Genomic DNA, 72089 nt, shown 5'->3' with positions numbered 1-72089 from the left:
CCTATCTCCCTCCACTTGCCCTGGCTGTAACAGTCCAATCCTATTAATGATATTGGATAGCTATTCACTCCTAATTTCTTTCATGTGTCTTAATATTTTTTATATTACCTTTCTTCCTTGTCAACATGCAAGTATCAATTTTTACTCACTTTCTTGGACTAAAAAAAATAGTCTCTATATTCAAGATCCTCTGGAAGACATAATTTCAAATGGATGTCTTGATATGATTTTAAAGAAACCTTATTATCCATAACATTGTAAAATGAAAGAGGTGGGGGGTGGGAAGCAGTCCTTTATTCCACAAACAAAATGGAGTCTCCAAGAAGTAATACCAGAAATGTGACCTGGAGAACCATTATCAGCTTGTACCAGCTGCTAAATTGTAAATGAGGATATGAAGGAAGGAAGCCATCTTTCATTCTGATTATTCAGGCTGGTACCCAGAGGTTCTGCTCTCTCATTGACATCTTCATTAGGTAAGACTGTCACTACCAGTGGAGTCAGCATCCTCTAGGTAAAGCAGCAGCTGACCTTGGCAGCCTTTCAACCTTGGTCCTTATTAAGGATTTTATATCCAACCTGAGCTACTCAAGCAGAAGCTCCCTGGTGTTTATAGATAGAATGGTATGCCTGAGAGAGAGATGAGAAAGCTCTTTTGTTCATTCCTCCCTCCATCCTCTCTAGGAATTAAAAAAAATGATATCCTTACTTGAGAATTTTTTTTGCTACATCTCCTAATGGAAGTTTTAATAAAAGAACATCTTCATCACTATGAAAATTACATTGACACAACAAGATATTTTCACATATTTAGAGAAAATATTCTCCTAATGCATACCAATATTTTCTTCTGTCATCAGGTCTTTAGAGGCAACAGAATTAAAAGCTCCCATGTTCACAGATGAGGCAAAGTCTTCTTATTTAGCTAGCAAATATTATCCAAGGTGTTTATACTGCCTGGTGTCTGTAGTAAATAAAATGGAAAATGAATAGATTGGCTAAGGTTTACAAACTTCTCCTAAAGCAACAGAGATGTTTTTGACAGGAGACTTAAAAGTAATGTGCAGAAAGATACAAAATTAAATTATTTTCTATACTCTATCCAGAGGCACAGCTCGGGTGCAGTAAAATAAGTCATGCCAAAGGCATTCTCTGCACAGGTGGAGAAGTATATAAAATTACACATGAGATTTCCAGTGAAAACATAGGTTTCATGCAAAGCAAAATGGTTTACAATTTTCCAGGACTACCTCAGAGTCAAGGCTCTGTAATGCAGATTCACTTAGCAAAAGGATATAAGACAACCTAGTCTTTTGAATCTGCAAAATGTTAAGCTGTATTCACACATGTGCAAAGGGGGAAGGAGAACATATGGTAGATTTATGTATATTTATGTATACATACCCCTGTATGTGGGGGGAACTACATGTATATGTCTGTGAGGATGTATTGTATGTGTATATATATATATATATATATATACACATACATATACATATATATACATATATACATGTATACAAATACTTTTTTTTTCACAATCAGAGGTCTATTACTTTCCAAAAAGGAGGCAATAAGTCATTTAAATGTTCCTAGACCTCAGTCTCCTCATCTATAAACTGAGGAGATCGAAATAGATTTATTAGGTCTTTTACAAAATTACAATTATAGTAGTGGGGGTGCTGGTGGAGGAAAGAGTTCAACTCCTTCCTATAGTTTTGATGCTACAAGTTCAAACAACAAAGTACAATGGTAAAGCTTGGACTTGAAGTTAAAGGTTATATTCCCAAATGCTTGCTCTGTCTCATTTCTTATGCCACATTGAGCAAATTATTTAATCCACTATATTCCTAATTTCCTAGTTTTATAAATAAATCAAATAGAGAAACATTCTCTAAGGACAAATCTATTTCTGTTCTTGATCTATAATCCTATAGTCACTTTTTGTCATCCCTTCCATAAGAAAAAGGACATAAGAGTTATTGACTGAGACTCATAATTCTCTCCTCCTACCTATTTCCTCCCTGTGCCCTGTAAACCAGGACACAGAAATTGCAGGATGGGAGAAATGAGACCCTTGTCCCAACCTCTGTGCTACACTGAATGTGGTATGTATGTATAATTATAATAATTGTTATCCTTTGCACTTGTATGACACACTGCACTTTTCAAAGTGGTCTTACATACATGACCTCACTTGACCCACACAAAATGGATGCAAGGTAGATTAGACGCTATTTTGTCACTTCCATTTTATGGGTAAAGAAGGGATATTACATTAACTGTAATGGTTTTTCAGTGCCATCTTCAGTGTGGAGTAAGAAACCAAATTTTCCATATTGGAATCAAGCCTGTAGGCCTAGAGCAATTTCTATTTCAGAGACCCCAGATCAAATGCTTTCACCTCCTTCCACCCCAGTATTCATGGAAAAGCACAAAAGAGATCATCCATCACAGAAATGTTTACAGCCCTGAAAAAAATCAGATTTCAAATAGACGTGTCATCTGAAAATGTTATAGTTGGAGGTGGGGGACAGGGTGGGATGGGAAGTTTCCTTGCCTTTACTCCATGTTTTGACATTTTAGAATTATTTATTGGGCTTTCCTAACCTCACTGTTCACGGCTGTAGCCATTATTATTACAAGGTGTTCTGATGGCAAAATAGACTGTAAATCTCTCTGGAATCCTTCAAAGGAATTTTAGCTTGGCAAAGAGCAGTCAGAAAGATTTTTGTGGAAATTAAATGCCATAGCTTCCCTGACAGCTCAAAAGGATGTGCGAGCCAGATTTTACCTCATCTTACCAACCCAATTGTTAACTCCAGTTGTAAACATTTGTTTCTCTGGCAAATATCCCCAAAGCATCTGAAGTAAACTGGAGGAAACATCTGTAACAGAAAACATTACATAGTCAAACTCACTGACTGAGGTGACACATATACTCGCAGGCATCTATAGAATTTTTTATTTCTATTTTTTGAAGACTCAGATTCTCTCTCTTGCCTGGGCTGCAAGGGTAGCAGTCACTCATGGACCTTTATTCACTGGATGGAAATTTTGACCTGCTTTATCAGGAACTATCTTACCTTTCCATTTGTACTTCCAGCTTTTATCTCTATGTTTTGTACAAAGTACTTAATAAAGATTTTTCATTAATTCATTCATATGATATACATATATACATGTATACAAATACTTTTTTTTTCACAATCAGAGGTCTATTACTTTCCAAAAAGGAGGCAATAAGTCATTTAAAATAAATCACAATCTTTATCTACTGAATGATATATATGGGTTATTTTTGTGAATTCCTATCAGCAAAGAATTCATGACTTAGTGACCAAGCCTTGGGCGATATTATTTTTTGAGACTGATTCTCCCTATATTATTTACACCAGAAGGCCCAATTCCATTGTCAATGAACATAGAATGCTGCATTTATGGCCAGTTCTCTCCTCCTTAGAAAGCTTGGTGATCTTCTCCCCACCTTCCAGAGATTCACCATAATGGGAACAGGCTCAATAGGGACATATAAGACCTTTAAACCTAAAAGAGCTCAGAAGTCCTGAATCGAAGCGAGCCATCAGTCTCTCCATGGCACACATCACCTTGTCTAGCCATCTATTGCAATTTTGCTAATGAAACCATTAGAATATAGTTAGGATCTACACCCATAAAAACAGAGATTTATTTGTGCATACATCCATATTCTAAACAAATGTATTGCTTAGTATACAGTAATAATTTTACTTTAATTTGTGTAATTTTCACAATTGAAAAGTGGCATGGTAAACTGGATTAAAAGCTGACCATGAAGTCAGGGAGGCCAGGGTTCCAATTCCTCACTTGGACACTAAACTGTGTGACACTAAGCAATGCCCCAGACAGCCCTTAACTAAAAAGTGCCTATCCCACAGCTTCACTGTCACCTAAAAAGAATGTGAGCTCCACCTCATCTTAATAGCCCAACTGTTGTAAACATTTGTTTTTACTGGCAAATATCCTCAAAGTATCTGAAGAACACATTTGTAAATTGGGAAGTCCCTCAGGAGAACCTCCCTATACCTATGAAATCATGAGTCTAATAAAAAAATTAATCTTCATAACAATTCTGCAAGCTAGGTGCTGTTATTATCTCCATTTTAAGGATGAGGAAATTAATGCTTAGAGGGATTAAATTATTTGTTCTGGGTCATGAAGCCAGGAAGTGTCAAAAGGGGATTTGAACAAGTGGCTCCTCATTATACATGCCCTTCCTCATCACATGCAGCATTTCTCATCATATTTAAACTTTCTCCTTCAATATTTATTTTATTTTCTAATGTTTATTGGTTGGATTTAGATCCCCAAAGTCACCTCTACAGTGGGACTTTTGTCAGTTAACAATGTTTATTAACCAGATTTCTCGACACTGTTGGAGGAATACTAAAGAAATAGAAGAGAGTCTGGTCAGTTCTCATTGCCTAGAGCTTATAACCTATTTAGTAACACACAGCATAGGCACATAAAAGCACTTAAAAATACTTACAAAGCAGAATGCAAAAGCCCTGTAAATTATACTATGCAAATGAGATATAGAAGTAGGGAGTAAAGGAGAAAAGGAGACACTAGAGAAAGATAATCAGAAAAAGCATAATGGGGAAGGTGAGCTGTGACCTTCAAGGAAAAAAAAAAAAAACAGAAAAGGTATTGAAAATGCCATGGTTTGCTACAGAAACTACTAATGATCAAAAATGTCTTCTTTCTTAGCTGAGGATTAAACCTGTGCTAGTCTTCTCCCTGGAGATCAATAGCTTCTAAGCAATGACCCTCCCCTCCATACACTTAATTGAAAAACTATAGAACTCTTAGACTACTTTTAGAGATGACTCTGGACTCTGACAGCTCTATAGAGAAAGGGCTTGAAACTCTTCCAAGGATACCAGGGCTGCCACCCAGCTCCATAGTATAAGCCTTTAGGTAAAAACTCAATAACTTCTTAGCTATACTTCATGAAAGGGGAAAAGTGAGGACATTTTCTGACAGTTACTTAACCTCTCCAAGGCAGAGTTCCCTCATCAGTAAAACAGTAGCATCCTCTCTGCTGCACAGAGATGTTGTGAGGAGAAAATAAAATAGCCAAACCTTTAAGATATCGAGGTTCCAAAAGAGGGCATCATCACAAAAATATCCAGAACTATATTTCCGTATATTCTTGGATTCTCTTGAAAAAGAAATATGGAGTTATTAACAAGGCTATGGATCATTAGTAAAGCTATGAATTATGGTAACAGGATTCTCATGATAAAATAGAATGAAGATATTGTCCTTCTTGGAGCTCACTCTATAAATGGCACTGAAAGACAGAAAATAAAGCTCTTAGCATTTAATGAATGAATGATTTTTTAAATAATTGAACAAATGAATGAATCAAAGTGATAAGGAGATAGCCTTCTATAGCACCCAGAGAGTTGTGTTTGGAGTCAGTAAGAAATGATTTTTAAGACAACTTCTGACATTTATTAGATATATGACCATAGTCAAGTCATTTAACATTTCAGTTTCCTTATTGGTAAAATGGGGATAGTACTACTATTTATCTTGAAGAAGCATTGACCATAAGGATGAAATAAAATAATGTAACCTTTAATAAACCTTAAACCTATAAACTATTATTAATAAATTCTTAAAATCTGACTTCAATCTTGAAAAAACAAAAATTGGAGATATCCTCTGTATCTACAACATTGAAAGGATAATGAATAAATTAAATTTGGCTATTATTCAGTTGGTTTCAGTTATGTCCACTCTCTATGACCCTACGAGTAGTATCCTTGGCAAAAATTCTGAGTGATTTACCATTTCCTTCTCCAGTTCACTTTATAGGTGAGGAAACTGAGTCACAGGTTAAATAACTTGCCCAAGATCATACAGCTAGTTAAGTATCTGAAGCCAGATTTGAATTCAGGAAGTTGAGTCTTTCTGACTTTAGCCCCAGCACTTTATCCACAATGTCACTTAGTCACCCAAATTAAATATGGACTTTTTCAAATTTCAGACTACTAGAACTGAGGGAACACTTCTCAGAGCATGAAAGGGGTAGATAATTTTGGGACAAAGTAAGGACAATTGCAGAGAGCAGAGAGGGAGTTTGAAAATACAAATAGGTTCAAGAAAGGTTTAAATAATAAAATACATAATAATGGGAAATTGGCAACTGGAAATATGTCCACAGGAGAAGGATCAGCTTGGGGTAAAACCATGTCATATATGGATTAGTTGCAGAAATTAGTGATATTTAGCCAGAAGAACAAAATATTAGTGGGAATAGTATTGTCTTAAATAAATTAAAGACTTTCATAAAGCCCAAGATAAGAAAATGTGCTTAGCAATAATGGAAAGAACTAGGACCAATAGGTAAATTATAGAAACACATATTTTGCTTTATAAAAAGAAGAATTTTGCACTATTTAGAATTGTCTCTAAATAGAATAAGATTTCTTATGGATTGATAAATTCTTCAACACTGAAGGCATTCATAAATCAATTATCATAACTCTGATCAGCATCATCATCATTATCATTATCCTAGCTAACATTTAAATATCAACTAATGGTTTCTAAAGAGTTATGAAATTATTATCTCATTTTATATTAACAAAAGTCCTGGAATGTAGGTGTTTTATTATGTCTTTTTATTAAAAATGAGGGAACTGAGGCAAAGATAGGTGACTTGTCCAGAGTCACACAGCTAGTAATTGTTTGAGATTGAAACTGAACTCAAGTCTTCTTGATTTTAGAGCTGGTGATTGATCCACAATCCTACCAAGCAGCTTAGATGGTCACAAAATAGAAATATATAGAAATTATTCATCCATCAAACAAAGGAGGGCAGAGGTTTTTTTTTTATTTTTATTTCTGTATCCCCAGAATCTAGCATAGTATCTGGCACATAGTAAGTGCTCAAAAAGTACATGTTGATTCATTGAACTGGAAGAAATTTAAAGTCTCTTCTAGTTTCATTATTATATGAGTCTAAATATTAAGGCAGTGCAATGACAACCTCTTAAGGAGAATGACCTCGAATTCAAAGAACAAAGTCATATTTTCTCCAAAATGGTTTGTGAGTTCTGCTATCAAATTCACAATACTTGTGGGCTGGTCAAAAATTGACCTGATGTAATCCTTTTTAAATTCTTACAATCCAAAATTTTTACTATCTAAATATAACTGCTCAAGTTCATTGTGTGCAAGTTACTTCAGTAGTGGAGAAAAATTAGTTTTTCTCTGCTTCCAGGTACTTTTCCTTCAAAAGGACTTGTAACTATATGTGTCCCCTCCAAAAGCCAGAAGAACTAGGAGTTCTCCTTTGCAGAAACTCCTAATTTCACTCTTCAAAACACTAAACAATCATTCTCCACTAACAAAGAGATCTTTATTCAAGTGAGTTTGAGGATTAGTAATCTATAAGCAAACATGTAGGGATAGGGACTAGACCTCTGATTTCATTTGTATTTGTAGCTCAATTCTTGTTGTATACTTATTTTAGTTGTGCCCAGCTCTTCATGATCTCATTTCAGATTTGCTTGGCAAAGAAACTAGTGATGAGTCTTTTTGACTCCAGATCTGACACTATCTATTAGCTGATCGAGAACTTTTTGTTGTTGAATTGTTTTTCAGTCATGTCCAACTCTTCATAATCTCATTTGGGGTTTTCTTGGTAACAGGTAAAATACTGAAATAGTTTGTTATTTTCTTCTCCAGATCATTTTACAGATGAAGAAACTGAGGCAAATACAGTTAAATGGCTTATCCAGGTTTACATCACTACTATCTGAGCAAGATGAATCTTTCTGACTCCAGACCTACTACTCTACCTACTACATCACCTAACTGGCCTGGAAGTGTTAAAGCCAGAATATAAATTCCAGTCTCCCTAAATAGTCACTACACTAAGCTGCACATGTGTGTAGCATGTGTGAATAAACACACACATATATGTAATATGTCCATGTCAAGCAACATATATGCATATATGTGTATATGCAAGTGTATTATAAAAAGTATATAGATATGCATATAAGCAAAAAATAAAGAACATTTTCCAAAACAAATAATGCTTATATATGCATAGATGTAAAGATGCTTTTATTATATACATTATCATCATGTCCATTATTTCTTATTACAAAATTTATACATGCACTCATATATATATATATATCAAAATTACAAAATTGATCATATTACTCAACAAGCTGTCTTTCCCTTTAAAAAAAACTGATGGAAATCAAAAAAGTTTTTGATATTTCACACCTATCAATTTGCCAAAAATGATAAGCTATATGAATGATCAGTGTTGATAGACTTGTAGAAAGAGAGGCACACTAATTCCTGATTTTTTTAATATCAGTAGCATTTTATTTTTTTTTCTGATTACATTTAAAGATAGTTTTCAGCATTCATTTTTATAAGATTTTGAGTTCCTGGAGGTACCACTACACACCTCTCAGACTGATTAAGATGACAGGGAAAGATAATGACGAATGTCAGAGGGGATGTGGGAAAACTGGAACACTAATACATTGTTGGTGGAGTTGTGAAAGAATCCAACCATTCTGGAGAGCAATTTGGAGCTATGCTCAAAAAGTTATCAAACTGTGCATACATTTGAACCAACAGTGTTACTGCTTGGCTTATATCCCCAAAAGATATTGAAAAAGGGAAAGGAACCTGTATGTGCCTAAATGTTTGTGGCAGCCCTTTTTGTAGTGGCCAGAAACTGAAAATTGAATGGATGCCCATCAATTGGAGAATGGCTGAATAAGTTGCACTATATGAATGTTTTGGAATATTATTGTTCTGTAAGAAAAGACCAGCAGCATGATTTCAGAAAGGCCTGGAGAGACTTACATGAACTGATGCTGAGTGAAATGAGCAGAATCTGGAGATCATTGTATATAGCAACAGCAAGATTATGTCATGATCAATTCTTATGGATGTGGCTCTTTCCAGCAATGAAATGTTTGAGGTGAGTTCCAATGATCTTGTAATGTAGAGAGCCATCTACACCCAGAGAGAGAAGTGTGGGAAATGAGTATGGATAACAATATAGCATTATTATTTGATTATTTGGTTGTTTTTTTATCTTTTTCTCCTTTATTCTCTTTTTGATCTGATTTTTCTTGTGCAGCAAGATAGTTGTATAAATAAATATGTATATATCAGCTTTAATGTATATTTTAACATGTTAAAATATACTGTTATTACTTGCTATATAGGGGATGGGTAAAAAGGGGAGGGGAAAATTGGAACACAAGCTTTTGCAAGGGTTAAAGTTAAAAAATTATCCATACATATATTTTGAAAATAGAAAGTTTTAATAATAAATAGATCTTAAGTTCTAAATTTTTCTCCCTCCCTCTTTCCCATCCCCTCATCTCTAAGACAACAAGCAATCTGATAAAAGTTGCATATGTGCAATCATGTTAAGCATATTTCCATATTATTCATGCTGTGAAAAAAGAAACAGAATAAAAGGAACAAAACATGAAAAAAAAAGGTGAATAAAAATAATAGTATGCTTCGATCTGTATTCAGGTCCCATCGAATTTTTATCTGAATGTTAGTTGCATCTTCTTGGACACTCTAAAATAAGATGTTGCTATAGGAGCAGGGCTTGGGGTAGGTCTCAGTGTGGTAGGAATCTTCCTGCTTCAGGAGGAAATAATGAGCTAACCTCCCAGAGAGTTTATCCCAGATGTTCTTAGGAAGGAAAAAACAGTGACTTAATTAATGTTATTATTGAGTCATTTCAGTCATATCTGACTCTTTATGACCCTGTTTGGGTTTTCTTGGCAAAGATATTGAAGTGATTTACCATTTTCTTCTCTAGGTCATTTTACAGATGAACAACTGAGGCAGATAAGTGTCTTGCCAAGGATCACATAGCTAGTAAGCTTTAAGTATCTGAGGCTGAATTTGAATTCAAGTCTTTTGGACTCCAAGTCCAGTGTTTTATACACTTCCCCACCTCAGTGCCCCAGTGAATTAATTAAACTTAATCAAATTAAAATTGAACAAAAATCCAGAAGAACTATACAGACATAACTCTTAAAAAATTTCTGAGTTATAGATTACCTTAAGCAGTGTAGACTTTGAATGCTATGCTCATCAGAAAAGTGGGGCCTCACAAAAAAAGGAAAAAAAAAAAAGCTCCAAATTTTCTGCTGTCTGCCCAAGGAGATTATCACCCTATATCATAATCCACATCTCTTCCCACAACATCTGAGTATGCCTTATTTTTCTTTATATCCAAGTACCATATTGGCTTCTCACTTTATTAGGCAAGGTCATAGTGGGGAAAAAAAAAAGAGCAATCAATGCCAAAGTAGTATGCCAAAGACAGGGATTAAATTATATACCCTTTCCTCTCTGTACTTTGTTTGGGTTACCTCTGTTTGATTTCTCAAGGCTGCCCTATAAAAATAACTTGTCAGCACTTACGTTTGTGCAAGTCTAAAATTAAAACTCTTGGATATTTTTTAACCAATAATGATGAGAAAGGAAATATACATATGTATGTGTGTGAATGTATGTTTTTTAGGTTTGTTGGAGTGTAGCAGAGGTTCTGTAATGTTTGGAAAGGAGCCCTATTTCTGTCCGCATGGTTTATTTCTGCCTTTCAATGGTATTTAGAGTGTCTGTTTGGCTAATGGTCTTTTCCTTATCCAGTGATATTCTAGCTTAACTTGCTGAGCTATCACTGCATGTCAACCCTCCTTCCTCACTCCCTCCACTCCTAAATAAATCAAGAGATGTGATAAGCAAACTGAGTGTGAACTGAATCCCCCCACCCACAAACGTCCTTGTGAAAAATGGCAGGTATGCTCTTCCAACTTAGGCAATAAGATGGCTGATGCTAGCAAAGAACTTGGCGAGAACAAACAATATTTTTGAATGCTAATGAATATCAAATCCTTTCTCTAGGTAATTTAAGAAATTTTTAACTTTTTCTATTTGATCAAATCAAATAAACCATTTTATCATTGAAGGATGAAAATCATTAATTGCTATCTGTAAAATAAAAAAAGTTTGACTAGATAACAATAACAATAAATAATAATAATAAACTAACATTAGGTAATGTTTATCATGGGCCAGATACTGTGCTAAATGTTTTACTTTTACTTTTACAAATAACTTCATTTGATCTTCACAACAATTCTGAGAATCTGGTGCTATTATTGTCCCCACATTATAAATGAGGAAACTGAGACATTTAAGTGATTTGCCCAAAGCTAGTAAGTATCTGAGGTCAAATTTGAATTCTTGACTCCAGACCTAACACTTTCTCCACTAGTTCCTGCCACTTGGATGACTTCTGAGGTCCTTTTCAAGTTCCAACTCCTATAATTTGTAAGAATTATTTAATGACTGGCTAACCTGGAAGGCAACATGTTTTCAGAATTCTATATCAAAAGACTTGTGTCTAACCTGATTATTGATTAGTTTTTTTTTTCATTTTCTATTTACCTAATGTCAGAGAATATAATATGTTAGTATAATATGTCATAACTTCAGTTTCTTCATACAGAATGGACATAATGTATGAACTCCCTGCAAGTTGTCTTCAAGTATTCAAAGAACTAATATATGGAGAGGGATTGAACTTGTTGTCCTTGGCAGCAGTGGGAAAAATTAGGAACGGGGTGAAAGTTACAAATCTTGGATTGATGCAAAGAAAAAAAATGTATAAAAGTTAGAACCAGGACGGGATGCCCTGCAAGATAGTGTGTTCCTCAACCAGAGGCCTCCAAATAAAACTTAGAAATATATAGCAGAGATATTTCTTGTTTCAAAAAGGGTTAGACTATCCTGTAAAATCCCTTCCAACTCTATCTAGAATTCTATGTCTTTAATAACTCACAGTTATTATGAGAATTAAATGAATTAATTTATATAGATTGCTTTGTAACTATCAAGTGTAAAGGGCAATTAGGACTGAAAGAGTTAAGTTTCCCTGAGTAGAAATATATGTATGTGATAGTTGGATTTTAAGGAAAACTGAGAGGTGAAGATTTGATACTTTTAAATTGAGAAGACTTTTGAGAGTCCCCTGGAAGCAAGATCAAATCAGTCAACACTTAAAAGAAATTAATTTAAGCTATTCACTGGAAGGCCAAATACTGAAGCTGAAGCTTAAATATTTTGGCTACATACTGAAAAAAATGGGAAAGACCCTGATTTTAGTAAATTTTGAATGCAAGGGGCAAAAGGAATAACAGAAGATGAAATGAATAGATTGTGTCATAGAAAAAACAAACATGAATTTGAACAGATTTTGGGAGATAGAAGGACCTGGTATACCATGATCTGCGGAGTCACAAAAAATTAGACATGACTCGATGAGTGAACAACAATAGAAGAGATGACTATGTCATCAACATAGTACCCCGATCAAATATGATAGTGTAGATTATTAAATAAAGATCTAGGCCTTACATATTGAGAAATATGAAATTAATTAGACTTGTATAATATGATTTGAGAGCTAAAAAGTGAAACCTATAAGATTATTTTTTAAAGAATCAAATCTATTTAATCAAAAAAAAAAAAAGAAATATGCAGGGTTATAATAGCTCTTAACAACTAAGTTGAAACTTAGTTATATATTTCTTGAGAGCAGGAAAAATTAAAGTCTTTTCCTTGGAGTCCCAAACTTTTAGCAAAGGAAAGAGTTTTTTGGAGTAATATTTATCTACTTTCAAATACATACTAGACTGACTTTATAAAACAGATAGATAGATAGATAGATAGATAGATAGATAGATAGATAGATAGATAGATAGATAGATAATAGATAGATAAATTATTGATACTTCTAAGTCTAAACACTTAGAAAACTAGGGTCAGAGGAGTATACCAGGTCTTTTATAGAGTGCTAATAGTTCAAGCAGCATGAACAGATGGGATCACCCTGCCATGAAACACAATAAGAGAAATGAGCAGACATCCAAGGTCAACCACAGTGAAAGAAAGCTGGTGATGCAGAAAAGATACAAAGAAACTGATAGAAAGAATTCCTTGGAAACTTGTTTTAAAGGACATTTTTAGGAGAGAAGAAAAGAGGGTTTTTGTCAGCTAAAGAACTCTATGGAAGTTATAAGAGCTAACTCATTAACTCACCTAGATGGCACAGTGGATACATCCCTGGTCCTTGAGACAAATTATTGAGTTCACACCTAGCCTTAGATGCTAAATGTGTTAACCCCGGGCAAATCAAGCACCCTTCCCTGAAAAATGGGGATAATAATGGTACCTTCTTTCTGGAATTATAGATAGAATGAAATGAGTTAATAGTTTTTTGTTTGTTTGTTTTTTGTTTTGTTTTTTGCTGAGGTAGTTGGGGTTAAGTGACTTGCCCAGGGTCACACAGCTAGGAAGTGTGAAGTGTTTGAGGCCACATTTGAACTTAGGTCCTCCTGACTTCAGGGCTGGTGATCTATCCACTGCGCCACCTAGCTGCCTGTGAAATGAGATAATAATTATAAAACACCTGGCACGGTACCTAAAACATTGTTGGTACTTCCTTATAAAGCTGTCCATAAGAAGTTGGTAAGAATACTTAACTAATAGAGAGTGTGGGTATAATAAGCCTATCAGAAAGGTAATTTTTTTGCTTGTTTTCATAAAGATAATAACTGATAAATCATTGATATTGTCCTTAGGAACCATCCTAACTGACTGTTTTTTTAGAATTGTGAATTTTTCCATAGAAAGGGGGAAACAGGGAGAGGGGGAGGGAGGAAGGAACACTGAGAAGGGGAGGGAAGGGGAAACAAGGAGAAGAGGAGGGAAGGAAAGGGGGGGAGAGGAAGAGTATTGAATGGAGCATTGGACTTGGAATCAGAAAGACTCATCTTCATGGGTTCAAATATGGCCTCAAATACTTACTAGTTATATAATTCTGGACTAATAATTTAACCCTGCTTGTTTCAGTTTTCTCATTTGTAAAATGAGCTGGAGAAGGAAATGACAAACCATTACAGTATCTTTGTCAAGAAAACTCCAAGATGTGATCATAAAGAGTTGAACCTGACTAAACAGCCACAATTAGTGGTGGCTCAGTGGACCAAGATGTGATCATGAAGAGTAGGACACAACTGAATGGCAATAATTTGAAGCAGCTAAAGGCTCAGTAGATAGAGTACTGGACCTGAAAACAGAAATATCTGAATTTAAATATAGCCTCAGATACTTCCTAACTATGTAATCCAGGAAAAGCCAATTAACCTTTTATTGTCTAACAATAGGATCCACTGAATCCACTGGAGAAGGAAATGATGACCTGTTCTAGTATCTTTGCCAAGAAAACCCAAGAACAGTTGGGCCACAGAGTCACAAAGAGTCAAACACAACTGATCAACTCAACAACAACATACACTTCTCAGGATCTAAAATCTCATTATAGACAAACATTCAAGACATACTAAATGCTAAAAAAAAAAAAAATTACTGGAATGGCTGACTTTTTTTTTTAACCAAATGTGATTATATTGGCATAGGTAGCTCCTAGTGAGGAACTATCACTATACCTTTTCCGAAACTTAGCTTTAGTTGCTGGGGAAATGAGAGAATAGAGAATTGTTTCACATAACAGATGTGTCAGAAACAAGGTCTTTCCAACTCCAAAGCCATTTTTTCTACTTCTAGCACTGTACTTCTGATGCACAAGGTTTTGGCTATAAGAAGTTTAAAGAAAAAAATTTACTAGTTATTTTATAAATTAATTCAGTTTTACTAAACACTTTATACCCATTCAAATTCACTAATACTTATAAAATTCAGTATTCAAACAATGAAATTGATGTAGTTGCCAAAATAATACTACACAGCCGCTATCCTTGCATTAAGATAAGATGGAAAGTGATGTAATTATTGTACAATGTGACAAATCTCATTGCTATGCCAGCCCACATACACACATGCTTCCTATTGAACACAGATATAACTTAAGTGATGAACTTTATGCTACAGAACAAGTCATTTGCTAATGTCGAATTCTAATTTTGCATTCTAATTCTTAGTCTTTACCAAAGTTTCCCAAATCCATCCTTCCTACACCCATTCCTCCTCTCCCTTTTCTACTTATGGTATCCCTGTTGTCCTCTCTCCCTCTCCCTATCTTCGCTGAAGTAATTTCCATTTATATTAAACTCTGTAAGCCTGCCATTTAAAGAGTACATAAATTTGAGGGCTTAACTAAGTCGAACATGTCCCTTTAAATAAAGGCACCTTTACCTTGTAAAAGTCAATGTGAATAGACCCTCTTAGACTTTTGCTCTTACCTCTTGGGTTAAAGTTCCTGTTATTCAGTTTTTTCTTCAATAGAGGATTTATTCAGAGGGTGAACCTATAGCTGGTATTTTGGCTTTCTATATGCATACAGTAGCAGCAATGGATCACATCATTTCTAAATGTCAGTCTTAGTATAATCCCTCTGACCCATTCCAAAGCTTATAGGTCATAGACAATTTTATCTGGCAGTGCCTTTTATATGTTTTTTTTTTCAGGTTTTAAGTGTTATCCTTTTTTCCTTCCCTCTCCCTCTGAACAAGACTTGGCTGTACTCTACATATGGGTGAATCAGAGAATTCAGGCAAATGATAAAATATGTCTCAAGGGAAATAAATTTCCTTTCCTGAAATCAATCTTAGTGGTATTCACACAAGCAGAAGAAATGGCATAAAACATCCTTATCTCCTCGCTTCAGTCCACTCAGCCATCTTGTGCAAATATTTAGAAGCCAGAGTGCATGCATCTTCTCTCTCTCTCTCTCTCTCTCTCTCTCTCTCTCTCTCTCTCTCTCTCTCTCTCTCTCTCTCTCTCTTCTTCCTCTCTACCTCTCCTTCTCTCTCTCACTCTCTTTTCCCTTTCCCCAATTGAAGAGGAATATGGAAGCAGATGGAAAGACAGACAGGCAGACAGTAAAGGATCTGATTAACCTGAAATATTTGGCTGAATGTCAAAGGCATGGATAACACTGGATGAATGTCAGAATCATAGATAGCACAGGATGGAGCTATTACACTCTGTGGTTAAAACGTGCATAACAATCAGCACCTCCAGGATATATGTCCTCCCTTCAGCAGCTCAGAATAAAAATCAGAGTCTTTATTATTTCTCCCATATTGCTTGATTGTGACTTTGATGCACTGCCTGTAGCTTCTGACTCTGCTGAGCAAACAGGATTGTCAGAAAGCAACACTTTCCAAAATGTATTTCAAAATAGAAACCAGTCTCACTAACCCAAGATTTTTAATCATAAGACTTCAGGGGAAACTAGTATTACCCCTCCTAAAATAGAGCAGATAAAGAGTTTCTAAGTTTGAAAATTTATAATGACAATACAATATAGTATTATATCTAGGAAACACACATCTTTGGACAAAGACTGGGCTTTAAAAAATAGCAGTCCCCATTTTCAGGGGATTTTCAGGGGGAAAACTAAGGCACGGAATAATTGTTATTTGTTCAAGAGATTATTCAATAAATAAGTGATTAAGAGTTATCCCAGACTGTCAGTCAAACAAATGATGTGTATATATTTATCCAATTCTAATACTTGGTCATGGTTAACATTTGGGAGAACAGTGAGAGGACCATTAACTAAGTGAATGACATAATGAGTATAAAAGTCTTGAGGTAATTGATCTATTCTCCTAAGCATGGGGCTCTAAGAATCTCTTTATCTTTTTCTATAAGAACTACAGCCTAATCTTTCCCACTGAGTATATAAATCTCAAAGTCTAGAGTAATCAAGAAGGCAACTAAATTTGAGGTTTTCTTTTCTTTAATCTACTACTAGGAATGAAAATTAAAGATGAAACGTCATTAACTGTGATGTCTAGAAATTCATTGAATTGTAGTTTGTCTAAATATAAATGATATACTTAAACCATATAGAAATATGTATATGTGTGTATCTGTATATGTTTGTACACATCACATATGTATATGTGTGTGTATCTGTATATGTTTGTACACATCAACACTTTGTGAATATAAACATATGTACATGAATATTCCTTTTCCTCCAAGATGATAATCAAGTTTGCAAGTATGCAAGAAAGGCCGTGGGGTAAGAAGAGCAATGATGTTGGAATCTGAAGACATTACTTACAAGCAAGCCTGCTCATAGCCAGCCTTTCCATTCATCCACTGAAGAGAGGATGAATTCAGAAGACAAATGTTTAAGTCCTTATGCTGGTAACTGTGAACTGTGTGCTTCTGACTAGGTCATCAGATCTTTCTGAGCCTCAATTACTACAGGTATTAAATAGGAATACAAATATTTGTACTGCCTATATTATGATTATGAGCAATGCACTTTCTAAACCTTCAATGTAGTTCAGTGGATTCATGATCTCATCTACATGAATTCACTCTTTAAAACTGAAGATAGCAAGTCATACATCTCAGTTACACCTGTATGATTCTTGTCTGTGTACCCTAGTTCAAAACTAATATTTATTGACCATCCATTGTGCACTATGCAAAATAATGGTAATATAGGAAATGGTAATATAGGAAAAAACAAAAAATGTTCTACTCCTAAAGAGTTTAAATTCTCCTGAAGTATACAATGTGTGTACAAATTAATAAATACAAGATAAGTTGAGAATCAGTCAAAAATGTTTATTATCTACTATGTGCCAGGCACTATGTAAAGTGCTAGAAAAAAACAATGACAGAAGGGAAATCAGGAGTCTTTCACTAGAAGGTGGCATCTGAGTAGTATCTTGAAGGAAGCTAAGAATTAGAAAAGATATGGGATGCAGAAGCAGCATGATGACTATGGAAATATTCAGAATTGCACATTTAACCTATATCAGATTGCTTGCAGTCTAGGAGAGGGGGGAAAGAGGGAAAAAATTTTGGAACACAAGATTTTGCAAAAATGGATGTTGAAAACTATCTTTGCATGTATCTGAAAAAGTAAAATACTATTAAAGAAAAAATATCGAGAGAGAAAAAAGAAAAAAAAAAGAAGTAGAAAAAGATAATCTTAAGAGGAGAGTCTATCAGTAATAGGGGACAGTTTTGCAATGGTATGGAAACAATGGGATAGCAAGATAGGGGAACAGCAAATAGGGCTATTTGTCTGCAATGTGGCTAGCAAAAAGGAACAAAAGGAAATGCCTGGAAAGGATGGCTGGAACTGGAATGAAAAAAAAAGTGAATGAAAAAAAAATCAGACTAAGCAGTTTATATTTTATTCTCAAAGCAATAGAAATCCACTGAAAAAAATTTTAGAAGACTATTATGACCCTATCTGTATTTGAGAAAAACCATTTCGATCACTATTTCTAGAATTTTGTCCATTAAAGGGGAAAAGATATGGGAGGATTGCTTGGATGGGTGGCAAGGACAAGTAAAGGTTCATACTGAGACATGTCTATAGGCAGCAAGGGAAAAGTAATAGATAACAAAAAAACTGAAAATAAGGTGGAGGTAGAAAGCAACTGATTGAAGAGAAAAGCTCCCAAAATAGGCCAGAGAGAATGGGATCAAGATAGGTTCATTTTGACATGGGTTCCATTAACTGTCCACAGTCACAGAGGCAGAATTCAAACTCAGGGTCTCTTGGTTCCAAGTTCAATTTGACACCAGGGAAAAAAGTATTGAGTCAGAGGGAGATAAGCTTGAGCTTCTTTCTAGGTCACCAATTCCAGCAGAGCCTTCAGGATACTGACTGTTTTGTCACATACCCTACATAGAAGACCTACCCAATAATACAAAAACCTTCACTTAGATATTTTAACATTCCAAAGTGGCCATCATTGCAAACTTCCTTATTCAATAAATTTCAAGACTTCTCCATTACCTCTGGGATCAATATACAGTCTGCTATTTGATATTCAAAGGATTTCAATACTTGAGCTTTTCCCATCTTTCCCATCTTCTTATATCTTACTCTTCCATGTCCTCTGAAATGCACTGATTTTTTGCTATTTCTTGAATATGGTGTACCATCTCCTGACTAAAAGTTTTTACTAGCTAAATAAACCCTCTGCCTGGAACTCTCTCCCTCTTCATCTTTACCTCCAAGTTTACCTTCAAACTGTGGCTAAAATACCTTCTGCAAGAAGTGTTTTCAAGTCTTTGTCCATCTATGGACAATCCAAGTTCAATTGTTGAAGGAAATGAGGACAAGTCATTTGTGATCCTATTTAGGGTTTTCTTGGCAAAGATACTACATTAGTCTGCTATATCCTTCTCCAGATCATTTTACAAATGAGGAAACTGAGGCAGAAAACAAAGTCAAATGACTTGCTGAGGTATACAAAGCTAGTAAATGTCTGAGGCCAGATTTGAATTCATGAAATTATCTTCCTAATTCCAAACCCAATGCTCTATCCATTGTGTCACCCACCTGCCCCACTAACTATATGTGAGAATGAAGATATGTGAAGATGATGTATGTTTCCAATGTCCTTGTGATCATTTGCAATTCTAATTCTTCAGAGATCTTATTCTTTAGTGATTTCTTTTCCACTGGATCCCACTGGAGGAGTAAGTGAGACTGGTGACCTTGCCCAGCCCTCCTTCCCTCAAATCCAATTCACTTTTATATCATGGCATCACCTCTTTTACGTCATGGTCTTCTTTGAGAAAGGTCAAACAAAAACCCCTGTAAGTAGTAGAAGCTGCCTCACTGGGACCCACTGGAGAGCTGAGCAATGCAGCTCTTTTCTTTCCTTTCTTTTCCTTTTTCTCTCCTCTTCTCTCCCCTCTTCTCCCTTCCTCTCCTCCTCCCCTCTCCTTCTCTTCTCTCCTCTCTTCTCCTCTCCTCTTCTCTTTTCTTTTCTTTCTTCTTTTCCCTTCCTTTTCCTCTGTAAACAAAGGGTATCATATCCTTACATGCAGGTCCACTGCCCAAATGAATGTAATTTTTTTGATCCCTGAAGCCTCCCAAAATATTTTGAGGTTTGTCAGCTAGATTTATTTCTTAAGGACCATGTCCTAAACCTAAATCACTCTGGCCCTCATTGATTGACCATCAGATCCCAGCCCAAGCCTCCCTTGGTCATTGTTTGGACTAAAATTGTCTCAGAGTGAATGAAAATAGCAATTTCTTTTTCAGTTTTGGCAAGAAACTCTGATGGTATTTCCATCCTCAAATGACTTTTTAAAAATTTATTTATATTTAATATACATTGCTTTATGAATCATGCTGGAAGAGAAAAAAATCAGAGCAAAAAAGGGGAAAACTATGGGAGAAGGGAAAAAAAAGAAAAAAGAAGTGAACACAGCATGTGTTGATTTGTATTCAATTTCTGTAGTTCTTTTTCTGTATGCAGATGACATTTTCTTGTTTTGGATCATTGAACCACTGAGAAGAACCAAGTCTTTCATAGTTAGTCATCTCACATTCTTGCTGTTGTGTACAATGTATTACTGGTTCTGTTTGTTTTGCTCAGCATAGATTCATGCAAATCCTTCCAGGCCTTCCTAAAATTTCTTATAGAACAATAATATTCTGTGATCTCTGTATACAACTATTTGTTCAACCATTCCCAAATTGATGGGCATTTTCTTTGGGATATAAACCCAGTAATGACACAGTTGGGTCAAAGTATATGCACAGATTTTATAGTCTTTTGTGTATAGTTCCAAAGGGCTCTCCAGAATGATTGGATCACTTCACAACTACATCAACAATGCATTAGTGTCCCACTTTATTCACATCCCCTCTAACATCTATCATTATCTTTTACTGTTATCTTAGCTAATCTGAGGTTCCAGGTGGTACCTCAGAGTTGTTTTAATTTGCATTCCTCTAATCAAGAGTGATTTAGAGAATTTTTAAATGACTATAAATCGTTTTAATTTTGTCAATTGAAAATTTTGTTCATATCCTTTGCCCATTTATCAATTGGGTAATAACTTGTATTCTTTTTTTTTTAATAATTTTATTATATATTTTTATAATATTATCCCTTGTATTCATTTTTCCAAATTATCCCCCCCCTCCTTCTACTCCCTCCCCCCGATGACAGGCAATCCCATACATTTTACTTGTGTTACAGTATAACCTAGATACAATACATGTGTATAACTTGTATTCTTACAAATTTGACATAATTCTTTATATAGTTTAGAAATGAGATCTATATTAGAAACACTAGCTGGAATGACATTTCCTCAGCATTGTCCCTTTGATCTTGTTTCTATTGGTTTTGTTTGTGCAAAATTTTTTTTAATTTAATGTAATCAAAGTAGTCCATTTTGCCTTTCATAATGTTTTCTAGTTCTTTGGTAATAAATTCCTCCCTTTTCTAAAGATCTGATAGGCAAATTATCTCTTGCTTTCCTAATTTGTTTATGATATCATTTTTTATGCCCAAATCATGCAGTCATTTTGATCTTATTTTGGCATAAGGTCTATATTGGGTTTCTGACATATTATTTTCCAGTTTTCCCAACAATTTTTGTCAAATAATGAGTTCTTATTCCAGAAGCTGGAATTTGTCAAATACTAGTTTACTATAAGCCTTGATAATTATGTCATATGTATCAAATCTAGTCCACTGATATACCATTCTATTTCTTAGCCAGTACCATATGGTTTTGATGACTGCTACTTTATTATATAGTTTTAGGTTTGCTTAAGCTACCATCTTTTATATTTTTTTTCACTAATTTTCTTGATATTCTTGACCTTTTTGTTTTTCCAGATGAATTTTGTTATTAAGTTTTTTAGTTCTATAAAATATTTTTTGGCAATTTGATTGGTATGACACTGAACAAGCAGACCAATTTAGAGAGAATTGTCATTTTTATAGCTCGATCTAACCATGAACAACTGATATTTTTCCAATTGTTTAGATCTGACTTTGTATGAGAAGCATTTTATAATTGTGTTCATGTAGTTCTTGGGTTTATCTTGGCAGGTAAATCCCCCAAATAGATTGACTGGTTTTTTAGCAAGGTAAAAGATGCAATTTCCTGCCTCACTTCTCATATATATGCATGTATATATTTTTCGGGGGGTTAATTCAGTAAAAACACCATTCAACTGTGTTACAACAGTATAATTTTTCATACATTTGTTCCCCTCACCTTTTATTTTATTCTTGTCTTTCGATTTCCAAGGCACAGATAGCACAGTGTCTAATATGTAGAATGTGGTTAGTAATTGATTGATATTGTTAGATTAATCTCTTAGAGTGGAAGTAGATCTCAGTGTGGAAGTCATGCAGTATCCAGTAGTTTGATGCATCAATAAAAAGCAAAAACATCTGTAGTATTTCACCATAGGGAATCCCTCCCAGTGGCAAAGGCCTTTGATGAACATATTTTTCTATTTTTTATGCCTTTTTGGATATTGATATGAGAAAAGTTGAACAAAGATACTATATATATATTTTTAAAATCTGGTATGGTTTTAACATATGAATGTAAAGTTAATTTGTAATAATAGTTTTTTAATTTTCAAAATACATATAAAGATAGTTTTCAACATTCACCCTTGCAAAATCTTGTGTTCTAATTTTTTCTCCCTCCCTTCCTACCACCCTCTTCTCCTATACAGCAAGTAATCCAATATAGCATAAACATGTGCATTTCTTCTAAACATATTTCCACATTTATCATGCTGCACAAGAAAAATCAGAACAAAAGGAAAAAAATTGAGAAAGAAAAAAAATCAAATAACCACAAAAAGGTGAAAATACTATGTTGTGATCTTCATTCATTCCCCATAGTCCTCAGACTGGAGGCAGATAGCTCTTTCCATCAAAAGTCTATTTGAATTGGCCTGAATCACCTCACTATTGAAAAGAGCCAAGTCCATCAGAGCTGATCATTACATAATCTTGTTGATGATATATATACAATATTCTCTTAGCACCAGTTCATGTAAGTCTCTCTAGGCCTTTCTGAAATTATCCTGTTGATCATTTCTTATAGAACAATAATATTCCTTTATATTCATATTGCTTAACTTATTCAGCCATTCCCCAACTGATGTTCATGCACTCCATGTGAAGTTACATAATTCAATGAGGACTTCAAAAACTATATTTTTCTCTTAACAAATTAAATTCTTTATTTTACAATCAAACAATAAACAAAAATATTATTTTCAGTCAATTGTATAACTTTGTAGAAGTGCTATTTTGGGGTTTTGTGCAAAGGTTTTCCTATTTCATTCTCCAATTTTTGTTATATATACTTTCAATGTAGATATAAATGATTCTCCTGAAAACTTTATAAAGTTTGAGGAAGAAAACAAATGGGCCAGTAGTTATTGATGCTTTCTCAATCACTTCATTTTTGATAATAGTACCATTGTAATTTTTTTTCCCAATTATCTAGGCTTCCACTGTGTCATCTTTAGCAGATTTTTTTCTGTATATATATTTTGTTTGGTCTAGCCTTTCTTTCTTGATTTCATCTTGATGAGTACTATTTCTTTTTCATTTAGCATAACAGCTACTGAGGTGTTATATTTTAAATAAAGCAATTTCATTGTTGTTGATGATAATACATGTGTACATCTGTTCCATTTTTTAATCTGTTGCCCTTCTAGTTTTGTTTATAAATGCTCTTGGAACTGATCAGTCTTGGTTGTATATCCTGACAAATTTTATGTAGACTTGTTTTCCCTTCCATTACTCTTTGCTGTTTTACCAGATGATATGATTCATGATTTTCATCATTGCTCAAAACTTTGAAAACAAGTTTGCTTTTTAAACTGTTTTTGCTCTGATCTACAATATCTCTTCACTTAGCAAAGAGATTAAGTGTTTGGCAGTCAAAGTGATTCTGAGGTATTTTGGCCTCAATCTGGTGAGAACTGCTTTGCATCAGTAAAATTTTAAAGGAAGTGGCCATAATCGTACTTAGCTTCTTTTCTTTAATCCATTTCCAATTTTTCAGTCCTTGTTGGAATACATCAACTTAGAATTATTGTAATTACCTCCAATGTCTCTTCTTTTTTTTTTAACCTTTCTTCAAATTTAAAATTAATTTTTAATTTTGTTCCAACTAATGGAAAGTCTGATTGTTTAACCATTTATTTCCTATCTTGAGTGTAAGTGTGAATGTGTGTGTGTGTGTGTAGTTTGGTTCAATGTTCCTTTCATATAGTACTTTATACTTCTTGAAAAATGCATTCATGACATACTGGCATGAGATTTCTGGATAATTTGCAGACCTCTGGTCTCTTATTTCTTAATATACTATATTTTCCAATATACTATTACACACAACTTCAGAATCAAATCACTGAGTGTCAATTTACCTTTCTAGATTCTTCTTATCTTTCTTATTCTTCCAAAACTCTTTTCTTTCATCAGTTCTAATGGAGCACCTACATGAAGGTAGAATTTTTCTGATTTCCTTCTCCCCACCCCCAACCATTAGTGCCTCTTTTAAAAATTATTTTATGTTTATTTTGTAGCTATTACATATTACATTCTATCAGTAGAGAAAATATATTCATATCTAATAATAAATATTTACATGTAGCTTTTTTGCATATGTTATCCCCTCCCCGACCTCTAATAGAATATCACTTTCTGGAGGGCTAAAATGATTTCATTTTTATCCTTGTATTTCTAGTGTATAGATAACACAGTGCTTAAAACATATGGTAGTTATTAATTGATTATTGACTGTTCTTGTCTTGGTTTGTAATATTTTATCAAATTGTTCATAACATTTCTCAGCCTCTTCATTCTCTGCTTTCAAATCATCACAACCACTTCAAACATCAGCTCCCCTCAGATTCTGGTATAAATAGCTTAAAGCCCTGATTCAAAAGGATCCAGGAATAACAACTTCCCACAAACCACCTCCTCAGTTACTGGCCCATTTACAGGAATCAGCCGAGAATCAGCCCTCATGGAGAAGGAACTGATCATTCCCACCAGGACCAAACACCTACTAACTGCCATCAGTGAAGAGGTAAGCTCATTGGAGTAGCAGTGCCCTTCTCCTACTCCAAACCATTAACCTTGGTTTTAGTCTGGCTCCAATACCTGTGATTAAAGGCAGCAACTCTTGTAGGGATGTAACCTGACAAATTACCTTCCATGTTCTTGTATAGATCATTTATGTCCCTCATTTTTCACATTGCCTCCTCTTTTAGAATGTATGTTCCTTAAGGTTGGGATCAATGTTTTATTTTGTTTGCTTCTTTGTTCGCTCTTTTTTGAATCTCTGACTGAACAGGTTCAGTGCCTGGACCAAAATTTAATTCTTAAGAATGTTTGTTGACTGACTTACTGATTCTTAGAAATTTCTCCCTTTTATTTCTGGCACTATCACAGAATAAATACAGACATGAATATCTGGCCATTTTTTTGTTTTCTTTGCTTCATGGTTTTCTATAGCCAAAAAAATGCATCCCCTGATAGTCAGCCTCCTGATGACAAGTCATTCCAGAGTTAGTTAAGCTGGTCTTCATACAGCACACAATTCATTACTATGTTTTGAGCAGTAACTTGGAAGACTCTTCCAGAATTAATTCCCACTGAGATATGCTTGAGAAACAGAATTATCTCCATTTAATGATGAAGCATTAGAGTGGGAATTTTGTGAATGAAATATATTTTCTCCACTGGTAGAATGCAAGTTTCTTGAAAGCATGGGCAGTTTCATTTTATCTTTGCATCCCCAGCATGATGCTTGGGCACTTCATAATTGCTAATTAATTGTTTGATTTACTAATAAATCTTAATTCACCATGTAAATATAAATTGTCATTATAAAATATATGTACTTTGTACTAGCTATTTCTTCACCTTCACTTTTTAGTTTCTCTAGCTTTCTTTAAGAATCAGCTTAAAGTTCACCTCCTTGAGGTCTTTAACTGCTAATGTTTTCCCTTTTGGATTACCTTTTACCCACACAGTGCATAGCTTTTATGTTTCTGCTTATTTACATATTGTGTCTCCTGATAGAATATACCCTTCTTGAGGACAAGGACTCTTTTTTGTTGTTTTTCTTTGTATTTTCAGTGTTTAGCAAAATGTCTAGAACAGTGCATTGTAAGCACTTGATGACTGAATGACTTAATTCAGAACCTAATGGCCCTAATCCTATAAATACATAATATCTACTTTCCCATAATATCAAAGAGAAATGTTAAAGGGCTAAAATTTCATCAGCATTGGATATTTCCTTCATTAATGCCAGTCACCAAGATCTATAAGTCTTAGAGAGTTGCTAGAAGCTTGTAGCTGTCCTGCGACTTACACAGCTAATTAGCATGAGAGACAGCATTTGAATTGGGGTCTTCCTCACTATAAACCCAATGTGCTATCCACTGTAATTCATGCTTCGAAGGAATAGCTAATTTGAAATTAAAGTAACACCTTCAGATAGTTTGAGATAATACAGAAACACAAGACAATGAAATCATCATTCTACTTCCATTTTGTATGACTATTTCTGTGGTCCCTAAACCCTTTAATTGCTTTCAAGACTAAATATGGAAACTTCACATTGCAAAGTTGAAAAAATATATCATGTGAGTCAATCTAATCCAAAATCTAAAGATGAAGAAATAGGATTCCAGAGAGATTTAGTGACCTTCCCATAATCACAGAAGTAACCAACTCCAGTGGGAAAAGTTGAACTCATGTAGTTCATTGTTCATTCCTTTCAATCATGTCTCACTCTTCATGGCCCTATTTGGGGTATTCTTGGCAGAGATACTGGAGTGCATTGTCATTTTCTTCTCCAACTCATTTTACAAATAAGGAAACTGAGGCAAGTAGCCCAGAGTCACATAGCAAGTAAGTGTCTGAAGCTAAATTTGAATTTAGGAAAATAAATCTTACTAACTCAAGGCCCAGCACTCCATCCATTATCCATTTGCCTTGAATATAAATGTTGGAATTCCAAATTCACTGTTCTAATTACTTCACAACAGTACCCTTTCTTTATCTATTATCTATTATTTCCACTTCTCTCCAGGATAAAAATGCAGACCAAAACTTTAAAACATTGCAAATACTGATTGTTCCAAGCCCTGATGGTTTCTCACTTTATTTTGTACAATCATGGATTTACACAACTCCCCAAACTGATTATCCCAACTAGGAGTCCAAGCTATCAACCTCAAAAGAACAACTCTAAACAAAATGATTATTAGTCTGGATTTTTTCCAGACCATTAGATTAAGTGATATAAACTGCTCACACCAGGTACCCATTTATCAATTCACACCTTTTCATTTTACCTTTTCTTCTTCATTTATCTCTGTGTTCCAAAGTTAACCTTTAATGTGGGAGGTTTCATTCTAAATGAAAACAAGAGCACCCCAGAGCCATGCCATAAGCTTCTGCAAACAGTGACTAGCTTCAGAGGTAATCATAGCTATCCATACATTGTCCCAGAGGCATGGAAAAATGCCCTTGACCACAAAATCCAACACCAAATGCTTCAAGAGCTGTCTTACATCTTGAGGCAACTTTCTTGCCTCCCACATAATTACGTGATCCTGGGAGCCCTTAAAAAAACATCATTGGGCCCAATTCTACGTCCGGGTTGTGCCTGCAATTCCCATTTGTTTCCAAGAAAACTATGTGCTTAAAAATCATGAGAAAAAAAGTATAACAAAACAAACAAGTCACCAGATTTCCCCCTTAACAGCACATATAACAAATATTAATTTTTATTCAAAAATTTTAAATTAAATTAAATAATAGAATCTTAAATTTGGATTGAAAAGTTGCCAGAAACAAGATATATCAAGTCTCTGCAATCTTGTTATTAAAACCTAGTCAAATAAAGCTTATAAAAATAGGGTGTTTTACAGCAAAATAACTATTTGGGCATGTATACTAATATTGTATTTAATTTATACTTTAACATATTTAACATGTTTTGGTCAACCTGCCATCTGGGGGAGGGGGTGGGGGGAAGGAGGGAAAATTGGAACAAAAGGTTTGGCAATTGTCAATGCTTTAAAATTACCCATGCATATAACTTGTAAATAAAAAGCTATAATAAATTTTAAAATAGTGTGTTTTAGAGAGGAAATATTACAAAAGGTAGCAAGAATGAGGTGGTCCTTGTACTTCAACTGAAAACAAATAGGTGTGAGTGCATAAAGATATGACAGAATTCTCAAGTTTTTTTTGGTCTTGGGACTCCTTTATATTATCAAACATCATTGAGGACTACCAAAAGAACTTTTGTTTATAAGAGATAAATCTATCAGTTGATAGTTACAGAATTAGAAATTAAAATATCTTAGCATTATTGTGAAAATACTTTTGACCTTGCAGACCCCTAAAAGGATTTCAGGTAGGTCAGGAGATCTCCAAACCACTGTGAAAGAATCACTGGATTAATGGATAATATTCTGGACTTTATATATGGTAAATATGGACTCAACTCCTGATTTTGATATTTAGTATAGCTTTGTATCTTTGGATAGTCTAGTTAACTTTTCAGTGTTTCATATTATGTCATAAATTCTAAATACATTGTAGTCGGTATCAGTAGAGTAGTTTCCCAATGATGAGCATCCATATATTCTGCTAATTATCCTAAATATAGTATTATTAATCCTTGCCATTTCCTCACTCCCCTTTAATGAGGTCCTGAATATTTAGGGAGAGATTAGCAAAGAGAATCTGAAGTATTAATAAAAATTACTCCAAAAGGCAAACAGAGAAGGGAACTGATAGGGAGCACTTTAATTTTATATTTAATTTTATAATGTGGATTTCTTAGGTAGCTCCACTTTGCTATGTCCAGTGAAAAATCCAAGTTATATCAAACCCCTGAGGTTAAATTTCCTTTATAAATCCACTCTTGGACCATGCCATTTTTGCTGAATCCTTTTTGGTCAGTCTGCCACAGCATTCTGCTTTGTGGTATCTTTCTCCTCACTTCTCCCTCATGGCTCATTGCATCTTTAGTCTTCTTACAGATAACTAACACTTATAGGGTGCTCAATCCCTGTATAGATTTAGTCTGCCAGTTAAAGGCATACTCCAACCTCATGGGGTATTCCCTTTTTTCTGGTTAATTATGAGTTCTAGGGAACTTGACTTTTACATTTTTGATTGCTATAAACTCTCCCAATTCTATTTCATATTCACCATTTTTGGTTTCTATTGTACCACTTTATTTTGTCTGTAAGCTCTTCTAAATAAATCTCCTTTTTTATTTTTTTATTCATTTTTCCAAATTATCCCCTCCCTCCCTCCACTCCCTCCCCCCGATGACAGGCAATCCCATACATTTTACATGTGTTACAATATAACCTAGATACAATATATGTGTGTAAATACCATTTTCTTGTTGCACATTAATTATTAGCTTCCGAAGGTATAAGTAACCTGGGTAGATAGACAGTAGTGCTAACAATTTACATTCGCTTCCCAGTGTTCCTTCTCTGGGTATAGTTATTTCTGTCCATCATTGATCAGCTGGAAGTGAGTTGGATCTTCTTTATGTTGAAGATATCCACTTCCATCAGAATACATCCTCATACAGTATCGTTGTTGAAGTGTACAGTGATCTTCTGGTTCTGCTCATTTCACTCAGCAACAGTTGAATAAATCTCCTTTTTGACAAAGAAAATGACCAATGTGAATTCTTCACATGACCAAACTCTAACATTTAATGCCTATATCAAACTCATTATTTGATGTTAAACCCCAAACACATCATTTGGAACTAGAAATTACTATACTAAGCACATCACCTTGACCTAAAAGTTTAGATAGCTTTATGGATATGCATTCATTCATTTTCATATAATTCAAAGCTTCAAAATTGTTTTGCATTCTCTTCTCTTTACTCTGTCTTTCACCTTTTGCCATAGACTATTTGCCTTTTAATTCCTTCATTTTATTTTGCTTTCTAGCATAATGAGGGGGATAGATATGAAAAAGATTAGAAGATATTGAAAGACCTGGGTTTGAATTCTGCTGCTCAGGTGTTCCAAGTATTTGCTAATAAGTGAAACTTCTCTGCAGCTAAGCTTCCTCATCTGTAAAACTGAAATAATATTATATCTCATAAGACTATTTTGAGGATTAAATGGCATAGTGTACATGAACACCTTTGTATGCCATGAAATGTTATGTTAAAAAACAGTTGTCTTACTCAATGATGTAATAATTATGATACATCCCCAATGATGTAATAATACGTCATTCTCAAAGCTTGCCCAAAGTCCTCCATTTTAACTGAAACCTTCCCTTTCACATATAGCAGAAAGTGTGTTGGACCCCAGTTCATCTTCCACACAGCTGCCAGTTTCTTTAAAGCAGAAATAATCCTGCATGCCACAAAATCAATAAATTTCAGTTGTTCCCCATTACCTCTAAGATCAAATACAGTTTTCTCATCAGCATTTCAAGCTCTTTAAAACTTAAACCTAGAGGCAGTTAGGTGGTGCAGTAGATAGAGCACAGGGTCTGGAGTCAGAAGGACTTGAGTTCAAATACAATCTCAGGCATTTGACACTTACTAGCTGTGTGATCCTGGGCAAACTATTCAACTCCAATTGTCTTATAAAAAGCACCTTAACTTTCCAGTAATTTTATACTTCACTCCTCTCCATATACACTATGTATTCTAGATATACTAGTCTATTGTTCCTGGTACACAGGCTATCTTTCTCATCTCCATGCCTTCCCAATGGCTATCACTCTTCCTCCTTCCTCCTCTCAGTTTTCCTGACTTCCTTCAAGAAGCAGAGTATAGTTGAATACTGGATTAAAAGTCAAGAGATCTGGATTTAATTCAGGTGCTACCACTAATAAGCTGTGTGATCTTGAGCAAGTACATCCTTCTCCCCACCCCTAACCTTAGTTTTCTCCTTTCCTAAATAAGAAAACTGAACTAGATATTCCCTAAATTTGCTCTTAATTTTAAGATCTTGGGAGTCTATGATTCAGCCACCTTCTTTCCCTGAAGCTTCATTCACCTAATGTGGTCTCTCCAAAGCTAGTCAGGAGTGAAAGTGTAGAATATTACCTAATTATCTTCTTGCTTCCGGTGCCAGTTTAGGACTCAGTCAAAGCTGTTGGCACCAAATGCATTTACATAGAAAGTGTCTGTAAATAGCTTAATGTTTGAATTCAAGTTAAATAGCAACTTTAATAGGAGAACCAGATGGTTCCACTATGGAGAGTATAGTTAACAGGCTAGAACTATTCAAAAGAAAGACATAATCCAATTTTGACCTGAGTTCCAGATGAGTTGGAGACCACAGGCCAATTCTCTCTCAAATCACCCATATTCTGCTACTCATAGGCACTGTTGCCAAGAGATAGCATACTTAAGATCAGAGTACATTACACTATACTGATAGATTCCACAGCCAATGTTATCTAAAGTTTTTCAGTAACATAGAAAGGTCAAAGATTATAGATAAAAGAGTAGCCAAAATACTCATAGTCATAATAAAGTGGACATTTAGTCAATAGTCAATAAATATTTATTAAGCTCCTAGTATATGGCAGGCACTGTGCTAAGAATTAAAAGTACAAATATGAAAAAGAAAGATAGCCCCTGACCTCAAAGTACTTATAATCCAACGAGAGAAAATAATATGGGAAAGGAAGCTGAAGGCAAGGGCAGAGAACAGTGGAGGTCTGAGAAAGCCCAAAGTGCTGCAGATAGATGGGAAATGAATGTCTGTCCTGAGCCTAAATGAATTCAGGGTTCCTCCTTCCTATTAGGAGGCAGACATAGTGAAGAAAGGTGAGTATCAAAGCTGCAGGATGATGGAATTTTCCAGTTGAGGCTCCTGGAGTGTGGTGAAGAAGTCTAGTATGTCCCAAAACAGTATACTCAGATGTATAGTACCTTAAATTTTACACAATTCTTTCCACAAATTACCTCACCTGAGCCTTATGACAAATCTGTTATAGATGCTAAGGGAAACAGATGAAGAGACTGAAGATCAAAAATAAAAAGAGTGGCTTGCCCATGATCACACAGTTTGTGGACAGAAGCAGAAGCAGAATTCTAACCCAAGTAATCCTCCCTCTAAGCCCAGTCATAATTCAATTCACCAAGTCACGCTGACTCCCATGTTTTACCCTGTCCTGTTTTAAAGGTAAAAGACATCTTTATCATCAGCACCAAAACTTCCATTGTAAAAAGCAAATACATCATGGAAAAATGGTATTACCTTATCCATTTTCTATTTAAGATGAAATATCAATGCTCTGTCTATGCAATCAATCTTTGGGACATCTTCCTTTCAAAACTAGATGACAGTTTGGATAGAAAGTACTTTTAAAATCAACTAATGGGGTATCTATTGAAAAAATGATCATATCAAGTTTGAGGTATATAGTATTTGAACCTTAAATTTATCTTATTTCCACCTGAGCTCTTCAGAAATGAGCCTGGGCCCCATTCTAAAAAGCTCAAAAATCATTGTCGGAAAAGGACCAAAGTCTGGGAAATGGATTGACTTTCAATAATGGTGAACGTTGTAGGTGGAGATGTCAATTCTGGAAGGGTGGCAGACTGAAGATACATTCTGCTTGTGTACAAAAGAAAAGCAAAAAAGAAAGGAAATTCTCCTTCAATAAAAGTGAATGTATCTTTATCAGGGTTGACAGTGATCATTAAAAACTGAAAGCAGGAACGCTATATATTGATGGCATCTCTAGAATCTGTCCTTACAACTACAAGCTGTTTTTAGCAAAGCATGTTTTTTTTCCCTGTCTGAGGCACTGAAATCCAATCTCATATAAGTTTTTATTTGTTCCAAGTGATAGATAAGCCTCCTAAAGTATGGCTTAAATCAATATTCTATTCCCCAACTTAACTGAAACTACAGGTTCACTTAATGAATAGCTTCATGGGCAACTTTATAAACAGATAGCCATAATAAAAATTTAAAAACACACACAAACAATCCAGGGGAGAAGAAACATGTAACAAGATTTTATTTTACATGATACACTTAATTAGGTTTCTAATACAGATGTAATTTAAATATAAACATACTCCATGTCATCAAAGGTGATATTATAATGCCTGTCAGTGGGTTGCTTTATGAGAAAGCAGAGGCTCATAGGGTTATCAATTGGAAAGAAATTTAGAGCTCATTATTAGAGATCATTTCTTTTCCATTCACAGATGAAGAAATGCAGATTCACAGAGTGACTTGTTCAAAGTCCCACAGCCAATATTGAAGTAGCTGAGTGACACAGTGAGTAGAATACTGGACTTGGAGGCAAGATGTGAGTTCAGATTTTCCCTCACTAGCTAGCTCTATAACCTTGAGCAAATAACTTACCTTCATTCAACCTGGATTTCTTATCTATAAAATAGGGATAATAACAGCACCTACTGCCAGAGTTGTTGTGAAGATCAAATGAGACATTGATAAAGAGATTTGAAAATCTTAAAGCACTATAAAAATGCTAGCTATTAATATTTGTCAGAACCAATAATTAAATCTAGGTCTTATATACCATGTCCTTTTGATCAGAACAAAGGAAACTATAAAAGAAATTTATTTCAACAATGACACTTGGGCAATGATAATTTTTGAACTGACTCTCTCAGTTCTCTATCATTTGTTTTTGTTTTTGATTGAATACTTGGATTTGATTTGGAACATTTTGTAACGTGTAGTTTTGCCCAAAATTTAGGAATATAATTGTGATTACAATACCACACCCAAATATGTAAATGAAGAGCAAATCAAAGGAAACTTCTAACTCTTCCCTGTTCAAATTTCCATCTTCTGATTCCATACAAAAGACTGGCTTTATATAGGGCAGGAAAGTGATTAGTCCTCTCCTCACCCTCTGAAAAACCCTTGCTTTCTTCAAATTTCAGTTCTAATCTTACAGTTCTAATCTTCTATGCTGAGTCTCTCAGTTACTATAGTTCTCCTCACCAAAATTACTTAGTTTACTCTGAATGTAATTTATATTTACTTCCATCTACATGTTGCCTCTTTTCAATGTAACGTGCCCTCCCGGCAGTTACAATTACTAGTCTGTCCTAGACCCACCAGAGTACCTTTGACAACTGTCCTTTGCAGTGTGAACTCTACCCGGCTCGCCTCCTCTGAGGCCTTCAAAGGTCTTTGGCCACAATCTCTTGAATCTATTGCTTAATAACCGGTAGCGCACTCAAGAACAGCCACTTGTAATCTTAAAAGCCTTTATTATACCTACTCACATAATGCCCTGACTGAGGCCCTGACTTGTTGGTTCCCGAGTGAACACCTGGTCAGAAGACCCACGTGTTCACTACCAAAATCCTTACCTCTTTCGGCTACCCATCTCGGCTTGGCCACCCAGGCTGGGAAGTTTCTTGAGATCAAATTTTTCTTTTGGTGGGAGCAGCTAGGTGGCGCAGTGGATAGAGCATCAGCCCTGAATTCAGGAGGACCGGAGTTCAAATGTGGCCTCAGACACTTAACACTTCCTAGCTGTGTGACCCTGGGCAAGTCACTTAACCCCAGGCTCAAAAAAGAAAAAAAGAAAATTTTCTTTTGGCAACCCTCAAAATTAGTATCTCGTCTGGTATATAGGTACCAAGGTACCTATAGGTTCCAAGGTACAATTACTTATTGAATGAATGAAATCTTTGATATAGCTTCATGATGTAAGATTAGTGGACATACAAAAAAAGATTTCAGAAAAAAAGTCAGTTATAAATTATATATTAAATAAAATTTTATAATTCAGCTACCTATTTGAATTCAAACCTCTGGTTAGATTCCTATTCTATTAAATGGAAGGTTCTGCTTTACAAATACAGCAGAACAGGACAACTTACCTTTACTACTTAAGTGGCTTCAAAGTCTCAGACATAAATCCAGTCATATGTACCTGAAACACAGAGAACTTTCAAAGAAATGTATGTAACATTAACAAGCAAATCAAAAGCTGAAACCTCAAGAAATAGTTTAATGAGTACTTGCAAAGTGTCTACTAATTGATTCATAATGCCCCCCAAAATATTGCTAAGTGATCTGGATAATTTAAATAAATCATTAAATAAATATTATCTTAGTGCTATGATGTACCTATGAGGGGCAGCTAGATGGCACAGTGAATGGATTGCTGAGTTAGTCAGTAAGACTAAGTTCAAACCTAGCCTCAGACTTTTATAAGATCTGAGATCCTGGGCAAGTCACTTAATCCTATTTGCCTCAATTAGCTCATCTATAAAATGAACAGGAGAAGGAAATTGTAAACAACTCCAGTGTCTCTATCCCGACCCAAAAAGCAAAAAAAAACAACTATCCATATGTGGTCATGAAGAGGCAGACATGACTGAAACAACAGAACAACATTATTTATTGTGAGTTAACATTTTCTGTGTGGTGAAATAACAATTGATAATATCTGTATTATGATAATCCAGTGATATAAGTATCACTTTCTACATTTTAAAAGTGAGATTAGAATCAAAATCAAAATCACTTCCATATAATCAAAGGTACCAGTGAGGACTCTGACCCAAATCCCCTCACTGGAAATATATTATTTCTTCCTTCCTTCCCTCCTTCCTTCCTTCCCTCCTTCCTTCCTTCCCTCCTTCCTTCCTTCCTTCCTTCCTTCCCTCCTTCCTTCCCTCCTTCCTTCCTTCCTTCCTTCCTTCCTTCCTTCCTTCCTTCCCTCCTTCCTTCCCTCCTTCCTTCCCTCCTTCCTTCCCTCCTTCCTTCCCTCCTTCCTTCCCTCCTTCCCTCCTTCCTTCCCTCCTTCCTTCCCTCCTTCCTTCCCTCCTTCCTTCCTTTCTTCCCTCCTTTCTTCCCTCCTTCCTTCCCTCCTTCCTTCCCTCCTTCCTTCCTTCCTTCCCTCCTTCCTTCCCTCCTTCCTTCCCTCCTTCCTTCCCTCCTTCCTTCCTTCCTTCCTTCCTTCCCTCCTTCCTTCCTTCCTTCCCTCCTTCCCTCCTTCCTTCCTTCCTTCCCTCCTTCCCTCCTTCCTTCCTTCCCTCCTTCCCTCCTTCCTTCCTTCCTTCCTTCCCTCCTTCCTTCCTTCCCTCCCTCCTTCCTTCCTTCCTTCCCTCCTTCCTTCCCTCCTTCCTTCCTTCCTTCCTTCCTTCCTTCCTTCCTTCCTTCCTTCCTTCCTTCCTTCCTTCCCTCCTTCCCTTCTTCCTTCCTTCCTTCCTTCCTTCCTTCCTTCCTTCCTTCCTTCCTTCCTTCCTTCCTTCCCTCCTTCCCTCCTTCCTTCCTTCCTTCCTTCCTTCCTTCCTTCCTTCCTTCCTTCCTTCCTTCCTTCCTTCCTTCCTTCCTTCCTTCCTTCCTTCCTTCCTTCCTTCCTTCCTTCCTTCTTTCCATCTATGGCTATTAAACTCTCACAAGCCATAAATTTATGGATTATCTATACTCTGCTCTTCTAGGTGAGTTTTCACCTTATATTGCTATAAATAGGTCTTCATGCCATTTCTGTCATCTTCACATTAAAATCCATCAATTATTCATTACCTATTATGGGTCAGGAACTGAATACTGAAAATATAAAAAATAAGCAAAAGATTATCCTTGCCTTTAAGAAGCTTATAATCCAATGAGGGAGACAATAGTCAATAAATATATATCCAGCTATACTAGGATAATTAATAAATAATTAAAGAAAAGGCCTTTCATATAAAATGAGTTTTTAGTTACAACTCAAAGGAAGTTACTGAAGTCCATGCATGGGGCAAAGGAAAAAGAACAATCCGGAAATGGGGGACAAAGAAATGTACAGAACCAAAAGATGGATTATCTTGTGCACAGAATAGTCACAAGACCAGTGTCATTAAATGGAAGTGTACATATCAAGGAGAAAGATATAAGAATATTGAAAGGAGTTAACTAGGTTAAGAAGGGCTTTTAATGTCAAATGGAGTATTTTTTTTTATCAGATACTAAAGGCAATTGGGAGGCACTGGAGTTTATTTAAGAGGGGAGATTACATGAACAGACCTTTGATTTAAGAAAATCAGTTCATGACTGAACTGATTGTGGAGATTGTGGGGAAAGATGAAGTGGAGAGAGGCAGGCAGACTCTTCAGCATATCCAGGAATGAGGTCAGGAAGGCTTGCACTAGAGTGAGAGCAGTATCAAAGGAGAGAAAGGAAACATATTTGAGAAATGTCACAAAGGTAAAATTGACAAATTTTCAAGAGATTGGATGTGGAGAGTAAAGAAATAGTGAAGAATAATGGATCTTATCTATATTGGAAGCCAAAGATCTAGGGGGAGGGTGTTTCCCTCTGCAGTAAAAAGAAATTTAAAAGGGTGGAAATAGTTTAAGAAAAACCATAATGAGTTAGGGTTTGAACATGTTGAGCTTAAGATGTCTACTAAACATCCAGTTTGAGATACATAAACTGCCCAAAAGGCTATAAAACTGTGCATCCCCTTTGATCTTAATACTACTAGTAGTTCTATATAGGTGGAAAGGACCCAAAAATATTTACAGCAGATTTTTTTTGCAGCATCTAAGGATTGAAAACTGAGGGAAAGCCTATCATTTGGGGAATGGCTAAATAAGTTATGTTATATGAATATTGTACTATAAAAATGATAAGTGGGCTGATTTCAGAAAAAAACTGGAGAGACTAACATTAATTGATGCTAAGTGAAGTGAATGCAGCTAGAAATCATTGTACATATTAACAACATTGTGTGATGATCAAGTATGACAGTCAGCTCTTCTCAGCAATAAAGTGTTCCAAGACAATTTCAAAATGTGATGGAAAATGCCATCCACATTCAGAGAAATAACTATGGAGTCTGAATGCAGATAAAAGAATACTATTTTTCATTTGTTTTTTTGGTCAGGTTTTTCACTTTTGTTCTGATTCTTTCTCAATATTACTAATATAGAAATAAGTTTAACATCATTGTACATATATAGCCTATATAGAATTGTTTGCTATCTTGCAGAGCAGGAAGAGAAGGGAAGGAAGGAGAAAAATTCTCAAAATCTTTCAAAAGTGAATGATGAAAACTATCTTTACATGTAAAATAAAATAAAATACTATTAAGTGCAAAAAAGAGAATTCTTCTTAAAGTTTTATTACTGTTTTTATTTTACAAGATAGTTATTTCCTTTTATTTCCTTCCTCCATTTTATCCTTCCTTTTAACAAAGAAAAATGCTTAGAGTCAATTGAAATAGAAACCACATTTGGAATATTCCATATATGTAATATCTACTGTCAAATCTCTAAGAACAAGATTATTCATTATAATTCATCAGAGTTTAATACTTTTTAGTATTGCTATTGTTTAGACATATTTTCGGCCTTGAGATATTGTTCTCGTGGTTCCATTTTCTTCATACTGACTCATTTCATACAAGTATTCCCATAACAATTTAGTTTTTTAAAATGTACATACTGTGGTTCAAGCCTGGTTTTTTGCCTAAGATCATCTTCATTGATGGAGAAGACTACTCAACAATGTTCCATGCTGGAAAGGTAAAGTTGGTAAGAGCTGGGAAGAAGAAAAATTTTTTCTGGCTTATGGCTTTGAGAGAAGATACACAGTTCCAGGCTCTTTTTAGAGAAAGGCCTAGGTTGCTGGGGGAGGGTTGGTAAGAGGAGGCAGGAAAAAAATGGAGTGATGGGGGGAACACCTTTGGAAAGAAGCTGACATGAATAGGAATCAGTGCCTTGAGCATGGCCCTATTTTCAGCTTATTGGAAATTAACTAAAGATTAGTTGAATTTTACTTCCTTGACATCATCCCCATCTCATTCCCCACCAGGTTGAGACACATCACGTCTTGCACTTAAATGAGTCAAGATGAAGATACCCATCTGACTCTCAGTGGGAGAGTTCATTCACTCTGTATTATATAGTATATTCTAATCTATATAACTTTTCTTATTTCTGTTTGCTATCTGCTTGGGTAAATGGACTTATTTGCTATTCAGTATTTGCAATGGCTTTTCTTTCACTGGCATTTGGTGGGAAGGGAGTCAAGCTTTTGGCTACAGGTTGTACCACTCCTATCCCATTAAAGTATAACAATCAGGAAGGTATTCTGAGTCTAAATACAAAATAACTTTTCCTAAATTTGCAATATTTAGAAGGGGAAATAAAATTAATATCCTCTCTCAGAGAAGAACAGAGTTGGCCAGTTTCATGGCTTCAATCTCCTGTTTCTCTCCAGATAAGAATAAACATCTCTCTTGGAGAAGCGTTAGTGATATTTCAGAGATCTTTTCATGTCTTCCTGTGAGCCATATTTACACAAACCCACATAAATACAGAAATAATCTACATGGACAACTAACATACAATATACATATACACATACCCACACTCTCTTTACGTCAAGATGTATAGAACAAGAAGGCAAAGATAGATAACTTTTGCTGAAGTATAATTGGAATGAATACAAAAGTGACACAGTACTATAAAAAAATATCAGGAACACTAAATCTCAGAATGAACTCAACTTGACAGTGAAGGCTAAGGACAATAAAAATGGATTTTTTCATTTATATGGGAGGAAAGATCAAAGAAGGACAAGGGCTACTCTGTCCTTGCAGCATATAGGATGATGCTCATGTATAAAAAAAAATCCAGAAAGGAAAAGTATATAACTTTATTTTTCTTCTGTTTCTTCTGGTAAAGAAAATGAACTATGTTCTGAGAGGAATAAGACAAAAATGGTTATCAGAGAGTTGAAACCCAAGGCAAGTAAGGAGATAACAAGAGAGCATGTAATTGGGCTAAATTATTTCAAGTCATCAGAATCAGATTATTACAAACAAACTTCTCAAACCATAGAAACAATTAAAGAATGTGATTATAGAGATACTTTGTAATCCTCAAAAAAAAATCATAATGAAAAGGAAATGTGCTATGTCAAAATTGGAGATAGGCAAAAGTTCTTCACAACAGAGAGGGGGGAGGAAAGGGAAAGAAAGGGAGAGAGGAGAGAGAGGAGGAAGAAAGGGAAAGAGAGGGAGGGAGAGAAAGAGAAGAAAGAGAAGAGAGATGAAGTATTGTAAGTCATGTTTCTCTCGTGTGAAAAAATTCAAAAAGATTATTTTATAGTCACAAAAGACTTTATTTAGGCCAAAACTGATGAACTAGTCTCTAAGAGAGTCCAACAATTAAAAGAAGTTTTAGAGTTTTTATACTGAAAATTGGAGGCTTCAGTCTGTAGCCTATCTGCTGACAAGGTTGTAAATTGTAAAAGATAGAGAAGGAAGGAGCCAGGATGTCTTTTAGATTTTATTGCTCCATATTCCTTAGCTAGGTATGCAGTTTTGAGGAGTCCCTGGACTCTAACAAGAAAGAAAGAAAAAGAAAGAAAGAAAGAAAGAGAGAGAGAGAGAGAGAGAGAGAGAGAGAGAGAGAGAGAGAGAGAGAGAGAGAGAGAGAGAGAGAGAGAGAGAAGGGAGGGAGGGATGGAGGAAGGAAGATAGATGATGGATAGATGGATGGATGGGTGGATGGATGGGAGGACAGATGTGCAGACTGATGGATGAATAAGTTTGAACCTTCAAGCTATTGGTTATTGAGCTTCACATTGACCCCTTAATGTTTTGTGAGCAAAGGGAATTGGAAACCACTTCATCAAGAACAAAACATTCCATATTAACTTCATTTCCTTTTTTGATAAGATTTCTTTACTAATAAAATAGGGAATGACAGACATAGTATATCTGAATTTCAACAAAGTCTATGACACTTATTGTTTAATGTAATAATTATACTAGAATTTATGTGCTTTAAGTTTTATAAAGTAGAGCTATACACATGCATGTTTTTAATATATAATATATGTATTATTTCATTTGAGGTAACACAAAAATCCTGTCAGGAGAGTATTCTTCTTATCCTCATTTGACATATGAGGAAACTGAGGCTAAGAAAGGTTAAGTGACTTTCCCAGGGTGACGTGGCTAATAATTGTCTGCGTCAGGATTTGAAGTCAGATATTTCCAACTCCAAATGCAGCACTCTATTCACTGTATGACCAAACTGCTTCTCATATGGATGAAATATAAAGGAACAAGTTATACCATAAGTAAGATAAAACTAAGGAAATAAGAAAGGTCAATTTCAGCACATAAAGAGATCTCAAATGGAATCTGGCCTTAAATCTAAGTTCATTAATATTTTTATCAATTCAAATTTGACATTGAAAGTCAGAGACAAGGTTACAAAAGTTAATATTTCACAGTAGCGAAAACTGGAGCTTTAATAGATTAAATGATTTGCAACTACAATTGCTTAGTGGTAGAGCTGAAATTCAAACTCAATTCTGACTCACTTAAATTTTCACCATTGCATGTTGCATCCTGCAGTGAACTGGGGGAAAGTATCTAATCTAATAGAATAAAATTAATAAGGATACATTTAAAGTCCTATAGTTAAAGAAGTCAATTACATAGGGAATTGAAAAGGCAGGAATATACAATAGAATCACTGACAAAAATAGAGTAATCAGGGAAAAAGATAATACTTTTAATTTTGGAAATTGACTCTTATGTGCCAATGTATTATCAAAATGCCAAAAGAAATCTAAACAAAGATTAAGGACAAAAATTCAATGTTAGATATACAAATCTGATGGTCAGTTTCATAGATGTAATAGATGAAACCCTCTGATCACTTAGAAAAAGGACAGATAGAAGAATCTAAAGGAACATTTTATGTTAAATAAAATAATAAATTTACATTTCTATGAGTACTTTGTAGTTTACAAAGAACCTTTTTCAAACAGCTGCTTTTATTATAATTCCTACTTCATATAAAGGGAAACTGAGGCTCAAAGAGATTAAGATTAAACAACTTGCCTGTGAGCACAAAACTACTAAATTTCTAATTTACTAATGGATGGGAATTGAATCTAGGTCTTCTGACAAAGCCTAATGTGTATTACACTATATCAGCATATCAGCTATCTGGTTAGAATAGAGTTAAAGCCACAATCCTCATCAACATCAGTTCCATTAGATCAAAGTCTGACCTAATTTGCTAACAGTATTAAATACATAAAGCCATCAGAAGTAATTTAATGCTTATCAGATATGCTTACTCCCTAATAAACCCTCACCTACCCCTTATTTCCACCTAATGAGGGAAATGGATTCAGAAAATGAATATATAATGAAGAGGCCTCCAATTTATTTCCATGAAAGAATTAGAAGGGTGTTTAGACTGCAGAAGGGATTGGCATTTAGTGGGGTATTTAGCTGCTCCGTTGATTTCCATTTCATTTTGGAGCGGGTGACACACGGCTGTGGTTTGTCAACCTTTTCTTAGTCTAGGCAATTCATCACAGCCAAATATCGCCCATTTAAGCAATAAAAGCATTCCTACTATTTAACATATATTTAGTTTCCTTCACTTTACATTGAGATTCATTGAGTACTAGTAGAACAAAGAAATTAAGCTTGCCCATCCCATTAGAGGCAACCCTAGGGAGAACACATCAGAATCTAAGATTCATGATTTCTCAAAAGGAAATTGCCTACTAACTTGCCTAGCTTCTCAGATTCCCTGTTTTCCTTTGCTGAACATGCCAAGTCAACAAGTATTTATACTATATGACACCATGCTAGTGTCAAACCCTACACTAAGTGCTGGAGATACAAAGGCAAAAACAAAAAACAAAAAACTTAAAAACAGTCCTTGATTCAAGGAACACATAGGCTATAGGAAATAACATGCAAATAACTACATATCAACAAGATTATACACACACACATATACACATATATACACCTATGTATATATTTAACTAATGTATATATGACTAAAGTAAAGATAATCTCACTGTCTCAGTTCTTAGGTACTTATTAAATATACGTTGCGTTGATAAAGTAAAGAATACTAATGGCAGGAACTTAGAAGGTCATTTAGCCCAGAATCTTCATTTTAAAAATAAGGAAAAAACATTTAGCCTCATGCTCTTTAATTCTTTTATTCTAATATTTTTTGTGCTAATTAATTCTCCATACAAATTTATCAGTTGTCAAAATATATAAATAATAGAAAATTGGCAATAACTAAAACATTGAAAGGAAGCATGAGAATCCATAAAGATCATAGAAGTTTACAAAATAAGAAACTTAGAAGCAAAGTGACCTGAATCAGTTCATATAGGATAGTTGATATCAGACTTCAAATAAGAATTCACAATTTGACCAGAGTTCTTTATACATTGGATCTCTTAAAGGCAGCCAAAGGCAGCTCATTTCCTAAAGAACCTAGAGGCTGCCACTGAGTTGTTTTTGTTTGTTTGTTTGTTTTTAAATTAAAAATCAGGTGACAGAGCAGTGGAGGTACACCAAACAATCATGAATAATTTTGCCTAATTTTAAGCTTACACTACCTTGTAAGAACAACTTTAAATAGTATAAATTAAGTTCTACCTATATGTGTTTTCATTTTTTACTTCCATGAAACCTGGAACACCATTCTTAAGGTTTTGTTTTATTTATTTAATATTTCTCCCCAGTTATATTCAAAACAAGTTGTTTTTTCCCCATATGTTTCTAAAATTTTTGAGTTCTAGGTTCTTTCCCTCATCTCTACCCACAGTTAAGAAACTGCTTGTGAAGTTATACAAAATATATCCCAAAAAGTCATGTTGTGGGGAAAAAAAAAACTCTTACCCTAATGAAGGAAAAAACCCTTAAGAAAAGTTAAATTCAAAAAAAAAAGAGAAAGAAAAAAGGCTTCTGCCTATATTCAGTCACAATCAGTTCCTTCTCTGGCCATGGATAGGATTTTTCATTATAAGTCCTTCAGAATAGTCATGGATGACTGTACTACTGAGAATAGCAAAGTCATTCACAGGTGGTCATCCTGGAACATTACTAAATTTGTATGCAGTACATTTCACTTTGCTTGAGTTCATGGAAGACTTCCCAGGTATTTCTTTTTTCCTCGTGAGAGCATCCTGCTCATCATTTCCCATAGAACAATAATATTCCATCATAAATACACACCATTCTTAGGTATCTCCAATCAATGGGCAGCTCTTCAATCCTGGAACACCATTCTTTTTTATTATTAAAGCTTTTTATTTTCAAAACATATGCATAGATAATTTTCAACATTCAATCTTGCCAAACCTTGTGTTCCAAATGTTTTCCCTCCCTTCCCCCCACCTCATCCCTGAAATAGCAAGTAATCCAATGTATGTTAAACATGCGCAATTCTTCTATACATATTTCCACAATTATCATGCTGTAAAAGAAAAATCAGATCCAAAAGGGGAAAAAATGAGAAAGAAAACAAAATGCAAGTAAACAGCAATAAAAAAGGGAAAATGTTATGTTGTGATCCACACTCAGTCCCCACAGACCTCTCTCTGGGTCCAGATGGCTTTCTCCATCACAAGTTCATTGGAACTGGCCTAAATCATTTCATTGTTGAAAAGAGCCATGTCTACCAGAATTGATCATCATGTAATCTTGTTGCTACTGTGTACAATGATCTTCTGATTCTACTTACTTCACTTAACACCAGTTCATGTAAGTCTCTCCAGGCTTCTGTGCCATTCTTACAGAAGAAAAATTTGAGTAAGGTGAGCGAGGCAATAACACAATTAGGTAAATTCTAAACTGGCTGAATGTTCAGATCCAAAAGGTGGTCATTAATATTTTGGTGTCACCTTAGAAGAATATATTGAAATTTGTCCAGAGGTCTGTCCTTAGTTATATTTAGTTTACATGTTTAACCATGACTCAGAAAGTCACAGATGGCATACTCATTAAGTTTGCTATCAACACAAAACCAAAACAATAGAAAGTTTGATTTCAATTGTGTCCCACTCTTTGTGAATCCCAATTGAGGTTTTCTTGGTAAAGATACTGGAATGGATTGCCATTTCCTTTCCAAATCATATTATAGATGAGAAACTGAGGCAAACAGGATTAAGTGACTGCCCAGAATCATACAGCTAGTTAAGTATCTGAAGTCACATTTAAACTCAGATCTTCCTGGCTCCAAAACTGGTACTCTGTTCACTTAGCACCTAACTGCTTGAAGAGAATGTTAGCCTGAAACAAACGCAATGAAATTCAAAAGGGATAACTATAAAATCTTGCGCATGAGTTCAGAAATCAACTTCACAAGTTAAATGAGCCAGGCTGCAAAGTCCATAGGACTTTGTATGATCTAATAACCAAAAGAGAGGCAATAGTACCACTATATACTGTCCTTCATTGAACAAAACTCTCTTAAGCCTCTATCGTAATTCTCCAAATTCTTGCTATTTCCATTTGCCTAAACCATCATTTTCACTTCAATTTAAACATCTAAATCCAAACATATCATATTGTCTCCCAAACTGTCACTTCTTATCATTTCCTAATCTTATTTACTATACCATTGATGTCAAGCTCAAAAAGTAATGGATCACAGACTCATACATAAGAGTTCCTGCTGGCCACATATTGACTTAATTTTTAAAATATAATATTATTGGGGCAGCTAGGTGGTGCAATGGATAGAGCACCAGCCCTGAAGTCATGAGGACTTGAATTCAAATCTGGCCTCAGACACTTAACATTTCCTAACTGTGTTATCCTGGGCAAGTCACTTAGCCCCAGTTGCTTCAGCAAAGATAGATAGATAGATAGATAGATAGATAGATAGATAGATAGATAGATAGATAGATAGATAGATATAGATAGATAGACAGACAGTCAGATATACAAATAGATGATATATATATATAGATAAATTATATCTAGATAGATAGATATCATCTGTCTATATATATGTATCATCTGTTGTCTCTCTTATGTAATCTGTAGTTCTCTAAAACAATCTTGGAACATGAATTGTGACTAGTGGTACGAGAAGGTGAAGTGGTAAGAAGGGATATTTTTCAACTTTATGATGGAAGCTCAAAATGGGGGAGGTAAAGGAGGGAACCAGTTTGATTTTCCTTCCATTTCTCTGTCCTAGATGCTAAAGAAAAAACAGCCTGAGCTGATAGAATAACAACAACATTGAAAGCCTATTTGGTTAGGAAAGGGCATTGATTTGAAATGTATTTGTAGCTATAATTATTTAAGTTGGATATATATATATATATATATATATATATATATGTAAGAAATCAGGAAGTGAGAACCATTTTCCATGATTACCTTTGGGTAGCCATGATCTTCCCAAAATCAAATGTCTCAATAAGAGGTCAGAGGCACCAGGTGTAATGATGAAATTTACTATAATTTTTGCCCAGACCTTTCCACTATCCCTGATTTATTCCATAAAAATTCAGAACTAAAGTTTCAAGGTTCAGCAACTAATTTAGAGCGCATATATCCAAAGAAAATGGAGTCTGGTTAATTTTGTGTTCTTAATCTTTTTTTTTTTCCTAGACATGAGTCTGAGAAGATTGAAATGCAGGCAATGCCTAGTGAATAGGGAGTTGGTCTTAGGTTCAGGTCCAATCTCTGATGCATAGGGACTGTGCCAGTCTAGGTATAGTGACTTAACTTCGCAGTGTCCTCAGTGAACTCTCTGAGACTGGTGACAATTTACTCTGCTAGAGGGAATTTTTTCCATAGGAATTTTCATACCCATAAAATCACTGGTCTTTTCCCCTTCTTCCCTCCTTTTTAAAGTTTTGTGTTTTGTTTGTTTGTTTGTTTATTGTTTTAAATGTGAAATTTCTTATATTCCTAATTATTTAGGCTTAGGAAAATAGTTTTCCCCTGGGAAAATTCTCTTCAAGGTCTGTGATTGCTAGACATCTGGATGAGAAAAGCTTCATACTAATGAGATCTCAGTCCCATTTTTAAGAAATCCAAGAAGCTTAAGAGATTGTATGAGCATCAGAACTATACTCTTCCCACTCATAGCAAATGTGACGTTTACATATTTAGAAGATTTCCAAAACATTCAGACAGAATGGCCCTTTGAAGAGGAACGGTTTCAAAAAATGGCCTGACGTGAGACTATGTATGTGAGAAAAGTCCTATCCTCGTATCACAACTGCCCACAATGCATTCAAAAGCTGGGTGAATTAATGAAAGAGAAGGGTGTGTTCTGTGCAGATGTCACAGAGGCAATATCACAAGACAAGCTGAGGTATAGCCAGAGTCCTATTCTTCTCATAGCCTCCTCAACCTTTTGGCAGTGGAAATGAAATAACTCTTGTGTAATCTTAGCCCCACTAATATTAGTTCTCTTTCAAATATTACACTCTGGAGTCAAACAGGTGATCCCGTATTGCTCAATATCCTGTTAAGAGCCAGCTGCCGGATACCCTTGGTTGGTTTCATCAGGCACATTATATTAGTGCCTGAATCCAGAGTGAAGCCTGCTGAATGCTGTAATAAGCAGACCTGTATACGCCTCATTTTCAGTCCTCCCAAATGAAAAGCATCTATTCAGTTTTGCACCAGGAAATTATTTCATCTTTTCCATTACCATCAAAAGTCTTTGTAAATCAAGCGGAAACTGCTGTCTTGGCCTTATAAAGCATTTTTCCCCCCTTATGATCTCTCTCTCTCTCTCTCTCTCTCTCTCTCTCTCTCTCTCTCTCTCTCTCTCTCTCTCTCTCTCTCTCTCTCTCTCTCATCCTCAATACAAGGCAACCGCATCCATATATACAGAGTCCAAAAGATAAGAATATGATTTTAAAATTCTCAACCCTTCCTATTATGTCTATATGAAATCTTCATAGATAGTTCTTTTTGCAGTTGAAATTCCAACAAGGACATGAAAGGCTGGGAAGAAAAAAACAACAGATTAAAAAAAGCAATCAAACAACAAACACTTAAGACATTAAGATTAAAAAAAAAAAAAACAACTGAGGAAAACATTTTGTTCTCATTTTTTTTTCTTCAGACTTTTGAAAACCTAAAAAGAAAGAAAGAAGAATATTCACTTCACTTTTACCACCTCACTCCTTTCTCCTACCTATTGAAAATAACCCTTCATACTTTTTCTGGGTTTTCTTGTGGCTAAGTAGAACTCAGCAAGAATAATAAGAATAATAGCTAGCATTTATATTGTGCTTTTATATTTGCTAAGCAATTTGCATATTTTATCGCATTTGATCCCCCTAAGAACTCTGCAAGGAAAGTGCTGTTATTATCCCTATTTGAAAGGTGAGGAAAATGGCACAATGAAACTTATTCAGGCTTATAGGGTACCAGGAACCTAAGGTAGGATTTGCACTCAGGTCTTTCTTCCTGATTCTAAGTCCAACACCTCATCCTTTGCCTCAAAGTAATTGTGTTCCTTTAAAGTGAATGAGGTACCAAGATCTCCTCAAAGTGCCAGTACAGACTTTTATAGACTAGAAGGAAGCTTTGCATATTTGCTGATTATTTAAGCACCAGGCTCATTGTCTGTAGGAAAGAAAACAAGAGGCTTCCAAAAAGTGGTCAGTGGGTTAGGTCAACACACTTTGAGGAAAGAAAGAGGAAAAGAAGAAGCATTTATTAAGCATCTAACACATATTCCTCATTTGATCTTCACAACAATCCTAGGAGTTGTGCTATTATAATTAAATTCTATTATGATCCACATATTATGATTGAGCAAATTGAGGGAGAAGTTAGGTGACCTACCTAGGATCACACAGCTAATAACTATCTAAGAAAGGATATGAATTCATATCTTCCTAGCTTAAGATCCTACATTCCTTTCATTGCACCCACTCCTTAGCTACTTCTAAAGCATAGTCTATACATTGTCTCAACTTTCAAACTCTATAACAACTTTCCTGGCTGTGCGTATGGCCCTCACATTTGGAAGAGATAACAAGTGGGATACTTTACTGAGGAATGTTTTTCTTCTGTGATTCCTATATCAAATTATATCCAAACCTATATCCAAAACAAACTGATAAAACATGATTGCATAACTTATAAATTTACTGTTTACATATGTGTATTGTATACATAACACACATGTATACATATCATACATGCATGTATGATATGTGTATATGTGCCAGGTTTTATATATATATAAAACTTTTTTCAAAAGCCTTTGCTCTCCTCTCCTGTATGCATTTGCATTCTACTAGAAAAACATTATAGGGAGAATGTGAAAGACTAAGCAATCTCTGCTGCCATCTTCTGATGTTATTTATAATCGACAAAGAGGGCAAAAACCCAAGAAGAGACAAGATCCCTTTTCCTCAGGCAAAATAAGGAACCCACTCCCACCTCTAATAAAATGTGTTGAACCAGAAAGACAGCAATTCAAATGCCTCATGAGCAATGAAAAAGCCTTACTTCCCCACATTCGTTCCATCTCACAAGCCAGTGGAAATCTGTTCCAGTTCAGAGGTATCGGAGTACAATGAAACCAGGGCTTTGGATTCGGAGGACATGACTTCAAATCCTGACTCTGTTACTTACCATCAATATGACTTTGGACAAGAGCTTTCAGCTCTAATTTTATAGTCCTTTTTTGAGTTCAAATACTCACTGTGAAGTCTTAATAGGTAGTTGTTTCTGTAGTTGAAATTCAACCAGTTATATGAAAGGGGTAGGTAGAGAAAAAAAAAAAAAAAAAAAAAGGAAAAACTACTTGTATGACATTTGGAACATCACTCGACTATTCTAAGCTTTGGTTTCCTCAAGTGATCCTAAGATTCTTTGCCACAGCAAATCTCAGCCACTATGATCTAAGTAATTGGGAATTCTTGCAACCAAGGACAAGTACCAAAAACCAGGCCCCAGAAACTCTTATCCTCAGCAGTTTGTGTGTTCATTGGAGCTGGAGATGAAAGAGGAGCTAACTTAGCTCCTTTGTTAGTTTCCTATTAATAACTAATTATTTTTACTAACTTGGTGCTAAACTCTCTTAATTAAATGCTAAATTCTGCCATTTCTAGTGGCCTAGGAGCTGTAAGTATCATTAATATCCTCTAAATTCAGTGCCTCCTGATTTTGGTGCCCTGGAGTGGTTACCTATCATAGCATTATTTCAGATATACTGTATTTCCTCATTCCAATTTTTGTGCAATGTATTTCTCTTCATTTCCAAAAAGAGCCTCTCCCCTCACCTCCAAAGGCAAATGGACTTCATTTTTAAGAAAGTATTCCTCATGTATTTTTCCACCTATACTTTTCCGCACTTATTTCATTTCACCTCATTACTCTAAATTGAAGACAGTTCTCATCTCTCCTATTTAATAATTGGTTGGGGAAACTATGCACATTTTGCTATTTTAATTTCTGCTCATAAGGCAATGCTGCCATCCTATTAATCATTTTGAATTCTCTCCCAATTGCTAACATTTTTCTAGTCTTGAGTTACCTTCTAAAACTGAACACAGTAATCCAGGTGCACTCTCCCCAGAGCGCTGTGAAGAGGATCTATTTATTGCTTTCCAGACCCAAGCTGCTCTGCATACATAGCCTAAGTCCTGTGGTGAGAGGTTCCCTCTATGTACTGCACCTGACCTCTCTCCATTCCCTTCATAACTCTCATCCTTCACTCTAGGTGGTAGAAATTGATTGCCTATTAAATGCTGAGTGAGGAAGTTTACCTCCGTGATTATATTTGGTGTAGATGCATAGGACTGCTTCTGGCACACCATAGATAAACACAGAGAGAAATTTCAGAAACAAGGTCCCTCAATTCATCCCGAAGCTGCTATATCACTCCCTCAAGATATACTTCATTCTGAGATTCTGTGAATATGCAGTGTCAGTTCTGATCAGAAAAGATGCCATTTAAAAGGGAAGGTAATAATATCTTTCATGTACCTTGGGCATCATGCAATCACTGAATTTCTTTGAATTAGAAAGTAGCTCTGGTTATGCAATCAAAATATACTAATAAAATAATTTTCCTATTCATGCTGTCATATGTTCTATTTTGTGGCAAGATTTCATGAATTTCCACATTAGCAATGGATTTCAAAATATTAGGGCTAAATGGTACCTCAGAGATTTCCTAACTCTGAGGTACCTTCTAGCCCTAATATTCTGTTCATTTTAAAGGTTAGGAAACTGAGGCCCAAAAAAGGAATGAGGCTTCATCAAGGCAGCAAAGCTAAATCTTGAGATTTCTGATTCCAAACTAGTATCTAAGTTAAAACGACTAGGTTAAAATTTAAAATATACAAATAAATCATTAAAGAGATGCAAGCTGTTTAGTTTGTAATTTTGTGGGGAACCAAGTGGCACAGTGGCTAAAGTATCAACTCTGAAGTCAGGAAAACTGATCTACCTCTGTTTCCTCATCTGTAAAATGATCTGAAGAAGGAAATGGCAAACCACTCCAGGATCTTTGAGAAGAAAATCCCAAATAGATTCACAAAGAATTGGATACAAATGAATATCAATCATAGTAACAAAATCTATCTTTGCAGTTGAACATTCTTAGGCATAGGTGATAATTCTATTAGCTATGGAATCTTTGATTATACTAAGTGAACCCCCTTAAAGTCCATTTCATTGACATGACAATAGTATAATAGAAAAAGACATTTTAAGGGGAGATACGAAAGGTTTGTGCTCTGGCTGTTTTCATTAGTATATGTAATAATAAAGTACTAGAAACCTTAGGAAATAACTGTTCCCAAATAGCATGTTTCTTTTTCAAAGCTTTTCAAGAATGAAGGTGCCATCTCCTCCATGGTAGTCCATTATAGTATTTTAAAATCAATCAAATGTGTATTTATTGAGCACCTAATTATGAGCAAGGTACTGTGTGCAATAGAGATTGGTTAGCTCAGTATCCTTCTTCCAGAGGAAAGGAATATGTAGATAAATAAGTGGAATGACTAATAATGCCAGAAGCCATAAAAGCAAGTCTTAACTTAGAAGGGACTGTACCATTCTGTCATTGATCATATCTGATCTACTTATGATAAGGGTATTCCAAAGTAACTAAAATTTAACTTGCATTACTCCTTTTGTATACCATAGTATACCACCAGCTTTAACATCTATGGTAACTTTGGTCAGTCTATGATCTGGATAGCAGTTAAAAATAGTCATTTGTACTATTTCATTTCCCCAGATTTGGAAACTACAGGGATCCAGAAAATAGCACATGCTTATCTCTTTTTTGCCTTTATTAAGGTATACAGATGTGCAGCTAGATGGTACAGTAAATAGAATACCAAGCCTGAGTCAAGAAGACCCGAGTTCAAATCTGACCTCAGACACTTACTGGAAGTGTGACTCTGGGCAAGTCACTTAATTTTTTCTGTTTGCCTCAATTTCTTCATTTGTAAAATAAACTGAGAAGGAAATGGCAAACTACTCTAATATCTTTGCCAAGAAACCCCAAATAGAGTCACAAAGATTCTGAAACAACTAAATAATAAAAAGAAGATATACATACATCTCCTTGAATTTTTCTTGTATGAATGGATAAGTCCACATGTTTTGCATGTTTTTCTTCACATTTTGTGGGTAAAACCAATTGAGTATAAGCAATCTCCACTCTTTGGAATCTTGACTCTTACTAATACATGAAGGATACAGAGAATATTTTGAACTAGTTTCTACCCTCAATGAATTTATAATATAAAGGAGAAAAAGATATATACATATGTTGGGGAGTGGGTGGAAACACAGAATAGTCTTAAATGTTCTAAATGAATGCTTTGGATAATAAATTCTTTGGAAATTCAAAAGAGGAAAAATTCAACTTGAAAGGCCAAAGAAGTTTTCAAAACTGTCAGTTTTTCAATCATTTACAATGATTGAATGCCTACCTATCATATTATGCTACACTGTACACTAAAAGAAGCCCCAAAAAGCTTTGTCTGAGAGGAAAAGACATTTTTAAAAATGCATCTTTTTCTTAAGGGGAAAAAATACTGAAAGTGAGACTGGATATAGGTAAACTTATAACTTAAAGGACATTCAAGTTGTAATCATTCAGTGTGTATACATTTGAAATTTAAAGTCATTGCCAAATTTATTGTTACCTATTCACTGACACATTTATTGCTTCATCTCCTTTTGTTTTCTTGGGTTTTTTTTTTTTGAGACATCATTTGGGTATATTCTAGATGACATGATGACAGGCTCGAGCCAAGAAAAGATATTCAGGTTTTGAATCACATTATTACATACTGGCTTACAGTCATCTCTGCCATGATAAGGTTCACTGTTGTCTCCAATAACATAGGTGAACTAAAGTATCTCTATCGCTGCCCAAAGATGAGACCTACTTCAAAGGACTCTTTCTGTTATTCTCCCCATGAGAGAGAGATATGCTATAGTAGATGAAGTATTAACTTGCCATCAATATACTATATAGATAATGTGCTGTTACTGGCACCCAGGAAAACCTAGATTCAATTTCTGTGTTCAGACACTTATTAGCTATGTGACCTTAAGCAAGTCCCTTAATTCCAAGCTTTAGTTTCTCCGTGTGTAAGATGGCAAGAATAATTACCCCTGTTCCTTAGAGTTCCTCAATAATAAAATGAGGGGGTTGGATTTGGTGATTTCTAATGCTCCTTCCAGCTCTAAACTTATGTTCTTTGTTCCTGGGTATGTGAAATCCTATACAATCTTTAATAGGCTATATACATGTCAGCAATTTATTATCATTATTATTATACCCCCTATAACAAGGGAATATATTGTCTGTTATGAAACCAGCTTTTCACTCTGTATATTCCAAAATATTAAGATTTTCACTACTGATCAGAGAAATGCAAATTAAGACCACTCTGAGATACCACTACACACCTGTCAGATTGGCTAAGATGACAGGAACAAATAATGATGAATGTTGGAGGGGATGTGGGAAAACTGGGACACTAATACATTGCTGGTGGAGTTGCGAAAGAATTCAGCCATTCTGGAGAGCAATCTGGAATTATGCCCAAAAAGTTATCAAACTGTGCATACCCTTTGACCCAGCAGCGCTACTACTGGGATTATATCCCAAAGAAATACTAAAGAGCGGAAAGAGACATATATGTGCCAAAATGTTTGTGGCAGCTCTTTTTGTTGTAGCTAGAAACTGGAAGATGAATGGATGTCCATCAGTTGGAGAATGGTTGGGTAAATTGTGGTATATGAAGGTTATGGAATATTATTGCTCTGTAAGAAATGACTAGCAGGAGGAATACAGAGAGGCCTGGAGAGAATTAAATCAACTGATGCTGAGTGAAATGAGCAGAACCAGAAGATCACTGTACACTTCAACAACAATACTGTATGAGGATGTATTCTGATGGAAGTGGAAATCTTCAACATAAAGAAGATCCAACTCACTTCCAGTTGATCAATGATGGACAGAGGTAGCTACACCCAGAGAAGAAACACTGGGAAGTGAATGTAAATTGTTAGCACTAATATCTGTCTGCCCAGGTTGCATGTACCTTCGGATTCTAATGTTTATTGTGCAACAAGAAAATGATATTCACACACATGTATTGTACCTAGACTATATTGTAACACATGTAAAATGTATAGGATTGCCTGTCATCGGGGGGAGGGAATAGAGGGAGGGGGGGATAATTTAGAAAAATGAATACAAGGGATAATATTATAAAAAATATATATATAATAAAAAATTAAAAAAATATATATTAAGATTTTGTTTCAGTGTAATATCTGTGATGTTCCATTAAAAGCAGCTACATGGCATATGGTAGAGAAAGAATCAGACATAAATGCAGGAAGACCAGTTTGAATTCTGTTTCATTTATTAGCAATGTGACCCTAGGCAAGTCATTTACTTATCTCATCCATAAAAGGAGATAATAATAGCAAATGCCTCATAAAGTTATGGTGAAGATCAAATGAGATAATGTAACTAAAATAAACCTTGAACTCTGGTATATTGTAACTGACTGAAACCAGTATAAGAGAATTTTTTAGGAGCGATCTCATTTGACCTTCCATCCATAAATCCATCAACAAATCAAGGGATATGGTAATCAACATATCAAAGCCCAGAGAAAAGGGAGTCCACACGGTCAAAGAACTTTATTTAAAAGATAAGGTATACATATACATAAAGGTCAATAAGCAAATAAAGAAGAACACTATTATTGGTACATATACTAAATTTTATAGGCATTCAGTACTCAATGCTAGGAGGTCCGGGAGAGATATATCAGACAGAATTTGAACTGAACTGGTAATATAGTATAATGTAAGTTAGGTGGTACACTGACACTGGAGTCAGGAAGACCTGAATGCAAATATTGCTGCAAACACTTACTGTGTGTATGAATTAGGACAAGTCATTTAAGCGAATTATCTCAAAACAAAAAAACATAATGTAATAGAAAGAACATTGAGATTTGAGATAAAAAACACCTAGGTTTAAATTCATTTCTGTTAGTTAATAACTGTTAGTAACCCTGCAAGACTCACAATCTCTTAGTGTCTCAGTTTTCTACTTTGTAAAGGAGAGTATTCAATGAGATGATCTCAGGTTTCTTCCAGCTCCAAATCCTATAATCATATGAAATAACATCAGAAACTTAACAGTAGAGAAGGGTCAGTAGGTCTAGAGCAAAAAAGGGGTGAACTGTAAGCAAAGACACAGAAGCAGGTAAATGCTAGGTTGTTCAATGCTAAAGATGGCTAGATAGAGCCATCAACATATAGAGCTTTTAACCTGGAGACAGGAAGATGAATTTAAATCAGGCACTCCTTAGCTGTGTGACTCTGGACAAGTTACTTAATATCTCTGTATCAGCTTTTCCAACTATAAAATGGGGATAAAAAAAGACAAGTATATCTCAGGGATGTTATGAGGGTCAACTGAGAATTTGTGAAGCTCTTTGTATAGCATATAGAAGGTACTTAATAAATGCTTATTTCTTTCTTTAAATTCATTATAACTCCATGAAAATGTAATGAGAGAGAAGGATGAAAAAAAAGAAGTCAGATAAGCCTTGGGAGAGAGGTGAGGGCCACACATATAAATCTATGACCCAGAGGTCATAGATGAAATCATGGTGAGAAAACACATTGAACATACTTGCAGACGTCAAATGAAAGAACAATATCCAGAAAAGGAAAAAAGGTTATCATTGAAAGATTATTTAATTCATCCCTTCAGTTTTATAGATGAGAAAAGCAAAGCCCCCAAGAGGATGTCTTACTCAAGGGCATTTAGGTAAAAAGAAGCAAAATTAGGATTTGAACCCAGGCCCTCTGACTGAAAAGCTAGGTGACTTTAATGTTTAAGAGCAAAAGGAGGAGTTTTTAGGCAAGAAAATTAGCCAATGATATTGAAAACACAGTGGCAAAGGAGAATAATTGAAGAACTTTAGAACTGAAAAGGACCTTAGATATAATTTAGTCCAAACTTTTTATCTTATAAATTATAAAAAACTGACACAAATGACTTTTCTAATATCACAGAGGAAATAAGTAGAATAGCAAAGATCTGGGTCTTTGGTCTACAAGTTCAATGTATTGTCCATCAAGTCATAATGCCTTCCAAAGATTTGATTCAGTGACTAGGAGACTGCTGGTTACCCTAGAGAGTGCCATTTCAATAAGTTAAAAAAAAAAAAAAAAAAAAGAAGTAAAATGGTAAAAAAATTAAACAGTGAATGAGCAATAAGAAATTGAAGAACATACTATAAAATCTTTATTTGAGATGTTCACCATTGAAAGGAAGGAAAAAATGTATTTTAGCTAAAGAAGGCAGCAGAATAGAATGAAGAAATGTTTTGATTAAATGAATAAAAAGCACTTATTAAATACTATGCACTAAATATTGCTAAGCATTACAAGTACACATCTAATACAATCCATACCTCCAACAAATTTCATTCTAAGAAGAAACAGATATAGATAAATGCTGGAATAGATGGGATGTTTTAGTTTGAAAAGTGACAGGATGGGTGAATGGAATCATAAGGGGAGTAAATTGATACATCCTTTCCAAAAACTATGATCAAAATTATCGAATTTGAACTCAGGCAGGTGTTCCTGACTCCAGGAAGTGCTCTATTGACTGTACCATCTAGCTTCCCAGGAAAAAAAAAGGTGGGGGGGAAGAAAGCCAGAGAAGTTACTGAGAAAATGACTGAGGAGTTAAGTGAAGTGAAGCATATCTGGGATTGGCTCTAGGTGTAGTAAGTAGAAGGGAGACCTTTATACATCTCAAAGCAAAGACAGGAAAATTAGGGTCATTTGTCAAGAGTGACCTAGCTAACAGGGGCTGTAATTGAAGAATAAGGAGAAAAGAAATTTGTAATAGCCATTGTGGGGAGCATACTATATTATTTATAAGACAGGAATAGAAAGAATTTTTACTTGGCTATATGAGCCCAATTACTATATCTTTCTCTAGTCATGATCTACAATGGGAAGCAAGATTGGAGAAAGGAGGTAGTAAGGACAATTCAGGTTAGGGACTGACTCAAAGAAAGATCAAGGAGTCAAGACTAATATTGAAGTGGTTGGCCTTGTAATCCAATAGATGTAGCAGAATAATAATGGTAGCAAATAAGGATTCTAAGGTCAGAAAAATGGAATAATCAGATCAAGGACTATCAAGGTGATATCTCATATATTGTGATGAATTTTAGGAATCAAAATGTAGTCATCCTGTCACTCCTACCCTCACCACCTCAAGACCACTACCACTATTGAAAAGACTGAAACTTTCATAAAATCATAGAATGTTTGAGTTTAAAGGTCTTTAAAGACCTGTAAAATACCTGGAAATAACTGTGTATGGGGGGAATGGGAGAGGAGGGAGGGAGAAAGAGGTTTAGGAGGTCACATACCAAAATATAATAGAGTCAATGACTAGTTCCTAGATCATCTCCAAAACTTGTACTCTGGCCTCTCTGTACAATAACTAAGTTTTTTTTTTTTTTTTATTTCAAATAAGTTAATTTTTATATAAAGCTTTTATTTTCAAAACACATGCATGGTAGTTTCCAGCATCCACACCCTGCAAAACCTTGTGTTCCAATTTTTTTCTCTTTTTCTTCTCCCTACCCCCTCCCCTAGGTGGTACATAATCCCATATATGTTAAACATGTGCAGATCTTTCATACATATTTCCATAATTATCATGCTGCCCAAGAAAATTCAGATCAAAAATTAAAAAAAAAAAGAAAAAGAAAACAAAATGCAAGCAAACAACAACAAAAAGTGAAAATACTTTGTTGTGATCCATACTCAGTCCCCTTAGTTCTCTCTAGGTGTGGATGGCTCTCCCCATCACAAGACTGTTGGAACTGGCCTGAATTACCTTGCTGTTGAAAAGAGAAAAGTTCATCAGAATTGATCATCACATAATCTTCTTGTTGCTGTGTACAATGAATAACTTAAATTTTTAAGATATAAATGACATTGAGAACATTGCTATTTACATTTCTCTCTTCTGCCCTTTACATACTCATTATATAACTACATTCATTAGGTTAGCCTAGTATAAGACATTAATGAACCTTTGCTAGTGGGAGATATAAACTAGTAGAAAAACTGGTAAATTTGAAAGCAATAGATAATTGGGTTTGTATCCTGTCTTGACACTTATCAGCTATATGACTTTGAACAGGTTCCTTAGTTTCTTTGAATCTTAATTTACTCATCTGCAAAATGGAAATGGTGTGTGTATATTAACTACTTCAGAAAATTTTTGCAAAGATAAATCAAATGCTGAAATGAAATGAATCCGTCATTTCATTGATCTGGGTGTTCCTGCCAAGAATGCGTATTACGATCCATCTATGTCTGCTCTGTGCCGGCCCATAAGTTCCCAATAGGAGATTCATCTACAATGAAGATGCCTTCTTCACTTCCTCCTGATATCATGAGGATACCAATGGGGAACTCCAGCTATCTATCTCTTACCTTCACTGCTTTTCCAGTCCATTTTGTTTACCTATCACAATTTCTTGAAAAGAAATCACTGTGTACATCTTTAAGTAAATTTTTAAGGTGAGGTTTACATATTATCTATATAAAGAGAACTTCTAAGATTTGTGTTATTTCTATAAGGGTTTGGAACCAACTAAGCTCTATCCATCCCAAGAGGAACCTGGCTTGGCCTAGAGATATTTCTGAGGATATAGTTTTAAAAGTAGCTCTGGGGAAGCCTGGAAGGAAGAGAAACTAGGGAAAGAAAACCTTCAAAAAAGGGGCTTCATCAGATCATCCTGCCAGGCTTTGCAGAAATGCTTTGGATAACAATTTTCCCTGGATGCCCTTTGCCGAGTTCATCTTTTCTGTGCTAGAAGCAGAAACTGTAGCAAATACATTTTCTTTTAAGAAGCCATTCCTGTGGTGAGCAGCAACCAGGACTCAAACATGAAGATGCAACATATTTATAGTCATTAGAGGAGTAAGTTATTAACCCACACAGGCTGGAAACAGACTGGATTAATAACTTTCCTTAAGAAGGAGGGAGCCACAGGGATTGAGGGTAGCTTGAGTCCACAGATGTTAAAAATATTTACCTTTTTTCTCCATTTTGTTACAATAAATTCTACTGATACATTTTCAAGCCTCCTACATTTCCCCTGTATCTCTCCCTTTCTTCCCTCCCAATCTCTTATTACAGAGAATATGAGCCATTCCTAATAATAAAGAATTAAAAGAAAAAAAGAAAGAAGAGAAAATTTTCTGCAAAACCAAATTTTAAAATCTGATATAATATGCACTATTCTGAGGTGTTATGTGTGAACAACATCCCTCCCCCAGTTCTGCAAAATAGTGAGACTATGACTTTTCATGTGACAATATTGAATGTTAGTATATCTTCCTGATCCTATTCTATATGTCCATTTTGATTAGATTTTTCTTTTTCACCCAAACAATGTGCTATGATGTATTTCATATACTAGTCATAGAAAAGAAATTCAGAGGGAATGGAAGTTTAATGTGTCATTCTAGTAGAGATGAACTACATTGTGCTAACTTATATGTAGCGTCAGGCTGTTAAAATTCTTTTATCTCTTTACATAAAAGGGATTGTACTGGATGTAAAAAAATTGTCAACAGATGAATAAAAATGTAGAATAACAGTGACTTCGGTTCACTTTATTCCTTACATATAATTCATTGACAGATTTTGAGAGGGTACAAGGAAAAGGGGGACAGATTGAGGAGGGAAGAGATTAAGGACAGGAGAAGTGGGAAGATAATTTTCCTCCTCAAATATTTTTTCCACCTTCCTTTTATTTTGAAAAACAGTATGTTTTGTTTTGCCTTGCCTAAAGGATTTAGTCCTGTGGTTATTGTTGGGCTTTTTGTGAGGCTTTTTTCAAGTTTTAGAAAGTTGAGAATGCTATTATCATTGCCCTCTGAGGCAGTAGTTGAACCTCAGGCTTTCTAACATGCCTGTATGCCAGCTATAATGATGATTTCGCCCAAATGTCAGGATTGATTGAACTATGCTTTGCCTCCCAACCAATCCCTCTCTGCACTAGCAGGGAGACGGGAGAATGAAATATTTTTGACCAATTCTTATATAATGCATTGATGAATGGTACAGCGGTTATGTGTAACTTCACTCTGAGTAAAACCAAAACAGTAGTCAAAGGATTTTCTTTTTATATCTCAAGATGGAGCACTGAATAATAATTCTTCTCTTGACTGGTGAAAAAATATACTTTTTGATGAACTGTGGAACCACACATTAGCTCAGGATGGTGGATTAGAAAAATGCATGAATATTAATTTGCAATATTTTGAGTAGGACATGTTTATGGCAATTGGATGATTACTTACTGGTAATTGTGTCATAATAATGTTAGCTGTTTATATACAACCTCAAAAACAAATAACCCAGAGAGCTTAGAGCTGGCACTATCATCAGCAGCCTTTCAAAACCAAATCACACTTTGAAGACAAATACCTTGAACATGAAGCCAGACATTAGGAAGACGTGATGCTCATGCAGGTAGCAGCTTTTGAAGGGTGGAAAAAATCAGGTACCTAACTAAAAAGACAGCTTACTGAGCTGCTGCCACAGAAGGAAGGCAGTGTGGCACAGAGGAAAGAATCAATGCATCAATGAGCATTTATTAAGTGCCTACTATATTTCAGCTAAGCTCTAGAAAAATAATAAAGGGGGAATAGTTGCTGTCCTCAACGAGCTCACTTACTAATAGGGGAGACAAAGCAAAAATGACTATATACAGGGTAAACTGGGGATAACTCCGAGAGGAATGTTATTTTTGGGAATAAGAGGCTTAAAAAGCCTCTGGCTGACTATGGATTTAGAGAATCTAGGTTCAAATCTTATATGAACTCAAGTATATCTATCAGTCTCTCTCTGAAGTCCTGTTAACTCTATATTTATGATTTATGATCCCATATAGATTGAACCCCAGATTTAAATTCTTTCCCACAGAATGACTAGAAGTTTCCCCTTTCTGTCAGTGTCAAAATGGCCATTTGGATAGATCAATACTATAGTTTAGCAATTCAAAAAACTGTCAAGTAGATTTTTTTTAAATTGTGAATTTTAGAAGTTTGGGTTTGTTTTTTTTTTTTTTTCAATTACTGGAACCCATTTGTGTCACAAGTTTATATTTTGCAGTCCAATAAAGTAGAAGCTCAGCCTGTTAATATAATAAATACCCATCCTGGAATATATACTGACATATACATTAAAGGTGTCCTGGCAAGGAGGCTATGGTCTGATGCATTAAATTTCAAGGAGTAGGCGATATTAATAGCAGAAAAGTAAGAATTAGTTATTTATAATTTGTAAAGATTATATTTTTGTCATGTGTTGCTACATAATTCCAGATGTATTGATTTTAGAAAGACATATTCAATATCTTAAAGACATATTATTTAAAGTTCATCCAGGAAAACATTTTCATATCTTTTGTATCTATAATTCTTTTTTCTTGAATTTTTTTATAAATCAGTCTCTGCTGTTCTTATTGTTTCATTTTTATACTCCTTTTTAATAATGGCATTTCTGGACTCAGTCTCTGGTTCTTTTTCTTTTCTTTTGTATGTACCCAAAGAGTACTAGAAGTGAGGGAATGGTAGGATAAGTGTAGAGATAATATCAGGGTGACCCTCTAATTAGAGTTTAAACAAATAAGTCTATAGACTAAGGAGTTTTACTCTGTATTTTAATATAGCTATTAAGCCCAAAGGACTATAAAAATGTACATACCCTTTCACCCAGCAATACCACTATTAAATCTATTTCCTAAAAATACCAAAAAGGGGGGGGAAGAACCTATTTGTACAAAAATATTTGTAGCAGATCTTTTTGTGGTAGCAAGGAATTAGAAATTGAAAGGGCATCTATCAATAGATGTTAGGTTCTTACTAAGTGCTAATGAGATAATGAGATATTGGGTTCTTACTAAGTGCTAAGTCAGTACTTGACATTTTCTAGTTCCGGCCTTTCCTGGCAGTTTGACTTATGAATTCCTGGGGAAGAGCTTGCATGCTTGGGAGGAGCAAGTTCATTGGTTGAAGTGGTTCTTCCCAGAAGCCCTTGCATTATCCCACGCCCATTCTCTTATAGAGGACTAAATTTAGAAGTTCCCTAGGGCTACCTGTGGCCCTTTCTTTTGATTTAGGGAATGGCTGAACAAATTGTGGATACATTACATCCATTGTAATGGATATTTTTGTGCTTTAAGAAGAGAGGCGCAAGTTGACTTCAGAAAAACCTGGCAAAGTTTACATAAACTGATCCAAAGTGGAATAAGCAGAACCAGGAGAACATTGTACACAGTAAAAGCGATATTGTACAATGAACAACTGTGAATGATATGGCTATTCTTAGCAATACAATGATTTCTCCTGTAATCTTGTGTATTTCATTTTATACAAGAGTTATTATTAGAGTCTTCTCTACCCATCTTCTGTTTCCCTTTCTGGCAGGAATAAAAGTCTTTTTAAGAGAAATGTGAGAAGAGGAAACTCTAGAGAAACTTAATCATGGCTCTAGATGTGAGCCACAACTAGAAAGACCCATGAGAACATATAAACAACATGGGGCAACACATACATAAACATAAGTCTACAATACATTTTTAAATATTACTGTAAAGAGTCCACACACAGCTTCACTAGACTGAAAAAAGGATCCATGACACACCAAAAAAAAAAAAAAAAAAATGCTTAAGAAGCCTTATCTCAAGAAGTGCAAAAGAATAAGACATTAAAGCAACCTCATCTACTTTCCACACCAAAAAAAAAAAAAAAAAAAAAAAAAAAAGTCCAGGTATTATGCTAATGCTGTTTAACAACTGATTTTTGTGGGGAAAATGTATTGAGTACTCACTTTTAAGCTTAATCTGCATTATTAAAATTTCTCCATCATTTTCTTAAATCTAGACTATCAACAAGATAATTAACCAAGCCCTGAATTGTAATTTCCTGATTACAAAAGACCACAGATCAAAGCTGGACCAGGACACCTCTGCATATGACTCATACTCAGTACTTTTTGTATTCTAATGAGCATCTCAAGCAAAACCCTAAGTGTAATACAACAGAATCTGAGGAATAGTGGAAAGAACTGTGGCTGGAATTCAGAGGAGCTATGTTCAAATCTAGACTCTGATTATTCTCCTTTCTGAGCCTCATTTTCTGTTTCTAAAATGGAGTTTGCACTATTTGGTCTCTGAGAGTGCCAAATACTATGCTCTCCATGTAACAGAGATTTATTCTCTTCCTTCAAGGTGAATGCATGATCTACAATGTCTTACTCCTTGCTAAAAATTCAGAACTGGAGGATAAAGCAAGTTACTCTTTAAAGAAGATAAAAAACCAAAATAATCTGGAGTCTCCCTTAGCAACCATCAAGTACCTCAAGAATAATATGTACTACAGCAACAAGATTGTGTGATGATAAACTATGATAGACTTGATTCTTCTCCACAATTTAGTGAGCCAAGGTAATCCCAATAACCTTTAGATGGAAAATGCCATCCACCTCCAAAGAAAGGCCTATGGAAACTGAATGTGAATCAATGCACACTGTTTTCACCTTTTTTTCCTACTTTTTTTTTTCTTTCTTATGGTTTTTCCCTTTTGTTCCAATTCTCTCTCTCAACATGACTCATTTGAAAATATGTAAAAAATAAATGTATATGTATAACCTAAAAATAATGTAATTGAATTTAAATAAAAAGAATAACATGTGCCTGTCAACATTTGAGCTACAATAATACATCAGATCATGATCTGATTTGGAGCTCTTGAGAGATGAAGCATACTCTAGTGGAATATCATTTAGGTAAGCTTCTGTCTCCCTCTGCCCTACTTGCCACATAAATTTTTCTAAACAGTCCACTCTTTGGTACAGTAAAGATGACCTTCCTTGACACTTGCTGAAGCTACTTTACATATATCCATGGCATTTCTCAGAAGGTTAACAAGTCTGGGAGCAAATTTCTGAGCATACAAAAGAAATAAAGGCACAGAATTGTAGCTTGGATAAATCTGTACTCAATACCAAGGCAGGCACTACCACGCTCACAATTGTAATGTAATTTTTCCAGTGGCTTATAGGGCAACATCTCTGGCTGAGGTCTACTATGCAGAGAAGCCCAGTCATCAGAATTCCATCATTTGTAACATTCCCCGTGGGAAGCTGCCCATACGACCTATATAACTGTCTAACTCACATACTTAAGGGCAATCTAAATAAATGGAACTGCCCTAAATACAGGCTGGGTGATGCCTGTATTTAGATCAAGCCCATGATGAAAGCAATTTCTCTTGGCTTCTTGCTTAATTTGGGACCTACAAATATGTGCCCTGATTTTGCCAGCTTATTATCTAGATTCATAATCAAGGGGATCAAACTAAAATCAAAGAATCTGGGGGGTCTGATTCATTGAGTGGTCTATGTGCCAAGTTATCTGACTACTTTATTCCTCAGTTAAACCTAATGGAAAATTGAGTCAGGTTTCAGGAGGTACCATAGTAAAAGCCAGAAACTCCATTTGAACTTTTAAGCTTTCTCCAGATAAATAAATCACCTAAGGATAGATACACTTGGAAAACCGATTTGGCCACTCTGTCTGCTGAATATCACTTCAGAGGAAGAGAAAATGTTCACCTCACACACGTTGCATTAAAAAAGCATTAACTGTCTGAGGCCAGGATGAAGGAGCAGGAGAAATTTACAGTTAAGGATTAAGCCACTAATAGCTGGCTTTATGTATCATCTTCTGAGCAAAGATCCAGGAGAGTTCGTATTTCAAATAAGTTCACATCACTCCATATACTTACACATGGCAAGTCTTACACCACCACAGCAATCCTGCTCAGCATGGGGCTCGCCTAGCTCTCCCAGGTGGTCTACAGGCTGGTTCCTGACAATGTTAATGTTCTTGATAAAGCAAAGTATGCCTGTGCTCTAGTTTCTGGTGTAAATTAATCATTTAATTAGATTTTTAAAGGTGTTTAAAGAGTCATGTGGGGCACAGAATATAGGAAGTCAGCATCAGAGCCTAAAAGAGCAGGGTCAAGTTCTCTTTCTGACATATGCTGGTCATGCAACCCCCATCAAATCACTTTATTCTCAGCATCCCCAGGTAACTATAGATTTGGGGGAGAGGAAAATTATTCAAATGGCAGGGGACAGTAGTATAAGCAGAACAACACATGAAAAGGAGTTTTAATAAAGGTAGTATGAAAAAATGATTTAACAGGGCAATTCACACTTCCAGGAAAGTCCTGGCAAAATTTCTATCAAGCAGCCTCCTCTGAGAGAAACAGTTACATTATGGTCTTGATTTAGAAATGGCAACACCAAACCAGCTAGAAAAGTCCTATCTATTTAGATTATCTTTAGGTATATAACTGTCAAGATCTATCTCTTTTTTTACCATTAGGTGACACCCTGTTTTCCATAGCTAGAGTCTGTAGTACCCACGTTCTAGTCATAAAGTCCTTTTTATGAATCAAACTTGTCTCTTTACTGCAGTTACCCTTCATTGTCAGGGATACAGCTCACTGCGTAGTGACTGGTATATGAACTAAGATTTTTCCCCCCACTAAAGCAGTTCTCTTACTAGAAGAGATGTCAACACGTGTCTAATTTCCCTCCCTCAATGGAATAAAGAAAGCTTTTCGCTTGTGACCACTGTTAGCTATTCGGTTTCATTTTACTTTATTTTTCAGAGTTAACAATAATTGTTATAACCTGTGTGAACTCTTTGGTATTTTCAAAGTTAACATAGATTGCATAACCTCTCTGACTCTTTAATTATTTGTTTTCAGAGTTGACACACCTAGGCAATACTATAAGTAATGCAGGCAAATGCTCATGGGCTCAGTACTGTGGGTTTTCTAATTAAGGGAAGTTCACTGGCTAGGTCTAAGAGGTCATTGATTGGCTAAGCAGGTGTTGGCTGTATATCAGGTATTGATTGCATTGGCCGAGGGCAAAGAGATCTCCCCTGATCAAGTGTACATATAATTTTACTGTATATCCTATCTGTGTTTCTTTTGTCTAGAGTACTTTGCATGTTGAATTCCTGGAGTACAGGATCTGTGTTTGCCTTTCTTCATATCCCTAGCACTCAGCTTGGTACTTAACATATAGTAGCCATTAATTAATGCTTAATTAACTTGGCTTAATAAGTGAGACAATACCTTAACAAAAAGAGTGACTTGATAATAGAATAAGATTTCCATCCAGAGGTAATGTCAGCAATCAAGCTTATTAGAGGTATCAAAACAAAAGCTAGATAGAAATTTGCCAAACCTGTTTTGACTGGATAGTTGTCTAGGATGCTACCCTAAATAGACTAGTTTGGGGGGGGGTGAAATTTTTGAAACTCATAGATTCTGTGACTACAATTTCATGTCCTCAAAGAAAGATATAAACCATCGCTGGGTCAATAACCAGAGTCTTCTAGACTCTGTTGAATATGCCACAGTCTGAATTCTAGACAGACACCGCCTTTGGCAGTGATGGAACCCAAGTAAAACTTTAGCTGAAGAGGAATAATTATAACTTCACCAACTTAAATGTCTCTTAAGGACATATTATATGTTATTTGACATTTGCCTCTGTTTCATTCCCTATAAAAAAGCAAAAATGATACTTTGCTCATAAGATTAGCACAGGGGATTTAACTGTTTGCCAATGGACTTAGTTATTATTTATGAGTCCTAAAACACAGTTTCCATGTCACCAATAATTATTATCCATTTATAACTGGGGTTTAGGAGCTAGCTAACATTAAAATGAACCCAAAATATTTGTCAGTTTCCTGACATCACCTTAAAGTTATTGCACAATGTAACCAACATTCCACAATTCTGCAGCCCTTTTAAGGTTTATATTTCACTTTCCTCACGACAATTCTGTGAAGTACTACTGTTATTATTCCCTTTTTTACAAATAAAGAATTTGGGGCTTAGATAAAACAACTTCCCCAAAATCATTCAACCAGTAAACAGTAAAGCTAGAACATGTACACAAGTCTGTTGACTAAAAATCTAGTGCTCTTTCTATTATGCTAAAACATATAAGTTCCAGTTTGATTTTATGATTTTCCTTTTTAAATATATTTATATATTTTTATTATTCAATTTTTATTTAATTTCAAGTTTCAAATTCTCTTCCTCCTACTTCTCCCTCCCCTGCCCATTGAAAAGTCAAGATTTTTTTGTGATTTCATTTTTTTAAAAAAATACATGTATCTTTTTATTTTTAGAATTCATTTTTAAAATTTTATATTCCAAATTCTCTTGCACTTCCCTTTCCTTCATCTATTAAGAAGGAAAGATAATTTTAGTATCCTTTGCTTTAAAAAATTGAGTTCAAATTTCTTTTTTCTTGCTCCTCCCCTGCCCATTGAGAAGGCAAGTGTCTTATGATTTTCAAAGTACTTTTACACACTTTATTTCACTTATTTCTCTTTGGATTAATAGATTTTAGGTTTTTTGTTTTGTTTTGTTTTAACAGACAATACTCTGGACCATATACAAAATGTTGCTGGAGCTTGATTCCAATTTATTAAGTTTGAGATTTGATCCCCAAGAGATTCTTTGAGATTCTATTCTAAGTTGGGATAGAAATGAGGTCCATGGATTCTTCCTTCTCATGTTTTCATAGAATCTCAGATTTGGAAGATACCTCAAAGGCCAACTTATAACCCATTCTCTCCCAAAGAAGCTCATCCTTCTTTTAAACAGCTCTAATCACTATTCTTATATTCTTATATCAAGCCCAATTTGAATTTTGTGACTTCTACCTACTACTCCTAGTTTTGCTGTCTGGGATAATCACTTTTCTTAAAGCTTCTCTTCTCCAGACCAAATATTTCCTCCCAAAATAGTCCTAAAACATTATTGTCAAATCTCGGTCATGCTGGCATCTAATCTTAGTATTTTTTTAATTTATCAGCATCTCTTTTAAAAACATGGCATTGAACATTGAATATAATACTACAGATATGGTCTGACAAAGACAATATATTTCAGGACTATCAGATACCATTAGAAACGATTCTCTAGCTCACACTAGGCAGTCTCCCTAATGGAAGGTGAGAGTCAACTACAACATGGAGAGCACCTCAACTACCTAAAGAAACCTGGTGCTCAAGGGAAAAAATAATGGGAAAAACTTATAATACATGTGAACCTTTACAAAACATTTTATGTATATTAGTTCACTTTATCCTTACATGAACTGTAGAAGGTAGATTGTATTATTACCATAAATCTCCATTTCACAGATGATGAAATTGAGGCAGACAGAGATTTGGTAACTTGCCTGAGATTTCATAGCTAGTGTCAGAAGCAGGATTTGAACAGAGGTCTTTCTGATCCTTACGTTTAGGCTTCATCTCCAGTATACTATTCCTTTACTCTCTGTCCTGAAAAGAAGAAAAGCTTTACAGATAAAAACACTCTGGGCTCTATGTTGATAATGGAGTTATGACCCTAAAACTAAAAATAGAGAGGAAAAAGAGAATGTGTGGAAAGTAAAGCCATATGTGGCTGGTTTGTTCTTCTGATTCCAATTGCCTTAATACTGTTTAGCAATTCAATTAATCAGTGGTAGAAAAAAGGAACACAGGCTAGTTTCTCTTCTTCCTTCTTTTCTTCTAATAATTCTTCCCAAAAAGTAATAGAACAACATTAAAAAGAGCCAAAAATTTCATGGAAGGTGCTTATCAATAATTTAACCCTCAGGTATACCTAGGGTATGTAGAGAAGGAGAATTTCAGACTGATGTCCACAAGTCCCAAATAAAGAAGTGCCACCATTGTAAATATGAGAAACAAAGCAGAATACACTCTAGTAACCATGTATTAAGCACCTACTGTATGTCTGGCATAGGAGACAAGGATACCCAGTGCAGGGATATCTTGTTTGGTGGAATTGAAACAGGAAGAGCAACAGATGAAGAGAAGTGTGAGGGGGAAAATGCAGTTTCTGTCCTCTGTAAAGGAAGGCACTGGGAGAAATTTAGTACTCCAGTCCTCCAATTAGAAAGAAGAGACTGAGGGTGATGGTATCAATCAAGGCTTGAGTTAACAGCCTGGTGATGAGCTTAACCTGAGAGGGTTATCTTGTTCCAATGAATTGAAAACAAGCAGAGCAGCAAGTCTAGTGCAGAGATCCAAGGGATTTGTTTTAGGTCATCCTGTATCCAAAAAGACAGAAGCAGCTAAGTGCATCTATGGATAGAGTGGTAGACCTGGATTCAGAAATACCTGAGTTCAAATCTAGCCTCAGCTGCTTACTTTCTTTGTGACCCTGGGCAAGACAATCTCTGTTTGCCTTAATTCATTGGAGGAGGAAATGGCAAACCATTCTAATATCTTTACCCCAAAAAAATCCCATAGCCATTATTGGTATGATATGGCTTATAGTAACAAGGTCACAGAAACAATCAAAAAAGGTCTTAAACCCCACCAAAAATATTCTGTCCTCCTACTAACCAGGGTATGGTACTTGAAATTCTCTCCAATCTCCATTCTTCTAATGAAGGCTGCTGAAGCTAGTGTTAAAATAATGATAATTTACATTTACAAAGCTCTTTATATGTATTAATTGATTTGAATCTCCCAACAAATGTTTGGTATTGTTCTCATTTTAGAGGTAAGGAAAACAAAGATCAGAGTGGTTAAATCACAGCTATTAAGTGTGAGAGGCAAGCTTCATATCCAAATCTACATGATTTCAGATCCATCACCCATCTATTACAAGTGCTGCTTTTCCAAACATTAAATATAATCTGAGAGAGTAGTCTATTAACAATCATTAGCTTCAATTAGGATGTCAGGTAGCAAAATCGCCTGGGAAAGAAGAGAAGAATGGGGGAGAGAAATAGGGATACATATACTGATCATTAAAAGAACCAAGAAGATATTACAGAAAGGGTCAGAGGAAGAAATTTAGCAGAGAATTAGCACCTGCTGTACAATTTTGCCTGGGGCTGACCATTTCTACACAACATTTTTTCCCCTGTGCACAAACATTTCCTGACAAACTAGATGGTTGTCTAACCAAGAGAAACCTAAACACATTTTTGAGAGACATTACTATTAGCTTAATCAATGCTAGCATTATTAGAGTTAAATAACAGCATCTTTTTTTTAATGTCCTTGGCTCAATCTTCAGAAAGCTAATAAAAGGAGTTTTGTTAGGATGGGCAATAGGCAATTTTATGACTACATCATGTTCTTCCTGTCTTTAACTATGCTACAGTCAAATAATTCTGATTTCTATTGTGATTGACCTCATGCTGGGTGGTTTATCACATATCTATTTTTAAAAGTGCCATGGCGTTTATTTTTTAAAAGTTTGTTATCATACAAGTAAATTCTCTTACCTATTGTGCTATAACTTATTAGAAATAAATGTCGATTGTAATTTTAAGAGTGCTAAGAACAAGCATAATAGCTTTCCCACAAGTAATCTATCCTTCTCAACCTAGGCTGACAAGGATGAATTTTCTATTCTAATGAATCACCTTAATGCACTCATACAGGAGATCTGCAGTAGTATTAGTACATTTGTAATGTTGTTGTGCTATAAAACTTCCAATCCAGTTTTGAAATATTTATCATTACTCTTTCTACATGTTCTAAAGATTTTCTGTGACTCAGTATTCAGCCTAATACTTGGGGCTGACCCCAGGCAAAAATAATGGATGAAGTTTTTTCTTTGGCCCTTCTATCTCCTCTTCTTCTATTTCCCCACCATCTTCTTTGTGGTAGGTAATCCCAACATCCCAGAACTCCATTGTCTCAGATACTCTTTTTGATCTTATGGTCCCTGATTTTGGCAACTCAGCCAAGAATTAACCTATATTCCACATCCATCCCAGTACAATGTAGCCTCTGCACCTTAGGCTCGAGTTACTTGACTGTCCATAACTATTTTTCATCTCACCAAGAAATCTAATTTCTCAAAAGGCAATAGATGATGGAGCCCTAATCATCTTCTGGAATTATTTTATAAATAAACAAGTTTACCATTCTCTCAACTTCTTGACACAAGGTTGTCATCATTTCTGTTATTTTGTAATCTTGTATTCAAGATTTCTTTTTTAAAAACCCTCTATCAGCCTGCTGGAGATTTTGACAAAGAACATGGGTATCAAATCAGCACATTTCTCTCTAATGTTTTATGAGCTGAATCCATAGCTAAGTAATAGGCTTCCTTCAGGTATTTCCAAGATGTAAGACAGTGCAAGTTTTGAATCTTTACATCTTCTTTCTCTTTTGAACATCCAAAGCACAGTCAGTAGACAAACATGACTTCTTCACAAATATCAACAAATATTCTAAAAAAAAACTATAGCATCTGGTGGTATAGAAAGAATGTATTTAAAATATTACAGATTAACTCCATTGGAATTTCTTCTCAAGCCTCAAAGTCCTACAACAGCTGATACTGCTAATCACTCACCCATTTTGTGTACTCTTGCCTTTTCTTGATCCTAATTTTTTTTTATTCTGCTCATAATTCTTTGTCTGCTCTTTCTCCAATAACTGTGGGGGTCCACCAAAATCCTATCCTGGACCCTCTACTCTTCATTCTCAATACCCTGTGTCTTCATGAATTCATCAGCTCTCATGATTTCAATCATAATATTTCCATCAATAACTCCCCAATATGCACATATAACTCCAATATTCCTGATTTTATACTCTATACCCTGACTGGCACATAATAGTTCCTCAAAGTCCAAAGTATGTATAGCAATATGCATTAGAAACTCTGTGGGTCTTCATGAGAGTGGTGAAATATAGTTCTATGTCTGCT

This window comes from Sminthopsis crassicaudata, chromosome 2 (genome assembly GCF_048593235.1).
Source record: "Sminthopsis crassicaudata isolate SCR6 chromosome 2, ASM4859323v1, whole genome shotgun sequence".
Classification (NCBI taxonomy): Eukaryota; Metazoa; Chordata; class Mammalia; order Dasyuromorphia; family Dasyuridae; genus Sminthopsis; species Sminthopsis crassicaudata.
This window is presented reverse-complemented; position numbering follows the sequence as displayed.